The sequence below is a fragment of the Falco peregrinus genome, unplaced genomic scaffold (assembly GCF_023634155.1).
Source record: "Falco peregrinus isolate bFalPer1 unplaced genomic scaffold, bFalPer1.pri scaffold_35, whole genome shotgun sequence".
In the NCBI taxonomy this organism is placed as follows: domain Eukaryota; kingdom Metazoa; phylum Chordata; class Aves; order Falconiformes; family Falconidae; genus Falco; species Falco peregrinus.
Window position 1 is genome coordinate 1,473,733 of NW_026599603.1, and position 69,238 is coordinate 1,542,970.

The 69,238-nt window shown below is 48.5% G+C and overlaps 4 protein-coding genes and 1 long non-coding RNA gene across 7 annotated transcripts in view; 3 read left to right on the top strand and 2 right to left on the bottom strand.

Annotated features, from left to right (window-relative positions):
- LOC129783374 (heat shock factor protein 5-like) overlaps positions 1 to 1,907 on the top strand; it is a 19,510-nt gene extending 17,603 nt beyond the window's left edge. The window contains exon 5 of the mRNA XM_055793358.1: positions 1,113 to 1,907. The gene's annotated coding sequence lies outside the window, so the exon portion shown is untranslated. The remainder of the gene's footprint in view (positions 1 to 1,112) is intronic.
- A 1,366-nt stretch (positions 1,908 to 3,273) lies between these two features.
- Positions 3,274 to 11,786, top strand: LOC106112805 (ribosome-binding protein 1-like). Its single transcript, XM_055793347.1, has 7 exons — positions 3,274 to 5,826; positions 6,372 to 6,520; positions 7,875 to 8,027; positions 8,364 to 8,482; positions 9,277 to 9,430; positions 9,855 to 9,989; positions 10,273 to 11,786. Exons 1-7 carry the CDS (start codon positions 5,439 to 5,441, stop codon positions 10,309 to 10,311), a joined length of 1,137 nt encoding a protein of 378 aa, XP_055649322.1. The 5' UTR covers positions 3,274 to 5,438; the 3' UTR covers positions 10,312 to 11,786.
- A 5,509-nt stretch (positions 11,787 to 17,295) lies between these two features.
- LOC129783356 (ribosome-binding protein 1-like) lies at positions 17,296 to 28,858 on the top strand. 3 transcript variants are annotated; one of them, XM_055793342.1, is made up of 10 exons: positions 17,296 to 17,515; positions 18,477 to 18,599; positions 19,532 to 19,959; positions 21,151 to 21,232; positions 24,290 to 24,697; positions 25,243 to 25,391; positions 25,616 to 25,738; positions 26,751 to 26,903; positions 27,240 to 27,358; positions 28,154 to 28,858. In XM_055793342.1, exons 5-10 carry the CDS (start codon positions 24,310 to 24,312, stop codon positions 28,584 to 28,586), a joined length of 1,365 nt encoding a protein of 454 aa, XP_055649317.1. In that variant the 5' UTR covers positions 17,296 to 17,515; positions 18,477 to 18,599; positions 19,532 to 19,959; positions 21,151 to 21,232; positions 24,290 to 24,309; the 3' UTR covers positions 28,587 to 28,858. The 3 variants fall into 3 exon arrangements, with proteins under 3 accessions (XP_055649317.1, XP_055649316.1, XP_055649318.1); XM_055793341.1 differs by lacking the exons at positions 17,296 to 17,515; positions 18,477 to 18,599 and having other exon boundaries at positions 19,393 to 19,959; positions 21,120 to 21,232; XM_055793343.1 differs by lacking the exons at positions 17,296 to 17,515; positions 18,477 to 18,599 and having other exon boundaries at positions 19,393 to 19,685.
- Positions 28,737 to 40,129, bottom strand: LOC129783365 (uncharacterized). The gene is made up of 3 exons (XR_008745256.1): positions 40,035 to 40,129; positions 33,916 to 34,433; positions 28,737 to 28,873 (listed from the first exon to the last, which is right to left on the bottom strand). It is a non-coding gene; the product is annotated as an uncharacterized LOC129783365 (long non-coding RNA).
- A 2,852-nt stretch (positions 40,130 to 42,981) lies between these two features.
- LOC129783348 (heat shock factor protein 5-like) lies at positions 42,982 to 47,695 on the bottom strand. The gene is made up of 4 exons (XM_055793331.1): positions 47,528 to 47,695; positions 46,589 to 46,782; positions 43,378 to 43,752; positions 42,982 to 42,986 (listed from the first exon to the last, which is right to left on the bottom strand). The coding sequence occupies exons 2-4, from the start codon at positions 46,707 to 46,709 to the stop codon at positions 42,982 to 42,984; spliced, it is 501 nt and encodes a 166-aa protein (XP_055649306.1). The 5' UTR covers positions 46,710 to 46,782; positions 47,528 to 47,695.
- Positions 47,696 to 69,238: the final 21,543 nt, after the last annotated feature.

The following is a 69,238-nucleotide window of genomic DNA, read 5'->3' on the forward strand; positions in this document are numbered from 1 at the left end:
AGCAAGTGCAGGAGGTGTGTTGGAGGGAACTAGTTCTCCCTGGAGTACTCCATTACTGTATTTGCACAGGTCTTTTTGAATGATATTATACAACTTTGTCAAGGAATGTACGTGTGTTTCTATTGATATGTATACACATAGCAGGTTATATACTCAGCACTGAGTAATGACAGACTCAAGGTGGCGAGCGTGATTTTTGGAAAGACTGTCTTATTACCAAGTGTGACCTCTTGTCTTCTGTAAACTCACACATAATGGTTTTCAAAAGCTTTTTTCCTCTTAACAGAAGGAAACGTTGCAGACTCTGAGCAGTCATTCATCTTTAGGTCATTGATGGATAAGATATTTGCAGAGGAGATGAATATTCTAGAACAGGTGATATTGAGAAAATTTTTCTGTCTAAAGCTAAATTCCAGGTGCTTAACTTTGGGCCTGTACTGCCTCAGTGAAATAGAAACAGAACTTGGTTGTTTGGCCCTTTTCTCTTTTTTTTTTTTTAAGCTACAGATTTTTGCCACATGATCATGGAAATGTGCCAGTCTGCCCAATGGCTGCCTGCAAAACACATGCAGAGCAGCAGCAGAGGGCTCTAAAAAGCAAGCAACACATTATAACTTAAGGTCTTAATGACTGGATGGGGTGGGGTGAGATTCCCAACCAGAAACGTGTGGTTTCCATGTGGTTCTGCATCACACAGCTCTGCGAAGTTGTTTGAGCTAGATCTGTCGTCATTATTACACGTGCTGGTAACAAGGAGCGCGCCTGTATTTCTTCTAGCTTATTTCTTCTAGCTAGTTTAATAACTGAGGGCAAAGCTCAGACTGTGGGGACATGTACCCTAACTTTGTGTATTCTAGTTTTCTGATCTCATATTTTGCTTAATATGATATTTTGCAAGAGGTTGTTTCAATTTAGCAACCTTAATTCTGAGTTAAAAACACTTACTATGTCAACTGTCTAGGCAGTGTTCAACACCTGTTGGATGCCCTTTTGGAGTGGAGAAGAATAGCTTTTATTTTGTTTTATTGGTTTTATATTAGTTTTATTACAAGATAACATTGAGTGATCTTTGGTTTTATTTCTTTTGTTGTTGTGTTGTGTGTTTTTTTAAGGAGAATACTAGTGTTAAAAGTGAATCCAGGACAGCGGAGACAGAAGAGAGACAATTCACTTCAGGAGCTGAGCCTGTGAATGAATCTGTAGGACAGACAGATTCATCTGTAAAATCTTTCTCCAGGAAAAGACGCGGTTCAGACACAGGCAACTCTCTTGGTAAGAAAGATTCTACATTTTCTCAGAGATTACGGCGACAGCTACTCTGAAACTAACTATTACAGAAAGGGGAGAGTAGAAGAATTTAGTTGTTGTCTGCCGTGTAAGTACCTCATTGTTCCTTCAGTTAAAATATTAAACTTGTACAACCTCTAGCGAGAACGGCTCCCACCAGGGCAGCGTGCCCCCTGGGCTTTGCCGGGGATGTGCAAGAAGAGTTCATTGCATGTGACAAACTGACAGGGGGCAGGAGGCGATGAAGAGGTCCACCAGGCAGCTCGCTTTCCAAATGCAGACGTTCATCTCCCCGCCGAGCTCTGCCCATGGCCAACCCCACGGATCCCACACAATTCAGCCACCCGCCCCATCTCCCTGAGGGGAGCAGGTTTGCAGGTGCTTGCCTGACCTGCAGCTGCTCCATCTGCCTCTCCAAGGCCGCCACTTTCATCTCCCAGCTCTTCCTCAGCTGCTCCTCTTGCCGCAGCACCTCTGACTTCTCAGACAGCTCGTTCATCAGCTTGCCGCACCACTCCTGTAACCTGGCCACCTCAGCGTTTTGCCTGCACCAACAGAAGCAGCGTTATTCCAGCCCGCAGGCCAGTCAAGCATCCCTGGCGTTACCCAGGGGGAACACATCCTCCTGGTGGGCCTGGTAACAGGGCTTGAAACATCTCAGCGGTTGTGTTGGCCTGTTTCTCGGACACGCCTGGTCCTTCAGGGATGGGGTGGAAGGAGCCGATACATCAATTTCAAAAGCTCCGTTTCCATCCATACTAATGAAGGTATTCCAGCATGCTAGTAATCAATCAAATGTACTTGGTAGTAACATTAGAAGAGGCAATCGGGTCACCAAGCAGGTAAGCCCTGCCTTAGCTTAGGCATTTGGATGGTTTTCTCTGACGTGTGTCAGAGCAGACATCTGGCTACATGCCAAATAGCAATGCAGAAATACCGGGGAGAACGTTTTCACTACATCCGTGCTCAGACTGTTCCCCTTTTCGCTGCAGGCTCTCTCAGGAGCGCACCTCTCCTTTCTAGGGCTACCCTGGGTATGGCGGGTGAGGAAGCTACACGCAGGCAGGCTCCAATGGCTGACTCGGCTCCCGCTGGCTCTGGAGAGGTGGGTGAAAGAATCAGAGTGAGCATCTGGGCTGTAGAGACCAGAAAGGCTTTGCTGCTCCAAGGAATCAACAATGGATTCTTTCTTTGGAGATCAGGGAGCCCAACCCAAGCCGTCTGATGTGGAGAAAAGCTGAATTTCTTCAGGATTTCTTTCTTTCTTTTTTTTTTTTTTAACTTCCACCTGTGCAGCACAGCCTCCCTGGCTAGTTGCAGTCCACTGGCCAGCTGTCGTGTGAAGGCTGGCACTGCTGCACAACAATCCTGTCTGTCTTGCAGGCTGCAAGATTTTGGCCCAGTGCAGCAGGAGGAACTGAAGGGGGTCGGCGCTCTCTGGCTACAAGCCAGGCCGACTGAGCATGAAATCTCTGAATGCTGCAGCAAGATGTTTACTCCTTGGTTAACGGTGTCTGACAGGCTGAACAGAGCTTTGCTTCTCCACGTGGAGATGCAATGCCTTTTGAAATGAGTAATGACAACCACATCTCTAGATCAAGCGCATTGTTAATTCCTACTGTTGCACAGGGTGTTTGAGATCGTGTCTTTCAACAGACACAGGCTTGAACGTCCTCTGCCACAGCAGCAGCTCTAGAAGGAAGCTAATGGTTTCTAGCCTGTATGGTGCAGATGTGCTGCTCTGCATGGCACAGCTGTGGTGTCACAGACACTGCAAAACCTGCTCTTGTCCTGCGCACAGTTCTAGTGCCTCTAAAATTCAGTCAGACGGTGTAAGTTTTAGCCAGAGCTCACTTGAGCTGCATCACAGGGCATTTCACTTGTGAAGTTCTCATCTCTCACTAGTACCTCAAAAAACCCAGCCATCCACAACCAAAACCCAAAGGCCAATCCAGCATCCAGCTGCTCTGGGAGGTGGCGGGAGCAGCTGACGGGGCTGGAGAGCATTTGCCAGCAGTCAGTGATGCCCTTGCCCTAAGCTGGAGTGGCGAATTTTGATCTAAGTCTGACGCGGTGGCACTGTGAGGTCAGCAGCTCTGTTGGTACCAGCGCATTGTTGGGGTTGCCAGGTGAGGAATGCAGGGCGCTCAGCTCCGCCCCGGTCAGCTCCGGGGCACATTGGTCTGGCCCTAAAGCCAGCAGAAGGACGTGGGTACATGTTCTCTGGACCCTCGTTTCTGTTTCCTGCCAGGAAGAGGAAATCCATCCCTTTTCACCCTGCAGGTTAGGAATAATCCCTCTGTCCCGATGGGGACCATCCCAAAGTGATGCTGCGTTGTCAGGAGGGAGGGGGCTGGCACCAGCTGTGCTGGGATGGAGCCGGCTGAGGCCGCTGAAATCCCAAACGACTGGGACGGGCCGGGATAGCGATGCCTGTAGTATCAGCTGGGATCTCGCGCGGTGCCCTGGTGTAGAAAGTTGGTCCTGCCGGGGGGAGGCTGGTTCCAGCTGGCGTTGGCAGCCTGCCCGCCTGCCGGCTCTCTGCTGCTTTGTCTGGGATGCTTGGCGAGGCGGGCAGGGAGAGCTGGGCTGCTGGTTGAAACAGCCCTCAACAACCCCCCTGGGGGTTGGAGGCGACGTTTTCATTGCCCTGTCACCCCCTCGCTGCACCAGTGCGGATTCGGCTGGGAGTGAGTTCGCCGCTGTCGGCTGTGAGAAAGGGAAAGGCTCTGAGGTCTCTCCCTGTGAGCACTGAGGTTTTGAAAAGATGCTGATCTCCTTAGTTTTATTCTTATTTTTGCCTCCTCCCTTTCCAGCCACTCCCTCCGTCCCCAGCCCACAACCTCTTAAAGAGGAAATTCAATGATGTTGACAGTTAAGGGCGGGGATGGGAACTTCTGATAGCTGAGGGCTTGATGCGCTGATCACGAGAAAGCGAGAAAGCGCAGCCTGGCACCTCCTGGGGAGTGCCCCTGCGCAGATGAACTGCCTGACTGCAGCATCGGGGGGGTTGTGAGCCACGTGGAGGTGGTGCCCATGGGGGAAACGCACGAGTGGGACAGCGGGGAAGAGCCTGGCTTCCAGACTCGGGACGGGGTTCGGTTAGCGATTAAGAAGAGTGGAGGCAGCAGCATCTTCCTCCGCGCGGGGCTGCACCCTGCCTGCCAGGTCTCAGACCAGGCAGTACAGTCTCCCTTGCGGCTCCGTGTGTTATGGGTGGAGAACCTGAGCGTGGAGAGGAGGGTGGGAACGGATGCCCGCCAGTTAACAGCAGAGGTGGAAAGAGAAGCACCACATCCAGTGCTCCCTTTGCAAGTTTCGTTTCTTCCTGTGGGCATCTGCTGGGGAGATGAGATGGTTAATGACCATGCTTTTGCTTTTTTTTGGCTTGAACTTAGGCCTTTTCCTGGTGTTTGCGTTGCAAGGAGATGGTAGCGTCTTGGTTCTCTGTGTGGCGTCTGTAGCATCATTGCTGGGGTGGTTCTCGTCACTGGAGGCTGGGAGCAGCGACCCAGTGGGATGTGGTCACTGCGTGTCCTCCCTGCCAGGCTGGGCAGAGGCCAGCAGTGCCGCAGGGTGCGGCTGGCAAAGGGAGGCGGCCAGGGCTGCTGCAAAGCTGGGGAAAGCTCTCCCGTGCATGCTTTCCCCTTCCAGGGGGGTGTTCTATTCCAGAGCTGAGACCCTGGATGCACTTCCACCTGCGCCTGGGCGCAGAGATAAGGCCAGGTGGCCCAGGGAGAGCCCAGGTCTTGGCCAAACTGCACCAGGCAGTCTGGAAACGGGCTCTCTTACTGCCGCAGGGCTGCAGGGATTGCCCAGGGTCGTGCAAAAGCGTCCCATTGGACATGGCATGGGCACTTTGCTCGTGGCTGTCTCTGATTGCATCCCTGGTTTTTTCTTCCCCCTCTTTGGTTCTTCTGGAGCTTGCTGCAGCCAGCGCAAGCAGCCCCTGCGGTGTGGCTGGAGCACCGTGCGCAGGCAGCGCAGCGGAGGAGCGCAAACCTGGGAGGGGGCGGGGGGTGTCAGCAGGTTGCCCACACAACACAGATGGACATGGGAAACTCGCTGCTCACAGAGAGGCTGTTGCGCCTCTTTGTTTTCCCCACTAACTGTTGTTGTGGTGTCTTGCAGGCACAGAAGAATAAGGCAGGATGGATGTCTGTGACCCTCAGATGCCGAATGTCGTGCTCTTTGGAGGTCTGATGGTGGTATCAGCCATCGGGATCTTCCTGGTGTTCACCTTCATGGAGAAGGTCCTCCGTCCTTCTGAGGAAGCCTTGGCCAAGCAAGGCAAAGGGCTTAAGAAGACTCAGCAGAAGGAAAAAGAGAAAAAGAAGAAAGAGGAAGCTGTTGAGAAAAAAGGAAAAGGAAAGAAAAATCAAGAGAAACCTAATGGACAGGTCCCAGAGGCGCACCAAAGTGCTCCAGTGGTCAGCTCTGTCACCATAAAGAAAAGCAATGTTCTTCCAGCCCATGAGGAGCAGAAGCATAATGGACCTGTCAAGAAGGTGGCTGCATCCAAGAAGAAGAGCGAGCCAGGTAAGGCCAAGTTCCTCTGCATATATCCCCGTCGGGTAAGCCGGCAGAGGGATCGGAGAAGGGCTGGAGTCATCTCGTTCCCTTAGCAAAGAGCTGGAACGAACCTGCCTGGTGAAAGGCAGGAGACGACCTTGCTGCTCTGCATCACTGGCACCGCTGCGTGGAGCGACAGTCCCCCAGCGAGGCTGTGTCACAATGGAGTCCAGCTTCTGATGCCCACCACGTCTCTGCTCCCTGGCTTTAGCAAAGCGTGCCCAGCTCCGTCTGGAATCGATCAGTGTGATGGAGGGCGGTGGCAGGGCGGCAGGAGCAGTAGCAGAGCCAGGCAGAGGTGGCAGCTGGCTCAGGGAACGCTTGTCTGTGGTGAGCGCCGTCCCCAGCGCTCGTCACATTGCTTTCAGTTAGAGAGGTATCAAACTTGGCTGTGGACATCTGGGCGGTTGCTGGCGTGAAACGGCAGTTATGGGGTTGAAGTCAACTGAGGCGATGCTACTCAGCCCTGCCGTTGGCTCGAGCGCTCCCAACCCCTCCTCTCTCCTCCCCAGCACCTGCGGACTCGGATGGGCCCCTCCACCTGCCCTACAAGACGCTCGTGTCCACGGTCAGCAGCACGGTGTTCGGCGAGGGGGAGGCCCAGCGGCTCATCGAGATCCTGACGGAGAAAGCGGGCATCGTCCAGGACACCTGGCACGCGGTAGGGCTGCCAGCAGCGTCGCGTCCACCAGGGCTGGGCCAAGCCTCCGGGGGTGCGGAGGGGTGAAGGCAGCCCGTTTTCGGGCAGGCTGTCCCCCGAGGGGCAGCCTTAGAGACAGGAGCTGAATTTTCCCTGGGGCAGAGGGCAGGACCCTGTGCGTGTGGGGTGGAGGGGTTGGATGCGGAGGTGGTGGTCCCCGCTGATGTGCCACCCTGCGCCGGCAGGCCAAGCAGAAGGGTGACCCTGTCACTGTCCTGAAACGCCAGCTGGAGGAGAAGGAGAAGCAGCTCGCCACCAAGCAGGAGGCTGCAGCCGCTGCCAGAAACAAGGTGGAGGAGCCAGGTAAGTGCCACGCAGCCCTCCCGGCACCCCTGGCACGGGCTCTGCGCCTCACGGCTCGCCGTGTGCCTCCCTCTCCCCGCGTCTTACCCGCCCTTGGAGGTGAAGCCCAGGGGTTCTCTGGGCCCTTCATCCATTTGCTGTTTTCTCCCCCAGAAGGGGAGGAGATGCCCACCTGAGCTCCTCTCCTGGGCCTGATCCAGCCCGGGGAGGCACGTGCCCTGTTGGGCAGCCGCAGCTGGAGGGGGCTAAAGCCGTGCCCGTAAGAGACTGCAGCTTTCTGCTGCTTTCCGGAGGACAGTAAAGCCCTTCTCATCTCTTGGCAGAGCCCCTGAGCTGAGAAGGTGTTGATCAGTCCCTTTTTAAGGAGCCTGGTGCTCTTTACAGCCCCCTTGCCTGGCTCAGCCCCTTGCCTCCACCTCTCGTTGGGTGTTGAAGTCAGAAGGGACCCCCGGTGCGTCGTGCTCAGCACCTCCTGCCCCGCAGCCGCCAGGACCCTGCTGCAGCAGGTCCATCTGCCTGCAGGCAGGAGAGGAGAGGGCGAAGCCACCCTGTGCACTGAGTGCTGTGCTAAGCCCCGGCCTGTGCAGGCAGCCCCGGGCAGCGGCACGGCATCACCCAGCCGGCCAAGAGAGCACCCCTGCCTTGGCAGGGGGCGGAGGGGGGGTGTGTTTGGTTTGTGGGGGTGTTTTCTTTTTTTTGTTTTCCTGCTTTGCCCCGAACTTGATGTGATGATATTGATCCTGGGGCCGGGGAGGGGAATAAAATTCCAGGCTGTCACTCCTGTCTCTTAGCTGGCCCAGTGTGGAACAACAGTGGCATCCAGTGGCCACTGAGCCCAAAGCTTAATGCAGGAGGAAATGGAAGTGCGGAAGGGTGTAGCTGGGCCTGGGGGCAGCGCCGAAAGGGTTACACTTCTTAAAGTCTTCTGAGCCAGGAGGCCACTTGTTTCGAGTCCCCTTAAAGCAGGGAGGTTCCTGCGCTGAAACTGACCGGGTGGCTTCTCTCCTCGAAGGAGCTGGCGGCCGAGCGGGCCAAGGCGACGGCCGTGGAGGGCAAGCTGAAGGAGCAGCTGCTGGCCCGCGAGCAGGAGATGGCAGCGGTGCAGGCACGCGTGCAGGCCAGCTACCAGGACCATGTCAGCGAAACGCAGCAGCTGCAGGGCAAGGTGAGCCCCACGCGGTGCTCTGCAGCTTCCTCCGCTGGCTGCCGGCTGGCCCTCGGTGGCAGCTGCCTGGTCTTTTGGAGAAGACCGAGGTGGGCGAGGGGGCCAGAGCCTCGGGGAGGGGCGAGAGCCCCGCAGTGCTCCTGAGCCGTGGTGCTCACGCTAGAAGAGGGATGTGGGAGCATCCTCACGGGATGCAGCAGCCGCAGGGGCTGTCAGCAGCAGCAGACACCTCGCTGTGGCTTCCTTGCCCGTCCCTCTTGCCCATGGAGTGGGCTCCTCAGGGGAGAGCCGAGGGGCTGGCAGCAGCGGCATCAACCCCTGTTGGTCTCTCCCTAGATCCGCACCCTGCAGGAGCAGCTGGAGAATGGCCCCGACACGCAGCTGGCTCGCCTGCAGCAGGAGAACTCCATCCTGAGCGATGCCTTCTGCCAGATCAGAAGTCAGATGGAGAGCAAGTAAGACTAGGGGTGGGGGTGGGGGCAGAGCCTGGGGCCGCCCTCTGGCAAGCCCTGGGGGGGGCTGTCCATCATGATTGGCCACCCCCTTTCTGGAGGGTGCTTCTACAGACGCCCCAGCTAGCTGGAGGTAGAGGAGGGAGTGAGGAAGAGATTGCCAAATGGCTTCTGTGGGCCTGGCAGGGGAAACAAGGATGCTTTTCCCAAGTGGAAGGGCAGGGGAAGCCCTCTCTGCTTTGGAGTCACCTGTGCTGATGCTAGCGGAGGGGGCAGAGGGGACCAGAAGGCACTGCAGCATTTCTCCACACTTCGGAGAGCTTGTGCTCACCAACTTCAGAAGAAATGTCGCTGGCTCTTTGATGGGAGCGGTGCTGCAGAGAACCGAGACCTGCCTGGTGCATACAGAACAACCAGGAGCTAGGGAGAAGAATTTGGCGCTCCTTTTTGTAGAAAGTCTGAAATGGCTGGTGATTAACAGTGGTCAGTTAATTACAGAGCAGACGCCAGCTGCTTAGAGTGCTTTCTCCTGTGTCTGGGAACACAGATCCTTGCGTCTTCTACTTCATGAGAAAGAAATGTCTCCTGTGATGGAAACGGAGCTTTTGAAATTGATGTGTCAGCTCCTTCCACCCCATCCCTGAAGGACCAGGCGTGTCCGAGAAACAGGCCAACACAACCGTTGAGATGTTTCAAGCCCTGTTACCAGGCCCACAGGAGGATGTGTTCCCCCTGGGTAACGCCAGGGATGCTTGACTGGCCTGCGGGCTGGAATAACGCTGCTTCTGTTGGTGCAGGCAAAACGCTGAGGTGGCCAGGTTACAGGAGTGGTGCGGCAAGCTGATGAACGAGCTGTCTGAGAAGTCAGAGGTGCTGCGGCAAGAGGAGCAGCTGAGGAAGAGCTGGGAGATGAAAGTGGCGGCCTTGGAGAGGCAGATGGAGCAGCTGCAGGTCAGGCAAGCGCCTGCAAACCTGCTCCCGCCGGGTGTGAGGGTGGGGGGGGAAGCCTAGGTGGTGCACCGTGCTGGGTGGTAGCCTCAGGTGAGAGAGGAAACCCAGTGGCCCCTGCCAGCGGGTGCTCACGAGGACGTGGGTGCTCCCTCTCGACTCTGAAGCCCTTGGTGCAGGAGGTAGAGCTTGTGGCTTTGTTATTGTCACCGGGGTGTGGCTGGATTTGGGGGTTTAGGGGTGTTTAAAGGACACCTCCCAGGTAGAGCCTCTGAGCACGCCGCTGGAGCAGTGGCGCATCGCTGGCTTGTGGCCGCCGAGGCAGCTCAGTGGAGACCTGAGGTGACCCGAGATGTTTTGGAGGGGGGAGTGTCGCCAGACGGCCAAGGGAGACTCAGGCAGATGCCTTCTTTTGACTCCCATGTAGGAAAAACTAGGAAAAAAAAAAAAAAGAAAGAACCGGGGCCAGGCAGCAAGCGAACTACAGGAGCGACTGAAGGTTACCCAGGACCAACTGGCCAAAGGGAGACTGAAGAAGTGTAAAGAACAGCTTCAGGAAACGGTACTTGTGGTGGCCGCAGCCATCCCTCCCCTTGGTGCTGGTGGAGGGCAGGGGGAAGCGCGTGTCAGGCAGTGGTTGAAAACCGGAGACAAGGTGGCACTTGCTGCCAGAAACCATCTGGGTGGCTTTTGGGAAGCTCTGGGAGCACAGGAGATGGTGGCCATGGTTCTCCCTTCTCAAAAGGCAGGACCTGGCCCATCTGTGAAACGCTTTGATGCTTGAGCTGCCACGAGGATAAGGTTGAGAGCCAGCTGAGTAACCCACCTCTCTTTTCCTTCTCCAGGGGGAAGAGGACAGCTTGAAGGAAGGGACTTCAGTCTGACGAGTCTGTGACCTAGACCTTACCGTCACCTTACCAAAATGCCTTACACATTCCTAAAACGAAAACTAAAAATATATGCCTGATTTACTGTAGAAAAAAGTTGCAAGCCATTCGTGACCTAAAACCTAGTTTTGAAACTTAAAAAAAACCCCCAAACACAAAAACCCAACCAGTAAACACTGCAGGGATATGTTTGTAAGAAAATCTTCATACTGTTTTGTACAACTACCGTTTGTTCCCAAGGGCACCGCACCGACCACATCGGGGCAGGCAGAACCCACAAATCTGTGAAAAGGGAAGACTCTGTTTGTACATCAACTGGTGATTTTTTTTTTTCCTTTCTTTTTTACTTTTTTTGTTTTGGTTTGGGTTTTTTTGTTTGTTGGAGTGGAAGAAGTGTGAAAGTGAGACCCAGCATGGAAGGAAGCCTCTCTTTGATGGGTGGCTCTTGGCGCGTATCCTTTTGTGTATTTCTGGGTGTCGATGCATTTACAATGATGTAGTGAAAAGAGCTTATTCTTGCTTCATTTTCCGGGTTATTATTTACTAATTTTTTATTAAGTTTGCAAGCCAGCCAGGTGTTTGGGGTCACTGAAGAAGGACCCTGCTGTGGCCGGGAGCAGATCCTTTACTCCCCCGCCTTGCTTGCTGTGCTGCAAACAGCCATCCCCTCTGTTTTTTCTCCAAGATACGCAAAGGAGAGAAGCCTTCCCTTCCAGCCACGAGTGTTCTCACACTGGCGGTGCACCCCGAGGTCCCCTGCCACGGGGTCAGGCTGAGCGTGGGGACAGGGCAGAGCAGCGTGAGCGTGGGGACAGGGCGCAGCAGCACAGCCTCGCCAGCCCAGCGCAGGCTGCTCCTGCTCTCTTAAGCCTCAGCGCACCCCAGAAATTCTGTCCCTGCGGGTGCTGCGTGGTGGTGGTCCTTGGGCACTGCCAGGCTCTTCAGCCTTCTCTCTCCCCTTCTTGTGGCTTTCCTGTTGAAACTCCACACAAACCCACCCTTTTTCCCCCGAGTTTTCTTCTTTTTAAATAATTTTTCTTTTTTTATTTCAAGTTGGTTTATTGGGAAATGGCAGAGACCACGTCACAGCTTGGTGCCTGCCTCCTCACAATAAAGCTGCTGAGCCCGGCGCTGACATCAGCGGGATTTGAGGAGCTGGTGGGGGGAAAAGGCCCCCAGAGTACTTGGTACCTCTGGGGGGTGTGAAGAACCAAGGCCAGGAAGGGGGATGAAGGCCAGACCCGCCTCCCTTTTGTTCCCAGAGAAGTCTGCGTGTGCTCAGCCTCTATATTAGACACACCAGAGATTCCACGCAGGCAGGACTGGGTAGACACGTGTCCTGTCCCCCCAGCACTGCAGCTTTGGGGGTCACGATGGAGAAGGGATGTGCAAATCACACTTGGGCTCTGGGGTATGTGCGTGACCTGTCTCTGATCAGGCAAGAAAAAGGGGTCCTGCTGAATTCTGGCTGAGGGAACGGCAAGCTGAGAGCCCACCCCCCACCCCCACCCCCACTGCCTGGCGATTAACAGTGGTCAATTAATTACAGAGCAGACTCCAGCTGCTTAGAGTGCTTTCTCCTGTGTCTGGGAACACAGATCCTTGCGTCTTCTACTTCATGAGAAAGGAATGCCTCCTGTGTCTTTGGCTGTACCCTGTTTCATAATAATGCCAATGGAAGTGCCTGAGGCCACTTTAGACTGGTTTCTTGACAAATTCTACTTATTTGTCGTTTTAATGTTTGATTCATCCTTTCCACTTTCCCACTAGATTGTGGCCTCCAAGACGCATGCAAATACCAATTAATACCCAATACTTTGCTAACACTTTGGACTACTTCAGCAACAAAGTGTGGACCTCTGTCAGAGGAAATTCCAATAGGAACTCCAAATCTCGGAATTATTTCTTGTAATAACCACTTCACAACCTCTTTTTGCTTGTGTGGTGTGACAGGGAAGGGCTTCTGGCCATCCTGTAAAAGTATCAACCCTTACCAGGATGTACTGGTACCCATTTTGTCTAGGTAGCTCTGAAAAATCTACTTGCCAATAATCTCCAGGTTCTGTACCAGATTTCAGTCTGCCCATTTGAACCTTTTTCTTAATCACTGGATTGGTTTTCAAACGTACTTCACACTTTGCAGTTACCGTATTAGCTATTCCCAACATCTTAACTGATATTACTTGCTTTCCCAAAGATGTTACTAAGGCTTCTGCTCCCCAGTGACATTCTTGATGTCTCGTTTGAATCATCTCTCTCATCACAGGAGGTGGAATTACTACCTGTCCGTTAGGAGTTATCCACCATCCAGCTAAGTTTTTCTTAGCATTTAATAACTGACCCGATTTGTCATCTTCCTCTGAATATCTCGGTTTCTCCCTGGGAAGGGTTACTGTTTTAGAAGGAATTATTGCCATTTGCAATGCTTGTTTCTTTGCTACCCTTTTTGCTGTTCTATCAGCTAAATTATTCCCAGCTATTATTTTTGTATTGCCAGTCTGGTGTGCCGTACAGTGCATGATTGCTACTTGATCTGGCTTTTGAACTGCTTGCAATAATCGTAAAATCTCTGTTTGATGCTTAATGTTTGATCCTTGAGAGGACAATAACCCCCTCTCTTTCCACAAAGCTCCATGGACATGCACTACCCCAAAGGCATATTTTGAATCAGTCCAGATATTTACTCTCTTGTCGTTGCTTAATTCTAAGGCTCGAATTAAAGCGATGAGTTCCGCCTTTTGGGCTGATGTGGTACCCGCCAATGCTCCTGCTTCTATAACTGTAGTCTCTGTTGTTACCGCATATCCGGCGTATCGGACTCCTTGTTCCATAAAGCTGCTTCCATCAGTATACAGTTCCCAGTCTGGTCGCTCCAATGGCACATCCTTCAGATCTTCACGACTGGAATAAACATACTCGATGGTAGCCAAGCAATCATGTTCCAGTCGTCCTTCTTCCTGTATGGAACTTAAAAACACTGCAGGATTTACCAGGTTAGTTGTCTTTAGAATCACATCATCCTGTTCAGTCAATACCACCTGGTATTTCATCATTCGGCTGGGGGACAGCCAGTGTCCCCCCTTCTGTTCTAGGACAGTTATCACCATGTGTGGCACATAGACTGTTATTGTTCTTCCCAAAGTCAATTTCCGAGCTTCTTGTATGAGCATCACTGTTGCGGCCACTGCTCGCAGGCAGTTTGGCCACCCTTTACTCACTGTGTCCAGTTGTTTAGAGAAATATCCGACTGGTCGTTTCCAGCTTCCTATCCTCTGCGTTAACACGCCCGGTGCAAGGTGTTGCCTTTCATGTACAAACAGCTGGAAATCTTTGGTTAGATCCGGCAGTCCCAAGGCAGGTGCAGACATTAAGGCACGCTTCAACTCTACAAAAGCCTTTTGTTGTTGTGGGCCCCATACAAAGGGAGGGTTCTTTTGGGCCTCGTACAGCGGTTTAGCTATTAGCCCATAGTTCATGATCCAAAGGCGACACCACCCGGTCATTCCCAAAATGCTCTGAGTTCATGAATATTTCTCGGCTCAGGTATACCACAAATAGCTTCTTTGCGATTTTTTCCTAATTGTCGTTGTCCTTTTGAAATCTCAAAGCCCAGATATATCACAGTCTGGCAGGCTATCTGGGCTTTCTTCCTGGATACCTTATACCCATTTAGTCCCAGGAAATTCAAGAGGTCAATAGTCACCTGTATACAGGTAGGTCTTTCTTCTGTAGCTATCAATATGTCATCCACATATTGTAGGAGTAAATGCCCAGGTCTTGGTTTGTCCTGTTTCCAGATTTCAAGTTCCTTTGCTAAATGATTTCCAAAAATAGTTGGACTGTTTTTAAATCCTTGGGGTAATCTAGTCCATGTCAGCTGCATCTTTTGCCCAGTTTGAGGATTTTCCCGTTCGAAAGCAAACAGTTTTCTGCTTTTCTTTTCCAAAGGTATACAAAAGAAAGCATCGTTTAAATCAAGCACTGTAAACCACTGATAATTCTCCCTCAATGCTGTTAACAGTGTATAAGGGTTTGCTACTACAGGATAAATATCCTCAACTATTTGATTTACTGCTCTCAAGTCTTGTACCAGTCTATATTCACCCGAAGGTTTTCTGACTGGTAAAATAGGAGTATTATACTCAGATTCACATTCTTCCAAAATTTTATACTCCAAAAATTTATCAATCCATTTCTTCAATTCCTGTCTCACTTCCGGTTTGATTGGATACTGTTTAATTCTCACTGTTCTGCGCCTTCCTTCAAATCTATTTTAACTGGTTCTGCTAGTTTCGATTTACGAGGAATATCTGTCTCCCATACAGTAGGGATCACTGCCAAATCCACCTCCGGTGGAATTTCTTGTTCCTTTACCTTTTCTTGTATCGTCAGGATTTCTCCCGTTTTTGACTCAGGTATTTTCAAGAAAAGTTCTCCTTCGTCAAAAACAATCTGTGCATTTAATTTGGATAACAAATCTCTTCCTAAGAAGGGTACCGGACATACTGGTACATACAAAAATTCATGTGTAATTATCTTATTTCCAAATTTCAAATCCAGGGGTTGCAGGAATGGCCTGTTGTTGTTCCAATTTTTCCTTTACAGGTATTTAATAAAAAAATGTCGCTTCTGTATCCACTCCCAACCTCACAATTTAAACAACATTTTTTTCCACTTTCTTATTATCAGAAGTTACAGCCATTACCAAATTATCTCCAATAGTTAGCTTACATTCATCCTGCCAATCCTTTCTTTGTCTTAAGTAAAAAAAACAAATCCACATCTGGCATTTTATTCCATTTCCCTTCTCTTTTACAATACAGCATTAACTGCAAAATAGTGTTACAATTCAGTGTCCCATTCGTGGGCCACTTTTCCTGATCATCCAATATATACAAAGGCCACCAGTTATTACAATACTCAAATTATTACAAACTCAATCATCTGGCTCTTTTGCAGATCATCCTGTAAATTTCCCCAATGTGCCAATAAACATCCCAACAAAGAATTTTTCGGGATTTTGTCATTTACAGCAAGATTACCCATGCTTTTACTTTTAAACAACCAAGTTAACTTAGTTGCCATGGTGTAATTACTCACAGTACAATACACAATTATTCAACTCTGTCACTCCGATCCGCGGATCCACACTCCCACTCGCTTTCGTTCTCAATTATACTTCTGACCCTTACAGCCACACTCACACTTTCCCACAGTTACTTTAAACAAACATATAACACAATATTATACCTCTTAATTTTCTTCTTAATACACAAACTCACAAAACAACAAAGAACACCAAAAACTTCTTCTAACTTCTTGTTAGAGGCACTACCTTAGAGAACACTATAGCGTATAGTTTCTCTTGTCTCCACTTTTGTCCAACCCTGCAATAGCTTTCGCTTATGTCTTACGGGCAGACGCCTAGGCTTCCACTTCCACAAGGATCCTTTTAGTCCAACCCTGCAATAGCTTTCGCTTATGTCTTACGGGCAGACTCCTAGTCCTACCCTGCGCAGCTCTTTCACCGCGTCTGACAGGCAGACTTACTCAGTGGGGCTCCAACCCACTGGTGGGACTCCATCCCACTCTTTCCCATACAATTATTATAGTGGGACTCCTACCCACTTCCTCTAGTGCACTTACTTACTACAATTAAAAAAAGAAGTGTCTTACCCAAAAATCCAGGGAACGTCGCGAAGAGCCTTACGGATCGGGGATCGATGGGTGTCCCCGAGAAATCCTCGGTGCCGGCTGGAACCGATCAGGTCCCTGACTCCGCCGGTCTCCTTCAGCGAGGTCCCATCTGGGTCGCCAAAACTGTTACCAAAATCTCGGACTGAAGAACTTATCGACACCAATGTGATGTAGATAAGCAGACACTTTATTGACGGCCGGGTACGTGAGCGAGTCCTCTCACGATCAACGCACGCCAGGTCCCAAAATCAGATTCCATAGATATAACTTATTCATACATATTCATTAATTATTCATACATAATCATAACATTTCCCGTAAATCATTTACATACTCTCCTCCTATATCCGATTCTGCGCAGTAGAGCTTAGAAAGGTCTAGAAATGGGTCTGGGGTGCAATTTGGGTAGGTGGTGTATGAGTCGGTGGTCGCGATCTCCCCCTGCCGGAATTACCTTTTACTGAAGTTCACGGTTTCTTGGCAGGTAACCACAAGCTGTTCCAGTCGACTCTCCCCAGTTCCCGTTCATCTCATATTCTGACATTTCAGTACACCTCTGCGTACAGAAGACTGGTTAAATACAAAGAAACCTTTCAACCCTAAAGTTATTACCTAAGTTTCAACAATGGTTCCAGCCCCTTCTTCTAGCCTTGGTACAAGACGTACAGAAGATCTCATAGCAGCTTTTACTGTGCAACTAAGAGTTTCATTAAAAATATTTCTTATCCTTCTATTTTTCAATTTTATAAAATGATTTTATAAAATCAATTAATCAATCAAATAGTCAATCAATCTTAACTTATTAAGAAATCGATAACATGTCTTCATTGCCTTTCACTAAAATTCCTCTTTCCTGTGAAACCAGTTGTGTTTGTGGGTTTGGGATCTTTTTTTTCTTTCCTCCCCTTGTTCAGGGAGCAGTAGCCCAGCACAGTTCCACTTGATTTTTTTCTGGTGGTGTTACAACGAACATTGTGCAGTCCTCCTAACGCTTTGTCCATCAGTAATGTTTTCACTTTTTTCTTGTTCCTGTTTTAAGAGACACTATTGTTTTCTTTCTAAGGGCTGTATTTCTGTTATGTCCTTCATGATGAGTGAATTCAAAGTACTTTCAATGGCATAATACACTTTGTAGTGTAATTTTGTGAAAATGCTTCTCTATGAATTGCAAAAAAGATTTCATTTTCTATTATTTCAGAGGTAAACCCTGAATTAATCAATCCTGGATGTGGTGTTTCTGTCTTCTAGAAATACGTGAAGCTTAACTTTGTTTTTATAGGTTGAGAAGGAAAAAGCAAAGAAAGATGTTCAAAAGTGCAGGCGGTGGCAAAACAGGAATGTGTGGATAAATTAATTAACATCACTAATCGGCAAATGAAACAAAAGATTACTGTAAGGAAGAATGACTGTTTGAAAATGGAGAATGAAAACACGATAGAAGAAAAAGACAAAAAGATTTTTTCATCTGGGGAGAGCTCAAAATTATTAAAATGCCAGTGAAAGGGTAAGCTAAGGAAATAATCTCTAATTCTTATTTGTAGTACTATGTAAGTGTCTTAGGTTTTCTGATACTGTGGTAGTTGAAGTAGTTTCCTCAGTGGTGAAAGCCATAGTGAGTAGTCCACTGCTTTTCAAAAAGTGAAGAAAATTTCTTCTTAGAAAACACTAAGCTCATGATGGAGGTTCAAATTTATGGCCTGCTCTAAAAAAAAGAAAAGGAAAAAAGAAAAGAAAAAAAAACCCCATCCAAATTCCTGTGATTTCCTTGTCAATACTGAGGCAAAATGCATCTTTGAAACCAGAAAGAAAAGCAGACTGGAAAAAGCAGTTACTTTTGTAGGAAATGGCCACCTAGAAAAGAAAAGTAGGAACTTGGGGTTTGCTACTACTCCCTTTTCTAGGTGATTTTAGTGATCTCCGTGCAGTTGGTGTTTTCCTTTTCATTAAGTTAATATGCCCTTTGTCAGGAGAGGGTGATTTGAAGAATCAGTCAGCAGTGTGCAGGCGAGCGGAGGTTGTCTTTATTTGGCAGCGCTGGGTGCATGGGGCATCGCGCCACCAAAGTCATGCACCCCGAGGTGACTTTTCAGTCCCCCCTTTATACAAGCTACTCAGACCTATTCATGAGTTTTCCAAGAAATGGTTTACATATTCATTACAATTCTGAGAATTCATTTACATATCTCATGCCTGCACAATGTCCTTGAGGAGTTGTCTCTGCGCAGACTCTATTCCTCAGGGGCCATGTTTAAAGTCTTTGTCTTCGCCACGTTGCATGTACAACAGGAATCTAAGACAGAACGTCCCTTCTGAAGATAACCAACCCAAGGCCTTAGCAGTCTGTGCATCCGTCATGTGGCAGTAAGGGTCCTCGGACATCTCCCGACTTTTAACTAAACGTAGGTGCGTCATCCTTTAGATAAGTGGTACAGCATTCGCTATTCAGAGTTCCCGTTGTTTGTCAGGCAGCACCAGTCCCGCTGTGTCACCACATTTCCTTCTCAACCTGGACTTGGGACAGAGACCAGTCCTGCAGACACCTCGGCAAGGAGGAGCCCTTGATGAGGACGACGACGAGCCGCTTTTGGGTGAGCTCAGAGCTGACTGAAACACAAGCGAAAAGCCCCAGCTCAAACCAGGCCGCTTTGCTTTTCTTGGAAGTCACAAAGCTTCGCTCTGGTGGGTCTCTTTGCATCGGAAACCCTTGTGCTCCCAACGCTGTGACCTGTGTGGGTGCCAAGTCAGAGCAGTCCGTCGCCGCCTGCCTTTGAATTCAAGGTTTGAACCGCGCAGTGTGGCCAGAGCGGGCACATGCTGCGAGAGGTCACGGACCACCATTTCCCTGGCCCTGCGGCTGAGCCAGCGCAGCCCGCTGCTGTGCCGGGAGCGGTGGGGACAGTGCCGCTCTGTCCCCACACAGCTGCCCAGAGCTCAGGGGAGGGGGCGGCCTGGAAGCGCCTGGGCTCCAGCGGCCGGCCAGAGAAAGCCCCCCCAGTTCTCTCGGGGGAAGTGACTGACATGTGCAGGGTTTCTCCTGCTCGGACTGCAACAAGTTTCCCAGGAAGCTCCCCAAGGCGTGGGCGTTTGGGTCTGAAGCCCCCCGGGCCGAGAGCAGGCGCTGCCAGGGAGCTAGAGCCCGCGGCAGGCTGGCCGTCACTCAGCAGGCAGGTGAACCTGCTTCCCCGCGCCCCGCTCCATCCACCTCCGCCAGCTCTTACTTCCAGCCTGCTCCCCCCGCCCCGTACCCCCATCCTTTCCCCCCGTGCGGCAGCTGCAGCAGGCGCGTACCAGCCTCCCGAGCCCCCGGCTGACGCGGGGCACTGGCACGCTCAGCCGGCAGCGCTGGCCCCGCTGCAGGAGGGCTAGTCCGCAGGCTGCAGAGGAGTCACTCGCTGACCCAGGGGAGGGAAAGCCCATTTGTTTAGGCTGTTTGAATTTGGCACGCACAGAACATATCCCAGTAACGCACGGGAGGCTAAGGGGTTTGTTTTGGTTTTTTCTTTCTTCTTCTTCTCTACAGACATACAGGAAAACTCTGTGCAACTCCCATGTACACACTGCACAAAGGAAACAGCTTTAAGCAACCACCGGTGAAACGTGGAAGCCTTTTAAGATCTCTGGAGCTGGCACAGGAATGCTTTCTACCCCCCATACAAAAGGCATTTCAGTTTCAGGTCAGACTGTCTAGGTGGTATTTCCATGCATTTCTGCAGAATTAAAGAAGCTAACAGACAAAAAGCCCAGATCAAGCCATATTAGTCAGGCCGATTGGTTCTACCAAGTTAGATCAATAGTGATTATGAACAAACAGACCAAGTGACCAAAGACTGAGGCTGAGAATACCACTTTTTGAGATGTGGTTTCTTTTCACTGTACTACCCATAGAACTGGAGCACTCTGATAGAAGTATCGGCATTTGTAGACGCCTCAGAAGCATCTGACCCGCTAGTAAGTGTGTATTAGAGAAACGAAGGTAGTTCTAAATTAAACTATGTCAACAGAAAAGTAGTTGATAGAATCCCTCAGGCTGAAGGAGAACTCAAGGCACTTCATAACAAGAACACTGAACCTCTAGAACAAGTGAACCTTTAAATATTATTACTGCACCGTGAGTTTACAAGAGTGGATTAGGACTATTTCTCCAGAAAAATGTGTCTATTTTATGTCTGTTTCACTTCAGGATTGGCCTTTATTAGTACTGCTCTGCAACTGCTAGCACTAAGAATTTAACCCAGTTTTTGTGCCAACAGGTTGTTTTAGCCTAACTTTCACTACAGGTTTTCAGTTCTGTATAAAGTGGTTACAGGGGAAACTGTTTCTGAGTTTGGCCATTTGACCAGCAGCCTCAAAAAGACTGACTGAATTTTGCTTTTTACAACTCGGAAAATTAAGAACAGGAACCAGTTTGTTCTCACACCCCCACCCCACCCCCACCCCCCTTTCATCCCATGACACATTGACACTTTGCAGCGCTGGACCAACATTTTTGGAGACCTTTAGCGTTAATCCATTGGGGACAGTATTGGGCTGCTGGACAACCAATGCAAATATTAATAAACCAAGAGAAATCCTTAGATTTGATTTGTTGAGGGTCATTTGTACATACGAGCTACATCTCCAAAATGTGCTTTATTCTACCAACAGCTTCCCTGCAGTTAGTGAAACCCTTGCCTAGAATGGTTGCTTTACATAACTGATCTATTAAAACATGGAATGCCTGTAGAGTTGTGGCACTGCATGACATCTACACGGGACTTGCTTCAAAAGCTACGACCAGGGAGCCTCCTGGCTTCTCAGCAATGCAAGCTCGGGGCAGGTCCTCTGGCCCATTTGCTTGGCATTCATGCTTTATGCCTAAAAAAAGAGGCAAAACACTCAATGTGGTATTCCAGCATGCTAGTAATCAATCAAATGTACTTGGTAGTAACATTAGAAGAGGCAATCGGGTCACCAAGCAGGTAAGCCCTGCCTTAGCTTAGGCATTTGGATGGTTTTCTCTGACGTGTGTCAGAGCAGACATCTGGCTACATGCCAAATAGCAATGCAGAAATACCGGGGAGAACGTTTTCACTACATCCGTGCTCAGACTGTTCCCCTTTTCGCTGCAGGCTCTCTCAGGAGCGCACCTCTCCTTTCTAGGGCTACCCTGGGTATGGCGGGTGAGGAAGCTACACGCAGGCAGGCTCCAATGGCTGACTCGGCTCCCGCTGGCTCTGGAGAGGTGGGTGAAAGAATCAGAGTGAGCATCTGGGCTGTAGAGACCAGAAAGGCTTTGCTGCTCCAAGGAATCAACAATGGATTCTTTTTTTGGAGATCAGGGAGCCCAACCCAAGCCGTCTGATGTGGAGAAAAGCTGAATTTCTTCAGGATTTCTTGCTTTCTTTTTTTTTTTTTAACTTCCACCTGTGCAGCACAGCCTCCCTGGCTAGTTGCAGTCCACTGGCCAGCTGTCGTGTGAAGGCTGGCACTGCTGCACAACGATCCTGTCTGTCTTGCAGGCTGCAAGATTTTGGCCCAGTGCAGCAGGAGGAACTGAAGGGGGTCGGCGCTCTCTGGCTACAAGCCAGGCCGACTGAGCATGAAATCTCTGAATGCTGCAGCAAGATGTTTGCTCCTTGGTTAACGGTGTCTGACAGGCTGAACAGAACTTTGCTTCTCCACGTGGAGATGCAATGCCTTTTGAAATGAGTAATGACAACCACATCTCTAGATCAAGCGCATTGTTAATTCCTACTGTTGCACAGGGTGTTTGAGATCGTGTCTTTCAACAGACACAGGCTTGAACGTCCTCTGCCACAGCAGCAGCTCTAGAAGGAAGCTAATGGTTTCTAGCCTGTATGGTGCAGATGTGCTGCTCTGCATGGCACAGCTGTGGTGTCACAGACACTGCAAAACCTGCTCTTGTCCTGCGCACAGTTCTAGTGCCTCTAAAATTCAGTCAGACGGTGTAAGTTTTAGCCAGAGCTCACTTGAGCTGCATCACAGGGCATTTCACTTGTGAAGTTCTCATCTCTCACTAGTATCTCAAAAAACCCAGCCATCCACAACCAAAACCCAAAGGCCAATCCAGCATCCAGCTGCTCTGGGAGGTGGCGGGAGCAGCTGACGGGGCTGGAGAGCATTTGCCAGCAGTCAGTGATGCCCTTGCCCTAAGCTGGAGTGGCGAATTTTGATCTAAGTCTGACGCGGTGGCACTGTGAGGTCAGCAGCTCTGTTGGTACCAGCGCATTGTTGGGGTTGCCAGGTGAGGAATGCAGGGCGCTCAGCTCCGCCCCGGTCAGCTCCGGGGCACATTGGTCTGGCCCTAAAGCCAGCAGAAGGACGTGGGTACATGTTCTCTGGACCCTCGTTTCTGTTTCCTGCCAGGAAGAGGAAATCCATCCCTTTTCACCCTGCAGGTTAGGAGTAATCCCTCTGTCCCGATGGGGACCATCCCAAAGTGATGCTGCGTTGTCAGGAGGGAGGGGGCTGGCACCAGCTGTGCTGGGATGGAGCCGGCTGAGGCCGCTGAAATCCCAAACGACTGGGACGGGCCGGGATAGCGATGCCTGTAGTATCAGCTGGGATCTCGCGCGGTGCCCTGGGGTAGAAAGTTGGTCCTGCCGGGGGGAGGCTGGTTCCAGCTGGCGTTGGCAGCCTGCCCGCCTGCCGGCTCTCTGCTGCTTTGTCTGGGATGCTTGGCGAGGCGGGCAGGGAGAGCTGGGCTGCTGGTTGAAACAGCCCTCAACAACCCCCCTGGGGGTTGGAGGCGACGTTTTCATTGCCCTGTCACCCCCTTGCTGCACCAGTGCGGATTCGGCTGGGAGTGAGTTCGCCGCTGTCGGCTGTGAGAAAGGGAAAGGCTCTGAGGTCTCTCCCTGTGAGCACTGAGGTTTTGAAAAGATGCTGATCTCCTTAGTTTTATTCTTATTTTTGCCTCCTCCCTTTCCAGCCACTCCCTCCGTCCCCAGTCCACAACCTCTTAAAGAGGAAATTCAATGATGTTGACAGTTAAGGGCGGGGATGGGAACTTCTGATAGCTGAGGGCTTGATGCACTGATCACGAGAAAGCGAGAAAGCGCAGCCTGGCACCTCCTGGGGAGTGCCCCTGCGCAGATGAACTGCCTGACTGCAGCATCGGGGGGGTGGGGGGGTGGGTGGGTGGTGGGGGGTGGGCGTTGTGAGCCACGTGGAGGTGGTGCCCATGGGGGAAACGCACGAGTGGGACAGCGGGGAAGAGCCTGGCTTCCAGACTCGGGACGGGGTTCGGTTAGCGATTAAGAAGAGTGGAGGCAGCAGCATCTTCCTCCGCGCGGGGCTGCACCCTGCCTGCCAGGTCTCAGACCAGGCAGTACAGTCTCCCTTGCGGCTCCGTGTGTTATGGGTGGAGAACCTGAGCGTGGAGAGGAGGGTGGGAACGGATGCCCGCCAGTTAACAGCAGAGGTGGAAAGAGAAGCACCACATCCAGTGCTCCCTTTGCAAGTTTCGTTTCTTCCTGTGAGCATCTGCTGGGGAGATGAGATGGTTAATGACCATGCTTTTGCTTTTTTTTGGCTTGAACTTAGGCCTTTTCCTGGTGTTTGCGTTGCAAGGAGATGGTAGCATCTTGGTTCTCTGTGTGGCGTCTGTAGCATCATTGCTGGGGTGGTTCTCGTCACTGGAGGCTGGGAGCAGCGACCCAGTGGGATGTGGTCACTGCGTGTCCTCCCTGCCAGGCTGGGCAGAGGCCAGCAGTGCCGCAGGGTGCGGCTGGCAAAGGGAGGCGGCCAGGGCTGCTGCAAAGCTGGGGAAAGCTCTCCCGTGCATGCTTTCCCCTTCCAGGGGGGTGTTCTATTCCAGAGCTGAGACCCTGGATGCACTTCCACCTGCGCCTGGGCGCAGAGATAAGGCCAGGTGGCCCAGGGAGAGCCCAGGTCTTGGCCAAACTGCACCAGGCAGTCTGGAAACGGGCTCTCTTACTGCCGCAGGGCTGCAGGGATTGCCCAGGGTCGTGCAAAAGCGTCCCATTGGACAAGGCATGGGCACTTTGCTCGTGGCTGTCTCTGATTGCATCCCTGGTTTTTTCTTCCCCCTCTTTGGTTCTTCTGGAGCTTGCTGCAGCCAGCGCAAGCAGCCCCTGCGGTGTGGCTGGAGCACCGTGCGCAGGCAGCGCAGCGGAGGAGCGCAAACCTGGGAGGGGGCGGGGGGTGTCAGCAGGTTGCCCACACAACACAGATGGACATGGGAAACTCGCTGCTCACAGAGAGGCTGTTGCGCCTCTTTGTTTTCCCCACTAACTGTTGTTGTGGTGTCTTGCAGGCACAGAAGAATAAGGCAGGATGGATGTCTATGACCCTCAGATGCCGAATGTCGTGCTCTTTGGAGGTCTGATGGTGGTATCAGCCATCGGGATCTTCCTGGTGTTCACCTTCATGGAGAAGGTCCTCCGTCCTTCTGAGGAAGCCTTGGCCAAGCAAGGCAAAGGGCTTAAGAAGACTCAGCAGAAGGAAAAAGAGAAAAAGAAGAAAGAGGAAGCTGTTGAGAAAAAAGGAAAAGGAAAGAAAAATCAAGAGAAACCTAATGGACAGGTCCCAGAGGCGCACCAAAGTGCTCCAGTGGTCAGCTCTGTCACCATAAAGAAAAGCAATGTTCTTCCAGCCCATGAGGAGCAGAAGCATAATGGACCTGTCAAGAAGGTGGCTGCATCCAAGAAGAAGAGCGAGCCAGGTAAGGCCAAGTTCCTCTGCATATATCCCCGTCGGGTAAGCCGGCAGAGGGATCGGAGAAGGGCTGGAGTCATCTCGTTCCCTTAGCAAAGAGCTGGAACGAACCTGCCTGGTGAAAGGCAGGAGACGACCTTGCTGCTCTGCATCACTGGCACCGCTGCGTGGAGCGACAGTCCCCCAGCGAGGCTGTGTCACAATGGAGTCCAGCTTCTGATGCCCACCACGTCTCTGCTCCCTGGCTTTAGCAAAGCGTGCCCAGCTCCGTCTGGAATCGATCAGTGTGATGGAGGGCGGTGGCAGGGCGGCAGGAGCAGTAGCAGAGCCAGGCAGAGGTGGCAGCTGGCTCAGGGAACGCTTGTCTGTGGTGAGCGCCGTCCCCAGCGCTCGTCACATTGCTTTCAGTTAGAGAGGTATCAAACTTGGCTGTGGACATCTGGGCGGTTGCTGGCGTGAAACGGCAGTTATGGGGTTGAAGTCAACTGAGGCGATGCTACTCAGCCCTGCCGTTGGCTCGAGCGCTCCCAACCCCTCCTCTCTCCTCCCCAGCACCTGCGGACTCGGATGGGCCCCTCTACCTGCCCTACAAGACGCTCGTGTCCACGGTCAGCAGCACGGTGTTCGGCGAGGGGGAGGCCCAGCGGCTCATCGAGATCCTGACGGAGAAAGCGGGCATCGTCCAGGACACCTGGCACGCGGTAGGGCTGCCAGCAGCGTCGCGTCCACCAGGGCTGGGCCAAGCCTCCGGGGGTGCGGAGGGGTGAAGGCAGCCCGTTTTCGGGCAGGCTGTCCCCCGAGGGGCAGCCTTAGAGACAGGAGCTGAATTTTCCCTGGGGCAGAGGGCAGGACCCTGTGCGTGTGGGGTGGAGGGGTTGGATGCGGAGGTGGTGGTCCCCGCTGATGTGCCACCCTGCGCCGGCAGGCCAAGCAGAAGGGTGACCCTGTCACTGTCCTGAAACGCCAGCTGGAGGAGAAGGAGAAGCAGCTCGCCACCAAGCAGGAGGCTGCAGCCGCTGCCAGAAACAAGGTGGAGGAGCTGAGCCAGGTAAGTGCCACGCAGCCCTCCCGGCACCCCTGGCACGGGCTCTGCGCCTCACGGCTCGCCGTGTGCCTCCCTCTCCCCGCGTCTTACCCGCCCTTGGAGGTGAAGCCCAGGGGTTCTCTGGGCCCTTCATCCATTTGCTGTTTTCTCCCCCAGAAGGGGAGGAGATGCCCACCTGAGCTCCTCTCCTGGGCCTGATCCAGCCCGGGGAGGCACGTGCCCTGTTGGGCAGCCGCAGCTGGAGGGGGCTAAAGCCGTGCCCGTAAGAGACTGCAGCTTTCTGCTGCTTTCCGGAGGACAGTAAAGCCCTTCTCATCTCTTGGCAGAGCCCCTGAGCTGAGAAGGTGTTGATCAGCCCCTTTTTAAGGAGCCTGGTGCTATTTACAGCCCCCTTGCCTGGCTCAGCCCCTTGCCTCCACCTCTCATTGGGTGTTGAAGTCAGAAGGGACCCCCGGCGCGTCGTGCTCAGCACCTCCTGCCCCGCAGCCGCCAGGACCCTGCTGCAGCAGGTCCATCTGCCTGCAGGCAGGAGAGGAGAGGGCGAAGCCACCCTGTGCACTGAGTGCTGTGCTAAGCCCCGGCCTGTGCAGGCAGCCCCGGGCAGCGGCACGGCATCACCCAGCCGGCCAAGAGAGCACCCCTGCCTTGGCAGGGGGCGGAGGGGGGGGGTGTTTGGTTTGTGGGGGTGTTTTCTTTTTTTTGTTTTCCTGCTTTGCCCCAAACTTGATGTGATGATATTGATCCTGGGGCCGGGGAGGGGAATAAAATTCCAGGCTGTCACTCCTGTCTCTTAGCTGGCCCAGTGTGGAACAACAGTGGCATCCAGTGGCCACTGAGCCCAAAGCTTAATGCAGGAGGAAATGGAAGTGCGGAAGGGTGTAGCTGGGCCTGGGGGCAGCGCCGAAAGGGTTACACTTCTTAAAGTCTTCTGAGCCAGGAGGCCACTTGTTTCGAGTCCCCTTAAAGCAGGGGAGTTCCTGCGCTGAAACTGACCGGGTGGCTTCTCTCCTCGAAGGAGCTGGCGGCCGAGCGGGCCAAGGCGACGGCCGTGGAGGGCAAGCTGAAGGAGCAGCTGCTGGCCCGCGAGCAGGAGATGGCAGCGGTGCAGGCACGCGTGCAGGCCAGCTACCAGGACCATGTCAGCGAAACGCAGCAGCTGCAGGGCAAGGTGAGCCCCACGCGGTGCTCTGCAGCTTCCTCCGCTGGCTGCCGGCTGGCCCTCGGTGGCAGCTGCCTGGTCTTTTGGAGAAGACCGAGGTGGGCGAGGGGGCCAGAGCCTCGGGGAGGGGCGAGAGCCCCGCAGTGCTCCTGAGCCGTGGTGCTCACGCTAGAAGAGGGATGTGGGAGCATCCTCACGGGATGCAGCAGCCGCAGGGGCTGTCAGCAGCAGCAGACACCTCGCTGTGGCTTCCTTGCCAGTCCCTCTTGCCCATGGAGTGGGCTCCTCAGGGGAGAGCCGAGGGGCTGGCAGCAGCGGCATCAACCCCTGTTGGTCTCTCCCTAGATCCGCACCCTGCAGGAGCAGCTGGAGAATGGCCCCGACACGCAGCTGGCTCGCCTGCAGCAGGAGAACTCCATCCTGAGCGATGCCTTCTGCCAGATCAGAAGTCAGATGGAGAGCAAGTAAGACTAGGGGTGGGGGTGGGGGCAGAGCCTGGGGCCGCCCTCTGGCAAGCCCTGGGGGGGGCTGTCCATCATGATTGGCCACCCCCTTTCTGGAGGGTGCTTCTACAGACGCCCCAGCTAGCTGGAGGTAGAGGAGGGAGTGAGGAAGAGATTGCCAAATGGCTTCTGTGGGCCTGGCAGGGGAAACAAGGATGCTTTTCCCAAGTGGAAGGGCAGGGGAAGCCCTCTCTGCTTTGGAGTCACCTGTGCTGATGCTAGCGGAGGGGGCAGAGGGGACCAGAAGGCACTGCAGCATTTCTCCACACTTCGGAGAGCTTGTGCTCACCAACTTCAGAAGAAAGGTCGCTGGCTCTTTGATGGGAGCGGTGCTGCAGAGAACCGAGACCTGCCTGGTGCATACAGAACAACCAGGAGCTAGGGAGAAGAATTTGGCGCTCCTTTTTGTAGAAAGTCCGAAATGGCTGGTGATTAACAGTGGTCAGTTAATTACAGAGCACACTCCAGCTGCTTAGAGTGCTTTCTCCTGTGTCTGGGAACACAGATCCTTGCGTCTTCTACTTCATGAGAAAGAAATGTCTCCTGTGATGGAAACGGAGCTTTTGAAATTGATGTGTCAGCTCCTTCCACCCCATCCCTGAAGGACCAGGCGTGTCCGAGAAACAGGCCAACACAACCGTTGAGATGTTTCAAGCCCTGTTATCAGGCCCACCAGGAGGATGTGTTCCCCCTGGGTAACGCCAGGGATGCTTGACTGGCCTGCGGGCTGGAATAACGCTGCTTCTGTTGGTGCAGGCAAAACGCTGAGGTGGCCAGGTTACAGGAGTGGTGCGGCAAGCTGATGAACGAGCTGTCTGAGAAGTCAGAGGTGCTGCGGCAAGAGGAGCAGCTGAGGAAGAGCTGGGAGATGAAAGTGGCGGCCTTGGAGAGGCAGATGGAGCAGCTGCAGGTCAGGCAAGCACCTGCAAACCTGCTCCCCTCAGGGAGATGGGGCGGGTGGCTGAATTGTGTGGGATCCGTGGGGTTGGCCATGGGCAGAGCTCGGCGGGGAGATGAACGTCTGCATTTGGAAAGCGAGCTGCCTGGTGGACCTCTTCATCGCCTCCTGCCCCCTGTCAGTTTGTCACATGCAATGAACTCTTCTTGCACATCCCCGGCAAAGCCCAGGGGGCACGCTGCCCTGGTGGGAGCCGTTCTCGCTAGAGGTTGTACAAGTTTAATATTTTAACTGAAGGAACAATGAGGTACTTACACGGCAGACAACAACTAAATTCTTCTACTCTCCCCTTTCTGTAATAGTTAGTTTCAGAGTAGCTGTCGCCGTAATCTCTGAGAAAATGTAGAATCTTTCTTACCGAGAGAGTTGCCTGTGTCTGAACCGCGTCTTTTCCTGGAGAAAGATTTTACAGATGAATCTGTCTGTCCTACAGATTCATTCACAGGCTCAGCTCCTGAAGTGAATTGTCTCTCTTCTGTCTCCGCTGTCCTGGATTCACTTTTAACACTAGTATTCTCCTTAAAAAAAACACACAACACAACAACAAAAGAAATAAAACCAAAGATCACTCAATGTTATCTTGTAATAAAACTAATATAAAACCAATAAAACAAAATAAAAGCTATTCTTCTCCACTCCAAAAGGGCATCCAACAGGTGTTGAACACTGCCTAGACAGTTGACATAGTAAGTGTTTTTAACTCAGAATTAAGGTTGCTAAATTGAAACAACCTCTTGCAAAATATCATATTAAGCAAAATATGAGATCAGAAAACTAGAATACACAAAGTTAGGGTACATGTCCCCACAGTCTGAGCTTTGCCCTCAGTTATTAAACTAGCTAGAAGAAATAAGCTAGAAGAAATACAGGCGCGCTCCTTGTTACCAGCACGTGTAATAATGACGACAGATCTAGCTCAAACAACTTCGCAGAGCTGTGTGATGCAGAGCCACATGGAAACCACACGTTTCTGGTTGGGAATCTCACCCCACCCCATCCAGTCATTAAGACCTTAAGTTATAATGTGTTGCTTGCTTTTTAGAGCCCTCTGCTGCTGCTCTGCATGTGTTTTGCAGGCAGCCATTGGGCAGACTGGCACATTTCCATGATCATGTGGCAAAAATCTGTAGCTTAAAAAAAAAAAAAGAGAAAAGGGCCAAACAACCAAGTTCTGTTTCTATTTCACTGAGGCAGTACAGGCCCAAAGTTAAGCACCTGGAATTTAGCTTTAGACAGAAAAATTTTCTCAATATCACCTGTTCTAGAATATTCATCTCCTCTGCAAATATCTTATCCATCAATGACCTAAAGATGAATGACTGCTCAGAGTCTGCAATGTTTCCTTCTGTTAAGAGGAAAAAAGCTTTTGAAAACCATTATGTGTGAGTTTACAGAAGACAAGAGGTCACACTTGGTAATAAGACAGTCTTTCCAAAAATCACGCTCGCCACCTTGAGTCTGTCATTACTCAGTGCTGAGTATATAACCTGCTATGTGTATACATATCAATAGAAACACACGTACATTCCTTGACAAAGTTGTATAATATCATTCAAAAAGACCTGTGCAAATACAGTAATGGAGTACTCCAGGGAGAACTAGTTCCCTCCAACACACCTCCTGCACTTGCTGGACACCCACTTGACTCTTTTTTCCATCTTTGAAATGCGCTGTCTGGATGTACTGCTTCAGTACTATTAACAAGGCCACGTGAAAAACACGTGGCTAGCAGTGCCTTTTGTCTGATGTCTGAACCACAACTCCTTCCCAGGCACAAAAACAAAGGCGGCAGGCAGGCTGTAGGTCACTACCTACACCAGCTAGAATCCAAGTCTCACGAGTGATGATGACCTCTTTATTCCTGGTGACATTTACATAATAATAAATTTCCAGGAAAATTAGTGAGCAGCCTTAATCAAGCAGTGAGAGAAGGGAAGATTTCTCAAGTAAGCGTTCTAAACTGGATATTCCAGCGAACAACTGCTCTAGAAACAATTTTAAATAATGAGATTTGCAGAAAGAAGAGAATAATGAAGAGCAATACCAGGCGGGGGATGTAAAAACCAAATTGCAGTGTTTGATAAAGAAAAAACAAGTAACATGCATATTGGGATAACCATTATCAAGAAACTGTTACTAGCCGACGTGGTGAAAGAAGTCTTGACACTCTAACTAGCAGTTCTGCAAAGGACCTGGGGGTGCTGCAGTGCCCAGTAAGGCTAATGACACCTTGGGCTACACCAGGACGAGCGTGGCCAGCAAACTGGGGAAATTTCATTCCCCCTCACTGGTGAACCTGTACTTCCAATGCTGTGTCCAATTTTAACCCTTACAGCTGCGTGTGTGGAAACTGAAGAGCAGTCACACTGCACAGCACCCCTTTCAGATTCCTTTTTATCACTGTGTTCGTAGAATCTTACACACCAACTCTTCAGTAATCTAATGTAATAGGTAATAATACCATTTTCATCCTAACAGCATCAGCCTAGCCCACACAAGTCTGGTTCCCAAGCTATCCCTTTTTTTTATTGTTTGGTCTTTTAAGCGAACATGTTTCTGACCATGGATTCACCGCACCTGTGGACAGGCCCTCCACTCAGGTCTGATACTTCTGCAGCTTCAGAGTCCGAAACATTGTTTGGCGGAGAATCAAAGCTACCAAAGCTGACAGACGTGAAAGTTTTGCCTTTTCACCTCAGTTACTGAAAAACGCCAAAACTGCTTCATCTCACTCACTACTTACACGACTTACGAGACACTGACTGGACTACACCTATACCCAGCTGGAACCATGATGGGAAGCTGAGGTACTAAAACTAGCAACTCGCATGAACGGGGTTTGCTGGATTCACCTTCCCCAAAGAAAGCAAGCGTTTCAGCCTTCACAGAGGTATGCGGCCAAGGAGACTGAACAAAATAGAGGCAAATTCCTCTTGATCAAGCATTACAGACATGTTCTATTTCCACTTTAAGAAGCAAATAAAACATTTCTTAGGAGTAGGAGTGGAATAAAATATGCCCATTAAAGGCCAAAGCCTGTAAAAGTCTAGGACAGAAATTCACTGAGGCTGAGAGGGCAACACTGGATCTGAACTGTTGAATGTACTAACTCTTTTCATGTAAAGAACTGCTCTTTAATTTGCTGTCTTTTAGGAAATCGGGAAAGCAGAATAAAGCAGGTTTCTACTAAACTGTTACTTCTATGAGGAAGACAGTTCAAGGCTCAGTGCTGGTCACAAGAGTAATTAAATGCTGGGAAATACCTGAACGAAACAGAAAACAAAACAGCAAACATCTTTGTGTCACTGTAAAAATGTTCTCTTCATTTCAGAAGAGGATGTACTAGAACAAGTTGAGAACAATTCCAATGCTAACCAGAGGTGCAGAGCAGCTGCCACGCAGAGGAAGCTACAGCAGGGCTGTACAGTCAGGAAAGGCGACTACTGAGGCGGCTGTGATAAGCGATGCGGAAAGTCACAAGTGACATGCAGTAAGCAGCCAGGGATGACAGCTGAATGTCCCTTCTGAGACAGAAATGGGGAAGCATCACATGAAACTACTAACAGCCACGCACAAAAGGAAGCTCTTCGTGCAGGAATAGCCCGTGAGCAAAGTACCAGCTTGGTCAAAAGGTCCCGTATGCTAAAACCGACAGTTTCAAGGGCTGACTTCAGTCCACAGAGCAGAAACCCAAGATGAAGTACACAGCATCATCGCAAGTCCTCGGGCTGAAAGTAGCTGGAAAGTATAAGCAGGAATGCCCTGCTCTGTTTGCGGGCCTTGTTCTTGCTCTTCCCTACACATCAGATTACAGCTGTTGTTTTGAGACTTGACGCTGGGCAAGACAAACCTTTGATCTGACCCAGCAGAGCTGTTCTGATGCTCTTGTACGAACAGTGGAGGAATTTGCTCCCCCTCTGCTCGTATAGAGAGGAACAGAGCGGTCTTCTGTGCACGCCCACTATTCTGTCACAAGCTTGCTCTAAAACACATGGTACCAACAGCCGCTGAAAGCCTGAGTGCTTCCAGACTCAGGGATGAGGAAGAAAACTGTGCTGGAGCCTGATGTGAGGAGTACAGGCACAGAAGCCTCCTCTGGAGAGTTCGGCACCTGCCATGACCGCAGGCTCTGGACAAGCAGGGTGTTAAGTTAACCTTCCCTCTCCTGAGTTTGGGAGGAGGAGACTAGTTAAAGAGTAGTTCTAACAGAAAGAGGGAATCTGTCAAACAAAACGCTGAACAGTCCCTGAATTGCTTTTCAATTGCTCAAAAAATGAGGCCAGTTATTTAACCAGTTACGGTCCAGGACCAACATCAGGATTCTCACAAATATACAAAACCTCCCTCCCAAACAACTACGTGGTTCATGCGCTTAATTCCCCCAGTTCTTGACAAGGAATTTCAGGTCATGGACTCCAAAGGCCTTCAACAAGGGACAACCTATCATTCTAAAAACGCAGTTCAAAAATTCTCGAAACTGACAACATTTAAAGTGCGGTCAACGCTTAATATATTGAGTGGGCACCAATTAAGGAGTGCTGCCAACTCTATGCACTAGCACAGGGATGTGCTCTTCCCTACACAGCACGGAGCAGAACAGTCTAGTCTAGGCTTGAGCTATGCAGAGGCTTGATCAGAATACACAGCCCTTTCTAGAAAGATACCCAAGAGGAAGATGACTAATCTTTATAACGCTGGCTGAAAGCAACAATGGGAGGTTTGCACCAGCTGATGATTTCCGATCTAGAAACTTCAGTGAAGGCGTCAAGCTACCGACAGAACAATAAGACAGTAGCTTCAATGCATACACAAAAATGAGATTTTGAGTGCCTACATGCAAGGTAGGTCTCATGCAGGAGAAACAGATGCAGTCAATCTCCTGAGTTTACTTTGTTTTCAAAACAAACCAAAAAAAGCGCAGAGCATGCATTTGCTGCCTTAACAGAGTAACATCTAGAATGCCCCTCACCCCTCATGAGACTTACAATTTTACATACAGGGAAGACCAGCTCCAGGTAGACTGAAGTACAATTACAACTTGTTGTACACCACAAAGTATAAACCAATGAAGATGCTTTATACCATTCAAATGTCAAAAGACTATACTTTCCACTGAAAACAGAACTTAATAACTATTTATCAGAAACAATCTAAGCGTTTATCTAAATTTAAGCAAAAATCTGCCTCCAGTGGCAATTCTCAAAATACTCTTCTTTGTTGGAGATTAAAAGACGGTATGTTACAACCTAAAAAAGCATCCACTTCATCACCACGAATACACCTGCACTACACATGTTTCCCATGCAAATGAACACCCTAACTTGGCCAACAGGCTGACACATGTCATGCTCATTAACATGGGATACTTTTTCATTCCGTCTTCTTTTTATATCTTGCTTTACCAAGCAAACCCTTCACTGTCCATTAACAGCTTAATTAAAGAAGCCTTCGGTTCTTGAGCAGGCAAGAATATTGAAAAGCTATCGGTCCAGACCCTAGTATTACTATCAAATATAGTTAGCTCAAGAAAGATGTTGGTTTACCTCCCTTTACCCCTTACCTGCTCTGGACTGAACAATTCTTCCTGAAAAATCATGAGGGAGAACTCAGCTGGGCGGTGATCTGGTTCTTTGCTCCGTTCTTCAGCTGCTTCCTGTGTGGTCAGAAGTTCTTGTAGTATTTTAGCAGCAGCAGCAGTTTCTATAGACAGAGTGGGATCGGCAGCACAAAGAATGTCAGAAGGCTGTAATGGAGACAAATTCAGTGTTCGATCTGCTGCCACCAGAAATGACGTGTCTGAAGTTACAGGAGTGAGACGTTCCAGCTGGCTTTCCTCAGTTGAAGAAGGTGTGTAACTATTAACAGGCAGTGCCTGATTTCCATTAAGCTCCAGGATTGAACTCTGGCTCTCTACAGGTGCCACTTCCACTTTTCAGCTTTGCATGATGAATGCACCTCATCGGCAACCTGAAACATGGCTTCAAGACCGACTTCTGCCTTCTTGTTTTCTTCAGATATATTACATAGCCAGTCAGATGGCATCAGTTCAGCTTCATAAGATGACTGCATTGGAGGATTCTGGAAAAAACAAAATACAGTGAACTTTTGTATAAAAAATTACCATGACAGGATGTGTATTGATTCTGTTTATCCATTTATCCAAAAGCTTGAAAGATTGTCTGTTATTCTCAGTTAAAATAGCAAGTTTAACCAGAAGAAAAAAAAAAAAAAGCTACTGCTTTGTCTTGGTTTTCATTAACCACCTTACTCTTGGCACACTTCCTTTCTTCTATTCATGGTCTATCCTGGAGAGGAGCTGGTGTATGCCTGCAGATGCATTGTCTGCACACCCTTTGCACCGCAGGTGTTAAATATACCCAAGCATTCAAATCAGAGACTTCTGGTCTTAGTAGGACCTGTGGGGGTACACTAGAACCACCCTCTTCACGTGCCACATATGTAATAGAAAATGAGAGAGAAAATCCACCCGCCTTCAGTTCCTTCTAAAACTCAAGCATTCCTGTTGTGTATAAACCCAGTATAAACCACAACATTTTTAAGCAAAAGAAAAAGGTCCATATGCTGTAAATGTGCATATGGACAACACAACTTGAGGAACTCACCGCTTCTTAACCAATAACATCATTTTCCTCCTCAAGCGACTGTCCATAGGCACATCTACACAAGGGGTGCCCCCCAGGGATGCCCCAGTCCCAGGAGGAGTGGGAGTTCAAATACCGATGACAGCAAATACTGTAAAACTGCCCTGCCTGTCACAGCCTCACATCTGGACTCTCCTGTCATGACAGGGTCCCACAAAGGCACAACCCAAAGTCTGCATCAATCTGCGTAAAAACCCGACAGAATTTCAGGTCAGAAACCCTTCTTGTAGAACCTACAGAGACTGCCTTTGCCATCACAGATCAGGTCTGAACACTACTAAAATTTTTCACTGTAATGACATCACAGGACGACAGGACACAATCAGCAATCCAGTGATGATTTTTTTAGTAGAATTCATATATATCGAATAACCTTTGAAACAGAACGAAGACAATGACAGAGTTTTTCAAAAGCATCAAGTCCTACCCAAGTGAAATAATAGATGACATTTTAACAGCCAGTGTCTGTACTGCTACTTCTTCTGGAGGTGACTCAAAGGACACTAGAAGGGTCATTTCTTCTGACAAATACAAGTCATACAACGATGTTGAACAGAAACTCAGGTCTATTTAAAATACAGCCTTCTTTTGGAAGAGATCCAGCATGAAGGATTAGTCCTTAGTGCCTGACTATCCTTAGACCTTCTAGCTGAGGTCATGGTTAATGAAAAGCTACTTCCAGAGACGAGTCAATTAGAGAACAGGAAGCTACAGGATCACCTACTAGGAAAGCCGTATCAGATCAAATGCCAGTGAAGGACTTGGTCTCTCCCTGCAGGAGATACCACAAAGAGATGAGATCCCGTCTCCTGGGTGTGTGAAGGCAAGTCCCAGTGTGGATTTGTGTAGATGTGCCAGTTTGTAGATAGCCACAAACTGTGGAGGGTGGGGGGAAACGGAGGGGGAAATAAAACCTGGAATTTGAGAAATTTAGGTTAAGTTAAGCAAAATCTTTTCATTAAAGGCTAAGCCACCTTTATGTTTTTATGAGATAGGTTCACACATTATTCCTCTCATTTGATTTTTTTTTCAGTTCTATTTTTTTTAAAATGTTAACAAGGTGTTTCATTTCTGTTGCACTGCTTGTTTACTGTCGTAAGTAGTCAGGATTTTAATTAAGATCTGGGTTACCAAACCGTCCAGGAATAAGATCATCCCTGCCAAAAACCGACCAACCAACCCACCCATACTGAATCTTTTTCTGCCTCTTCTTAGGGGACCTCAGCTTGAAGCTGTTACAGCACATATTGTCCTCTTGGATGCACTACAGGATCTCGTATGTATTTCCAACAGGAGAAAGGAGCCACACAAAGGTACAATTTAAATCCTTTTAGTTCACCTGGAAAAGATGTGACAGACGAGGATGGGGGGGGGGGCAGCAACGAAACAAGGAAAACCAATAAAAGATTGAGAAGTCAGGGCTTGAAAGACTAATAGCTTGCTGGTCATGCAAGCTCAAGAGGAAAAATGGTCTGACTTAGCAAAAGTGGTGAAAGAGAAGATGGGCATTTCACTTATAAGATTAGCATAGCGTGAGCAGGAATTAAAGCACAACCACACCTTTTCAGGGACTGCTAGCACTACACAAATCTGGCTTGAGTGCTTGGGCAATCGGAATTCAGACTTGATTTCTTTTTGAAATAACATGGCTGATTATCATTCCTTATTACAAATAAAAGCAAATTAAGGTCAGAAAGTTTTTCTCTTTTTTCTTGCACGTTTATTTCTTCCATTTCCCGTTACCTCTTGCTTCAGTTCCACAAGGAAATACTGACAGCTTAATAACCACGGTAATAGCAATAATCAAACAGCAGGGCTGCTATTAAAAAAAAACAAAATGAGGTGGGGGCAGGAAAAAAAATTTAAAAATCGCTGAAATCCAACATGTAGCCTCAGTTCACATCTATGATAAAGCAGCGGGGAAGTATTGAGCTAATGGTTGTGAGCTGCCAGCACTGCTGCTGCAGAAGATAGCAGGAGGTCTCTCAAAAGACTCATTCCTACCCAAGGATACCGATTCATCACACTAATCCAAACCCCACTTAAGAGAACCCTAATGAAAAATGGGTAAGAAGTTGTACCCGAGCTCCCTGTTTTGTAACCAACCGTGATGAGAGTGTAATACAAACCTCTGAAACCCCGATTTCAGAAACCTGGTGAGATACACCATCATCAGCCACCATGTCTGGGTATAACCACCTCTGCCCCCTTGCCATTCCACGCAGTAATTCTCTGTAGCTTTTCCTGGAGAGCAAACTGCAGCCAACCAACCAGTTAGTTACCGGCCTGGTCTGCCCGTGTTCCAGGCAGGGTCACCTAACACTTTCAGCAGCTCAGGTGCGTACTGTACAAGCCCAGCAGCTGGCCTCCAAGACCCAGAAACTCCACCTGTCTTAATCTCTCCTAAACTTAAAAAGTGATGCTCTCTGCAAGACCCAGTAAGAACAGCACAAGGTTTAAGCTTCCTTGTCCGAGAGTGCCAGCTTTTCCTTCTGAGACCACAAAGCACCGTCTGGATCCAACAGAAACGGGGCTGGTAACCAGCTTGCTGACTGCTAGTGCGCCGATACGGTTCGCTGTCTTTGGGACTGGCCCGGCAGTTTCGTATAGGCTTTGCCACTCCTATCTAGCAGCGCACAGCGGGACCAAACAGCCTAAAACGCCCCGCAAACCACGCTTCAACAGCATCGCACTGAATTCCTGCAACTGGTGGAAGGTATTGAGTGGAACGATAGGAAATATACCATGCAATAGTTCTATTTTTTGTGAGGAACAATAAAAATGCTTAGTCAGCCAGGGCTGATGAATTTTACCGCTTTTGAGGATTTGTGCAAGTGGTTACTGATGGATGATCAATACGCCAGCCGGGCAGGATGCTCAATACTGCAGCTTGCCACATCCCCCAGCAGAAGTTTGGGGAAGTATATGCCCCAGAACACACAAAAGGCAAACTGATTATTCCCCACAGCTCAGCAAGAACCGCAGGCAAACTGCTGTCTTCTGTACCACCTGCACAGCCTGTCACCACGTTCCAGGAGAAATGACCTAGGCTATGCTAAGACTCGGAAATCTCTAGAAGTCCCGTTGATCCACGCGGTACGATAGCTGTGTTACCCTGCTCAGAGACAGCCGGTTACTGACCTGGTGGAACTGATACAGGGCACTGCTCGCCTTTGGCCTTCTCACGCAGAGGATCGCCTTCCCGCAGTCTCTGCCCAGATGCTCGGCAGCTTTTTGCTGGGGGTTTCCAGGAAACAAAGCAACCACTAGCAAGTGGCCTAAAGCTCTTCTGACTCCACACACTGCCCACGGACTTGCTTCTCCAAACAACTGAGTTTTACTAGACCCTTTGGACACTGTATATTACCCTTCAATCTAGCCACAACACCACCTTTGACAACTCCTTTGGAATGATTTACTATCCCATTGATCTCGGCCTTCCGAGATAAGCTATTTAATTGTGACTTCCCATCGCTCAGATGGATCCTCGCGTCCTGGATGAAAAAAGCAGCTCATGATCAAAGTGAGAGGACAAAGATGCACTGCGCGAAAAATAAATACTACAATATCGACGGCATGACTGGCTGTTGGCTATTTATAGCCTTACACTAACGTGTTATCTGTTGCAGAATGGCTGTGTGATCATGGCCATGACTCCCTTAAAGATCTTTGTGAAACAAAGTTAGCGTAAGTTAGCTGAAGCAGGCCTTGCAGCTATGCTGAGGCATGCTGATAAGGAAGCTGAGAAAAACACTGACCTTGTGCCTAATGTTGTAAATAACTTTGAGGAATTCGCGTAGACAAGAGAGGAAAAAAAAATATGTAGCTAGCTATCCGCAGAAACCGCAAGTAGGAGGACGTATGAAAATGTAACCCTTTAGAGCTTAGCCAATCAGCAGATGACTAGTAGGCATAATTAACTGGAACTGTATATATGACATAATCGCGCCGTAATAAATCGAAGCTTGCTCTATCACTCATATTGAGTCGGCTGCGTGCTTCCCCTCGCTCGTCAATGTGGCGCCCGAACAGGGACATCCCTCCATCTTGTGCTCCGTCTGAGGGGTGGCATGCAGATCTTTGTGAAGACCCTGACTGGCAAGACCATCACCCTTGAGGTCGAGCCCAGTGACACCATTGAGAATGTGAAGGCCAAGATCCAGGACAAGGAAGGCATTCCCCCCGACCAGCAGCGGCTGATCTTTGCTGGCAAGCAGCTGGAGTTATCCAGGCCATAACCCGCCCATCTTGGATAAGCTTATTTTTTAAAAAAACTCATGAATAAAAGACAAAGGTTGATATTTGCAAGACAGGAAACTGGATGATCAAGCTTGGGTAGGTCAACCCTTTTTCAACACACGTAAGCATAACTTGCTTTGCTTGTCCTCTGTGAGGGGGGAAAAAAGTATATGTGTTACGCTGTAATAGAAAAGGAAGCCCTTGCATTCTTACTAAAGATCTTCTGATATCTGATAAGCCAGGCCCTCCAAATAAGGTGCAGTTTCCAGTAGAATTACATAACGCATTTACAGGAAGTACTGGAGTTATCTTTAATAAGAGATCTCTGAGGCGGGGCCCATTCCACAAAGTCACCTTAGTTTTTCTCGTTCAACAAATGAAACTCAGGACTGCAGGAAGCTGTCCGGGACAAAGAAGTGGAGCTGCTTCTCAGTATTTTCATAATATTAAAGAATCTCTTTTTGTCCAGGCAAGAGCATTCTTCCAATACAAATGCAGGCTCATTAACTAAAAGTGATTCTGGTGAAGTCAAGCAAAAAAACACTCCGCTGATGAGGACACCCACTATGCTGCTACCCTGAAACCTAACCTGAATTACAAAACTACCCGTTTAACATTCAGTGGTTCTTTGAAATAGGTATTTGTAAACCACATCACTTTCACTTTATCAAGCAGATCAATTTTCAAATTTATATCCTTAATTTCACAAGTGTATAAACCTGCAGCTCATTCATACAGTCTCCTTCGCTTTCACCTCCTTTCAGTAGGCTACGCTCACCTGGACAAAGCTGTCGTGGGTGCACGCTGAAGCAGTAGGACCAGCACAGCCAGCCAGAGGATCTGTGTGGGCTGCTGCTGAACAGCTCTGGTGTGGCTGCAAGAATTCAAACACAGCTATCAGACTGCCGGGACTTGTGTCTGGTGTGCAGTTCTATTGCTTACTTCGATTAAACATTTCAATAATCACACAGTAAGCGAAATTCCAGAAATTTATTGTTACCTCCCAAGTCATTTTAAGACCAATTTCTTAATCTTAAAAATACTTATTTTAAGATATGTATAGATATATTAAAAATATATATTGTAAAATTGATAAAACACACACATACATGCAGAAACTTCATCATCAGTCTTTTCTGTCTTAATATCACCTCCCTGATTTGGCTGCTTGAGTTTCTTGTCACAATACACCACAAAGTGCATTCACATAGCTGAGCCTAGGTGTTCATACACACATACACACTTGTGACCATGTGAATTTTAAGACTTACAAAGAAAATGAATTATCTTAACCCAGAGTGTGTCATTCCGAAGAATATCATGACTACTCCTGAACTACCACTCACCAGAAAGGTTTTCATATGTAAATGAACCCTACAGGCACAGATGTATGCCAAAGGCGCGATTGGACTTGCACTGTCAGGTGGCACCAATAACTAACATGTCTCACATGGTCTCCATGACTGATTTTTCATTATTAGACACTCTCAGATAATGAAGCTTCAACGCATTTCTTTCACCCGATTCTACTACTGTCAAAGGTTTTGCAGATAGCCGAAAGCAAACAGAACTAAATCCTTACAATAATTATGGTCTAAGGCTAGTGGGGAAAAAGAGACTTAGACGAGCATATTTTATTTTACTGACTTTTCAATAAGAATCATAATGAAAAACCAGGGAATTTTTTTGTCACGCAAGTTAACAAACAAGTTTGAATACACATAAAAAGAAATCTTTTCAGAAAGTTCTACTTTGATTTCATTTAATGGGACTTCAAAAGTGAAATGGAGAGTCAAGAATAAGATTGAACATACATTCTTCAGTTCTCTCACTTATTAAATACGTATCTTAAGGTTAACTATCACTTTCCAAACAAACTAATCTTGCTGCTGTGCTCTCATGATGAAGGAAACCAGACTTTTTCATGTGGACATATGAAGAAACACGCTTTCAGCATGCTGTATGTTATAATATACAGAAGAAAGGATAGCGGAGAGATTAAGAGATACACAGGCACAGAAGTAAAACCGCTGAGACAGTCCTAGAGCGACAGTGAAAATTAAAAGATTTATCATACTCCAGTGAAATGTCACTTACACTCTCAGAAACGCTAATTAATTCACTGGAGGTTTCAAACGCCTCAGATTCCCTAAGTTTCTGCATTTTAGTTTTGATTACACCTTGCAAAATTTGGTATGTTTTCACCGCATTCTCACACCCACCTCCCACCCCAGAAGATTCTACCTGAGCAACATAGCCAAGTTATCCTTTAAACTTAAAGCAACGAGCGTCACCCAGCGAGAGAGATCTCCATATTCATGTCTAAATCTACGCTGGTCTCCCTCAGCTCCCCTACAGGCAGTACTTCAAAACAGGCACTTCCAGGACACCGGTAATCTTACCCCAAGACAAACTCTAAACCGAGCAACGTGAATCGCACCCGAGACGCCCCTTTCCTTCCCTTGACTACGGAAGAGGGCTGGGGCCTTAGCTGAGACAGAGACAACTACAATTCATCATGGTGAGTTTCAGCCTATGCTCTGTAACCATAGAAACGCAAAGCGGGGACCACCTCCCACCTCCCACCCTAATGAAGCAAGTATTCTGGATGAGGCTTGGAGCAACCTGGACTAATAGAAGGTGTCCCTGCCCACGGCAGGGGGGTGGGAACTTGCTGATCTTTAAGGTCCCTTCCAACCCAAACCATTCTGTGATTCTCAGGACACCTGCTCCTGGGAGAAGACTTAGTAGTTAGCAGCTGGTAAGGCAGGCTCCACACTTTGGCCACCACAGTAATCCCTGCATAAGGGGCACAAGGCAAGGAGCACGTGGCAGAAGTTGCCTGTCTCTTAAACATTTAAGTGTGTCTACAAGAAATGCCCAGCTCCTCAGAACCCTTCCTTGACAAAAATGACGTTATGGAAACTAGCGATTATTGCCTGAAATGTTCTCAGCAGAGGTCTCAGAAGAGATGCACAAAAGATGTAATGATTTCACTGTGTAGGATTTCTAAACAGGGACAGATAGCTGTCTTTGTGAAGGTGCGGCTGCCAAAGGAGGAGCAGGCAGAAGGAAAGAATAATAACTGAGCTTTAGTTTGTTCAAGGAAAGGGTCACTGTTCTGAATTTCAGAAGTTTTAGGGAAATTAAACAAACACCACAAAACAACAACAAACAGACCACCACTCCCCAGAAAATAACCTATCATGTGATTTTTCCAATTCAAGGTAAGGGCAAGGAAAAGAACAGTAATTTGCTTCAACTCCTCTTCTGGAGAATAAAAACACTGAAGTGAGACTGATTTATTTTGTAATCAAGTGATTAAGTGAGACTGACAATTGTGGCAGAAATAATTTCGAAAAAAGAAAGGAGCCAAGACTTTTGTACTTTCTAGTCTTCAGTGCATAAAAAAATACAACATAAAGAAGCTAAGCAAGAAAAAAAAATTTAGATACAAAAACAGTACGAGCAGAATGAAATATTCTACACCAGGAGTCCTCAAACTACGACCCGTGGGCCAGATATGGCCCCCCAGGGTCCTCAGTCCGCCCCCCCGTATTTACAGAACCCCCACACCACCACCACCCTGCCGGGGGTTGGAGGGGGAAACCAAGCAGCCGCAGATGACTTCCGGCCACCTAATCCGCGCGCCGGCCCCCTGTTTAGAAAGTTTGAGGACCCCTGTTCTACACAATACGTTTGACTGATCTTTAAGGTTTAAAACCTTAACCTGGAAAAACATGAGACCAAGGCCTAGGATACTACTTCTTAACAAGGTCTCAGTGCTTTAATATCATTGTCCAAGTTTTGCTTAATTGAAAAAACAAAAATGAAAGTTAGCCTCACACCGACTAGTTTTGGACAAATGTCTTTCTCCTCGCCCTTTCACCTCAACAGAAAGGCTATCCAGAAAATCACCAGGGGACACGCAAAATCTGGAGGAAGGACACGAATAGCAAACAGAAACTCCTTTTGCTTTAAAGGTCCATCTTCCTTTTAGACTTGACACTTTCTAATTCTCACTTGAGATATACACATGGCAGAGTATTATAGAAAAATATTTGAAAGTCTCACTTTAAAATCTATTTTCGAAAAGCAAATGCAGAAATTTTTTTCCATACCTGTTGGACAGCAGGTTTGTGAGTACGGCACTGAAGATGCAGAGCTGCTACAATTTGCAATGGATGCGGCAACGCTTTGAGTCCCTTGCTGAAGTGGCGGAAGAGAAGCCACAGGCTGGAGTGTGTACGTGGCTCCCGTTGGAAGCGTCTGGAGTACCGGAAAGGCAGCCCCTTTATCTGGAAAAGCTGGGGAAGCCCCTTGCCCTGGCAGCAACCCAAGTGGTCCCTGCTGGATCCAAGTGGAAGGGACTGGAGTCGGACCTAATCTTTGTGCTGGTGAAGTGCTGGGGGCTCGGCACGAGGTTGCCGTGTAGGAGTAAGGAGGGAAAACACCTTGACCGTAAAGTTGATGAAACTGTCCTACAGTCAGCAGTCCTGCAGTGGGTACAAAATAAAGCGAAACAAGTGTTAAGGAAAGGAGTTTTCACAGGCAAAGAAAGGCAATATGAGGAGCCAAGGCTCTACAACATGATTTGGGAAGACTGCCTTTGCTCCAGCATACTTATCCCAGAAAGGAGACTGTACTCTTAGACCCGAGCATGCAGTAACTGCTGTGCGGCACACGAGTGAAGCGCCAACACAGGTGTCTGCGTAGCATTCAACCTCCTTCAACTGGCAGTAACGAGTTACCCATATTTAGAAATGTGCCATACATCGGAAAGTGTAGTAACTTACTAAACCAAACAAAAGCAATTTGAAAGTACTGTGTGTTAAATCAGACAATACATTTTAAAAAAGGGACATCATAAAGCAAGATTTGACCAAACTCCACTACTGACAGCTCACAAACAGCTAAGGGAAGGGCAATGTCAAAATCCTCCAAAGGACTTTGCAAGTACTTTATGACAAGTCATTTATTTGGTCAAGAAAAAAAATTCGAAGCCAGTTTTTCCTCAGTCAGCTCAACTAGTTCAGTGCAGACTAAAATATGCCAGACTTTGCCATTTTGTTATTTCCTAGACAGTCCTTTTATTCTTCTCTATTATTTTATAGTTTCCTCTCTCAGACAGTTACTGTTTCATGAAATGGTATTTGCTTTTATACCATGACAGCCCAATTTCTGTTTCGGTGGCTTTCTTGAAACACTGACAGTAACACCCCGAACGCCTGTGCTCATTGATTTCTCTAAGAACTACTGCATTTGTGACTCCCCTGCAGGATTGCATTTAGCCATGAGAATTACAAGTTTCAGGATGGTTCACATCAATAGGGTTGATCTAGAAGCCAGGCTTTCTCAGACCTGTAGTTTCCAATTCTCACTCAAAAGGTTTTTTAAAAAAAATAGCCTCACATTTACCTCTGGCACTCCTCTGACGGACGCTAATTCAAGAAATCAGTAACATACAGTCATTATTCTGCAAGTTCACATTTAACCATTAAGAATCACTAAATAAATACCAGCTGACCCTGAAGATTTGCTAAGACTTAACGTATAGGACCGTTTATTTCCTGTTCAGTACTTTCACCATTTATAAACAGAGAAGGAACAGGGGTATGAAAATCCTTTTGTTTATATTTTACCTTTGGATAGGGACATGAAGATTATCTAGTTCTAACACATACACAAGACACCACAGGATGCCAAGTTACCCACCTCCCGTTGCTGTCCAGGAATTGTTCCTGAATGTTTAACACAGCGTTACATGCTGCAAGACATTGGGAACAGACTGACGCTTTGCAAACACAAGTATCTCTTATCTATCAAATTACCTCACATTTACAGCAAAGACGTGTCCCTAAATAGTCAGTACAGAGCGCAACAGTGCATTGTCAGCCTGTCAGAACTTGACTGCATAGAAACCCCAGTGTTTTCCTTGTTCAGTCTTTCTAGAAAATGAGACTCCTAGAGCAAAAACTCTGAAACTGCAGCCATCAAAACAGAGGACAAAAAATGAACAGGTCATCTCTTTCTAATAATTTCCTTTACCAGTGGTCTGCATTACATCAAACCACATGTCACTGAAGTCTGCAATGACTCACCTTAGCCTTAACAACGTTAACATCAAGTCATTACTTTAAATGCTTCCTAGCCTCCCTACCGAAATAAGTTCCATCCCTTCTCCGATGCTTCATTTTGTTTTCTTGGTATTGCACGTGCAGTTCCACACACATCACGGAAAACACCACTTGAATTAGATGACAGTTCCTACCCTGACACAGTAACCACGAGCATGGTGATACCCTACTCTGCTCTAAATGCCAGCCGGTGCTGCAGAGAGCAGTACCGTCAACTGCTTCTCCCCTTCCCCTGGTCGCACAGTCCTGCCACTCCTCCTACACCGCGCCTTACAGCTCTGCACCCACGGGGTGCATCACCCGGGTCCAGGAGCCAGCCACAAAAAGGCTGTTGAAGTCTTCTCCGATCGTTGCGCTGAACCAACATGTTGCTGTATCAGCTGCAAGGAAGATGACAGTTAACACGCCACCAAAGGAATGGGAAGCAGGAGTGCTCTTCTGGCAGCAGCCCACAGTTAGAGCAGCCCAAGAGCACTGCAAAGCAAGATATTCACATCTGCCTTACACAGCGCCAGCTACAAAGCTTTCGGGCCGATACAAAACGTGTGGAATAATCCTGAGGGCTCAGACTTGTCTTGGGAAAACTCAGATCCTCTCAAAGAGCGTTAGAAAGAAAGAAAACACGTTCTAGGGCTTTTCAGCAGTATTATTTTCTAATTAGCTCTCACCTACTCATGCAATCCGTTTTAAAAACTGCATAGCTTGTGAATTCTTTTTCAGGAGACAACCGACAAAAATCTTACTACCAGGTCTTGCCTCCTTTGCACAAAACTAACACGATGCTCTAATTATCACTTCACATGACTCACTGTTTCGCACACAATTAATGACAGCTTATTAAGCACCCCTACTGATGGGCATCCTTACCGACGCGCAAGAAGCGGTAACGTTCATCTGGTAGAGCTGTGCCAGCTCCACAGAGATCGGGCAAGGGTGTTCTTAGTGTAGTACGCAATGGAGACTGTACTATAGTCTACAGGCAGCCTGAAATACGTGTGAACCATGCTACTCATGCTTACTGGCAGCAGATCTACCTGCATAAACAACGACAGCTTCCCTACACCAGGTGAACGGAGATGCCACCGGCAAGGACCGGTAACCCTTCTCCCTCAGGGGAGTGCTGATTTCCAAATCCCATGCCACCCAGCGCTTCTCAAAAACCCACCAAGGCCCCACACGGCCCCCTCCGACTCACCAGGCCTGTTGGCATTGCTGAGCGTCGAGGGCGGAGGCAGCGGCTGCCCGTTCAGTGGCGTGCCAAGCAAGCGCTGGAAGCGGTTGGGTGGGCGGCTGGTCACATCCAGGCCCGCTGCCATCTTCGCCTTGTTGCCCTTCGTCAGGCGCTTCAGGTGGACGAGGAGGTCGTGGCGGTCGCGGCAAAAGTGGGGGCTGCGGAAGCGATGCAGGGGCCCGGTGCCGTTGCCACCGTTGCCTTGTCCACCCTCTGGGCCCGGCCCCAGCACACTGCTCCCCGGCAACACCCCCACCTTGCGGAAGCCATAGAGACCGAGCTGTCGCATGAAGCTGCTGAAGTTCGTGGTCTTGAAGAAACCGGCGGCTGCCGCTGCCCCACGGCCACCCGGCTGCGCGGCGACGGCCGGCCCGGCGCCCAGCAGCTCGCACTCACAGCGCGGCTGGTTGATGACCAGCCCCCGGCCGGAGGCGCCCCAGCGAACGGAGCGGCAGCGCGGGCTGTTGACCAGCCGCCGCAGCCTGGCGGGGAAGGTGTCGGCACTGACGGGGCCGGGCTGCTGCGACGCGTCCGTGCCGGTAGGTGGCACCAACGCCGCGCTCAACCGCCGCCCCGCTCCTCCGCTTCCCCCGCCACGCGCCGAACGGCACGTGCCCCGCCTGCGAGGCGCCGCCCGCCGCGCGCGGCCCCCGGCCCTCAGCCCCGCCGCGGCGCTGGTCCGCGCGGCGCCCCGGTCCCTCGGCACGGCACGGCCGCAGCCCGGCCCCCCCTCAGCTCGCCGGTGCCCTCAGCCCCGCCGCCCCCCTCAGCCCCGCCATCCCCCTCAGCTCCCGCCGTCCATTCAGCTCCCCAAGTCCCCTCAGCCGGGCCATGTCCCTCAGCCATCCCCCTCCGCCCCGCCGGTCCCCTCGGCCACCCCCTCCGCCCCGCCGGTCCCCTCACCCCGCCGGCCCCTCAGCTCCGCTGCCACCAGCATCTCCCCTAGCTTCCGTGAGCGACCGGGCGGCTGAGGCCCGGGGCCGAAAGTTGCCGCTCGGGGCGGCCCCGCCGCCAGCCCGGAGCCGTCCCGGCGGCAGCCTGGAGGTCCTCGAACCACGGCGCGGGCGGGCGCCGGGCCGTGGAAAGCGGCTGCAGGCGGGGCAGAGCGGGGAACACGCGCTCCGCAGCCCCGCGCCCCGCCATGGCTGCCCGCCGCACCGGGACCGCGCGCGGGGAAGGGGGCGGGGCCGCAGGGCCACGTGACACCTCGCATCCCAGGGAGGGGCGGGGGCGGGTTCTGCTGAGCAGCCGGGCCTGCCCGGGCCGCTGCGCTGTCGCGGGGTGCGGGCGGCGGGGACGGAGGGGACGGACGGGGGCGCGGGTGGCGGGGACGGAGGGGACGGGGGGGACAGAGGGGGACGCGGGCAGCGGGGGGCTGGGGAGCTGCTCCATGTGCCGGGGGTGCACCGGGCTGGTGCTTACCCCGCCGGGAGGAATGCTGCCGGCAGAGCAGGTGTTGCAAAGTGTCGGCTTAAAAACCACTGGCAGTTCACAAAAGGAAAAGCAAATTTATGAGGAGCGCAGAGGAACGCGGAACAAATCGGGAATTGTGTCACGTTTGCCCTAAACCCCCCCAGACCTGTGCAGCTCTGATCCCCACGCCAGAACAGATCAGGTGGGGTTAAAATGGGGCAGAGAAAATCAGCAGCGAGGGTAAGAGCTAGCTTCAGCGGAAGGAAATACTGAAGAAGGAATCTTCAGAGGGGCGGTTATTGTATAAAAACATAGGTAGTAAAGTTGTAGTTAGTGTAAAGGAGGCAAGCACGACTGCTGGAGGTTTTCAAATAGGAGAAATCAAACCAGGTACTTAATCACAGGGAAACCGGGGAACTAATTGCCACAGGATGTTTTGGGTACCACAATGTTACTTGGCTAAGGGAGGGTGTGGGGGTGTGCGTGTGTGTGAAGAAAAGAGAGAGGAAAAAAGAAAAAGAACAAGATTAGCTATATTCACAAAGGCCAGAACTCTTAAGCGGCACCTTTGTCACTGCGAGTGCTTGCACTGTGCGCTGGCACAGCTCTGAGGCGGTGCCTGAGCTGCACTGGTGCAGATCTGCCCTCTCCTCAGCCTTGTGCTGCCAGCTGTGACTGCAGGCAGACTGCAGGAACCAGCAGAACCATCCTTACCGCTGCAGAACAGGAATCTGCTACGAACCAACAGGCAAAGAAGAGCAGGGAGCCGGGGAAGGAAGAGTGCGGTGATCTCTCTCTCTGCTTGCATCTTGCCCACAGGTCACCAGCAGTGGCGGAAGAAAATGACATTCCTCTCTCTTGGCTGCCCTCAAAGCAAGACAGTAGCGAGAAGACTGAGCACCTGTGTGTTTCGTGACCTCAAATACATTATCTTGGAGTTGTCGTAAAATTTCTTAGCAAGAAGGTACAAACCCAAACCTCTTCTTTAACTAAAGTCGTCCTTATTGCTTTGGTTTACAGCACAGCCCCTAACCACCAAGGCAAGTAAAAGCGCAGTAAGTTCCAGAAAGGGGGCAAAATTGAATAAACTGATGGGAAACCGTTCCTATTTTTAAACTGAAAGTAATATCCCTCTGCTCTTCCGCATAGCTGAAGTGAGGAAAATGGTGTTTGGGCGGGGTGGCTAACAGAGTTTCACACTTCAAATTAAACCAGAAGCAGAAATTTTGTCAATGTTGTCATCAAAGCTAAATCCAGCACCACAGAAGGATGTTGCTTTACCCAAGGAATTAACGGCCTGCGATTCTAGTAACCTCATGCTGTCGTCTTCCCAAGAGGCTTTGCATTTTTTTTCCCCTCGGTAATAATTTATTAAGAATTATGTTGCTCAGTGTAAACAGCTAAAACTTAAGTAAAGCATACTGAATGCAAATCTGAAAAATCCAGAAAAATGTCCACTTCACAAAAAATTCTTCTCGGCATTCCTGAGGTTGTCTTTTGCATTTCTTCAGTGAAATGAATCTGGGTTTCTCTCCCCCTGTGCAGCGAGAGTGCCAGAAGACCATGACTACCTGATGGTGGGACAGGTGAGGTTTTTAGTGTATCATCCGTAACTCAGGGCAGAGCCAGCAATACGTAGTCCATAACTGAAATGCAGAGCATGATTCCCTAGAACTAACACACAGAAACATCGGTCCCTTTGGTACCACTGGCCATTCTTGACTTCAGCCACAAGAGCGGATTCATTTGCCACTTCATGGTCAGTGGGTTAAATTTGGTCCTGAGGACTTGAATCGTTACTTTGCTGTCAAAGATTGTTATTAGCCAAAGGTGATGGGAGCTGCAAGAAGAAATAGCTTATTACTAATTTGTGTTATGGACTCAGTGCTTTCCTTCTTTTTCACCCATGTGAACTCAAATTGCTGTTAGCCCGCACGCCCCTATTTGCCATGTACCATGGCAGTTACTCCCTGGTGTCTGCCTCTCTCACAGCTGTGCCCTTCTCTGCAGCTAGCTTTCTTCCTCCTTCCCTGCTGCGGGACACCAGAGATGTCCCTATTTTACACACGAGAAGGTGGGCCTTTGCCAGAAATTCATAATCCTCTTCTCCTGCCAGTGCTTAATCTCCATTCCAACCTTTTGTAATAACCTCCTAGTTTTCTGTGTTTCCCTTGCTTATACATATATATATATAGTAAAAACCCCTACCAACTGAACGATGTAAATTACACATTTTGCAAACTGATTCTGCAGAGCTGAACAAAAATGTTATTGTTAGCTTGTCTACTGTATGTCAGGGCAAGGACAGCTGCATTTCCATGCGGTGTGCTGACCCTGACTACCATCCAAGGACATACTACTGTTAGTAAAGGCAGCACTTAATCCCTGGAAGGTCTTACCAGGTTAAGTGGAGGAATTTTCATCACCTGGAAAATTTAAATCAATGTGTGCTTTTGTTCAGCTACCAGTTAGTTGAGGAAGTGACCAGTTTACGTTATCAAGCCTGTAATTTGAAGAAGGCCAGACACGCTACGTACAGTCACCCTTCCTGGGCTGAAAAAGTCCACCTCTAAATGCATAAGAGGAATGTACATATATACTATAAAGCTGGAAAATAACTGTTCTTACCATGATTATATGCTTGTTAGATCTGTGAGTGGTAAGAAGTGTTGCTGTAATTAGTTTCAGTTTTGTTAGGAAGGTAACAAAGAACAGTTGAAAAACATTCCCTAGAGAATTAACATTTTGGAAGAAAAGTGATTTTTCTTACATTTTTTTTTCTAGTTAAAGAAATAATTAGCTAGTGCAGAAGGATGGATATTATTTTCTTATTGATGTATAGCAGTACAAATCTTTGAGCTCCAGACCTCTTGTAACACAGCTAAGGCAGAGTCTCATACTACTACATTTTAATTTGTTCTGAATCAACATAAGTAAACATTGAATATTTCTATCCATGTCATCTTAATTAGGAAGGAAAGAAGGACCCAGATGCTTTGCTAATAAGTCAGATAAGGCGAAACCCAAAACTGTTTTCAGATTTGACAAATTTTGACAAATAATCTCTATTTTTAATTATGGATGGGATTAGGTCTGGAAGCACGAGCATAGTACAAGACAACCAACTTTCCTACTCAGCTGACTCATCTGAAACTATGGAACATGACAATTTTAGAACGGGAGCCTAAGAACATATCATCAGCCCATTTTTCTCAGTTCTGTTTTAAGTGATCTTTGAAAAGCATAGTTAACTTCTGTTTCATGTGTTAATACCACATTAAATTGCCTTATTGCTTTGTGACGTAGAGAAACTTTGGTGTTGACTTCTCTGATTTATTTCAATTTTTTTTTTTCTTGTAAGCTTGAAAAAAGGATATTCCACTGAAGTAAGTTGATTGCAAGCAGTTTCAGTAATTGAATCCCTAGATAGATGTCTTTATGCTGGGAGGTTTTGTTCCACTATTAATGGATTTTTAATTCTGAAACAGTTTAATTTAAAACCGTTGCCATAAAACATGTTAGAATTCTCTATTTTTGTGGCAGGATTTTTTTTTTCTTTTAATTTTTTTCTTTCAAAAAAAACCCCCTTTTTAAAAGCTGAGGTTTAAGATGATATTTTTACACTAAGAAATACTGTAAAATGTGTTCTGAGACATTAGAAAGATTTCTACAGGATAGACCTGTTAAGACTATCATGCTGTCAGTCTGTTGCAGTGTTCGCCAGTACTAAAATGACTGCATTTAAATAATATTACAAGTAACTGAGGTGTTTTTTCAGTGGGAAGAAAAATCCTTTGTGACCAAAATGTAAACCAAAGACCTATCTTCCACAAAGTTCAGAAGTCTGTGGCTATCCAACTGCACAGCAGTCCTGTCATCAGAGCAGCTTACCTAAACTCAGCACCTGTTAAAGGGGGATGATGAACTTCTGCCCCTTGCTTCCTTTAATTGCACCCTCTATAAAACCGGTTTCATTTCACTCCCTGCTGTTCCCTGGTGTGGGGTCAGCAGGATGCAGACAGCACCCTTCTGTGCTGTGAATTGGGGTCTGGTGGGTGAGCAGTCTGGGGGGGGGCGGGCAGGAAGGGTACCGAGGTGACACCCCCCAAGCCCAGGGCACACTCGCTCCAAGGACAGGCAGCCCCCCTAAGTCAGCATTTGAGAACCAGAACAGAAGATGCTGGTGAGGGCTCCCAGCATAGGGCTCTACTCCATTGTCTGTGGAGGAAAGAGGTTTATGACTTTGATGTTTATCAAGATGAGTGCTCTATAAATTCATGCTCCCAAAAATTCATGCACTACTATCATGATTTTTGGGTGCAGAGCGCAGGAATTTAGTCGGTGATCCTAATCCACCCAGCTAATGCATCTTAATAAAGTACTATCTGTCAGCTGAGCTACAGCAGCAACGGGTGTGTTCTGGTCAGCCTGAGTTGCAAAGCAATTTGGCTAGATAAGCATCTTCTGATACAAAAAGTTTTAAGGGTAGGACAAGCCTTACATGACTGTCTCTTGTAATTATCCATTCACACAGATCTTCTTTTTTGACATACTTTGGCAAAATTTTGAAGTGTTCCCAAGATGTAGGACAAGTGGCTGGATCGTAAGAGCATAGATATTTCAGATCCAGGTGGGTAAATATCTGAACTACCTCAGGCAAGATAAACCCAAAGTTTTGTTCCTCACAAATCAATCACAGAAATGAAAAATTATCGTTATTGTAATATGACTACATGTAAAATGGCAAACAAAATATGACAATAGGGAAGTCAGTGGCTTTGTTACATGCTCATATAATCTGGTCCTTAAAAGCTATCTCCTGGCTACATCATTGTTGCAGTGAAATTCATTGCTCTCTTTACACATCTTTGAAACTCTCATGTATCAATGGCTATGAGATCAGAGTATGATCATCTTCAAGGAAGAGTTGGTAGCCCACTCTTCGCCAAGGTTGTAGAATGACCGAATCAGGACTTCTATACCCGTATTGTCAGGAATTTTGTCTGATTTTGTATTTGGGGGAGTAGGGGGTCGTGGTTGGTTTGGTGGTTGTTTTTTTTAAAGAGGTCATCCCTAGAGGATTCTTAGCTCTTCCTAAAGTTAATTTCCTCTGAAATCAATCCAAGTTAAAGGCATTCACCATCACGCAGAATGTGTTCTTAAGTTCCTATATTCAGTTAATCCTGTGATCATGCTCAAGAAGGTCCTCCACTGAAGTCAGGGCAGGTACAACAAAATGAGAATTCTGGATTTGGCTTCATTGTCCAAATTCACAGTGTCTGGGAGATGAATAAGCCAGACTGATACTTACAACGATGCATAGCCATTCTCAAACAGTTTAGCATAATACGTTATTCCAAAATCTTTTAAACATGCCAGCATTTGGACATTTATATGGTTTTTAACAAAGAACTCTCTAAATGCATTTAAAACCATTTTAAGCCTTGTATCACTAAAAAGAAGACCGGAAGAATTAAGTTGCTGTGACTTTGCATTAGTGGCCATGACAGCATACATTCAGTTCTGACATTTACTGTTATTCCCATGACACCCATAAATATTGCAGACAGCTAGCTGGCTGATCACACATTGCTTGGCTTAGCTGCTTCTATAATTTAGGGGGGATTAAGTTAGCATTTGGAAACTAGAAACTTTTTTACATTTCATATTTATTACTTTGCAATCTTCAAAAGGAAAATCACCCCCCCACCATGTCCTGATCCATCCAGTGAAAAGCTCTTCAAAGACTAATAATTCCTATTGTTGTTAGTCAGTTCTCTAATATTACAGATTAATGTGGAATATCTTTTTCTGACTCCTGTTTGTGGCCTTGCCCATATGATTTCCTTCACAATATTTTGGGATGTATCATTTAATCATTCAAGGTCATCACAGACATTTTGCCTCCTGCAGCAGTGAATCCCACAGTTTACTTACACATGTTAAATATATTTCCCAATAATTGTAAAACACACCGCTTCTTTCCTTTTCTTTCTCTCCATTCACACTGCTAAATATTACAGTAAAAGCTTGTTTTTCCTGCTGCCTGCTACCATTTCAGCTAGTCCCTTTGTCTTAAAATCTTTGTTTTAGCAAATAATTTCAAATACAACAGTAGCATTGAAGAATATAAAGATGTCATATGTTTGATTTTCCGCTGCTCATTTAAAAAATACATTATCTGTATTGTTAACTTCTGGTGGAGGGGGGGCAGAAATTGATATTGCTATTTATGTTTGCTCCTATGAAGAGGTTCTGCCTACTCAGAGCACAGTAATTGTGCTCAGTAATTGAAGTATGGGATTGTTTCAGGCTAATGTGTGTTTATTTACTTCAAGTTAAATTTCATCACTGCTGCTTCTATCTCCCTCTGAAATATTTCTTAATCCTCCATAATTTTACACCATCTCTGCTGAAGCACTCTTCTCCAATAGTATTACTGACTGCACTGTTTCTGTCTTCTTCCTTTCGCACATCAAATGTCTGGGACTTTTTGGTTTTGTATTAGAAGTTTAATTTGTATCTAATGCAGATTTGGACCATTATATCAGATACTGAGCCAGAGTCGTGTGGCTTTTGTGATGAGCAGTCCTGTCTCACCAACCTGCAGGTTCTAGGAGTTGACAAGCATATTGATACGGGCTTGACTGCTGGTTTTCCAGAAGGCTTTTGGCAAGGTCCTTCACCAAAGGCTCTTACGGAAATTCAGACATTATAAGGAGGAAGGCAGCTGCATGGTTAAATAACTGGGTAAAAGACAGGGAACAGAAGAGAAGGGTAAACGTTCAATAAGTGGTCAGAAGGCTGTTTTTCGCCTTCACGAGCAACTTAGGAGTAGGTATCAACGACAGATGAGGTATCAGTCTTTACAAATAGTATGAAGTTATTCAGGATGCAGCAACTGTCAAGGACTGAAGAAGCTGCTAACAAAACTGAGTAACTGTTTAGATGTATTTTGCACCCAGTTATTAAATGTGTTGCTTTATTTGCCTCATCTCATAAAGACAGAGTGGGAAAAAGCTCATAGAAGAACAGCAAAGATCACGGGTATGGAGTATCTTCCATGTGAAGGGAGACTGTGCAGACCAGGACTCTTCAGCCCAGAAAAGCTCCAATATGTGACAGAGGCATATAAAACCATAAATAGCCAGAGAAGTTGTTTGTTTATTTTCTTTCCCTGTGGGACAATTAGGGTTCAGCCAATGAAGCTCGCAGGAGGCAAGTTCACACTGAACAAAACCGGGTGAATCTTTATACAATATGTAGTTAAACTGGTGGAAAGCCTTGCTGTAGGATGCTATGAATGATAGCATTTACACGATCTCAAGAGGACACTGTGTAAAAGCCTGGACAGGAAATCCTGTTGAGCTATTAAATGCAAAGATTTTCCTGAATCCCTCTGGAGAGGTCCATAAGCTGCACATTCTTGGAAGAGTGCATACCAGGAGGTGTCACTGGAGGCTTTGCATCCCCAGGCACCTGCTGGTGGCCACGACTGGCGACAGGACACAGGGTTAGACACGGTGCAGCCGTTTCTTATGGTCTGCTCCCCTCAGGACACTTGGAACAGCTTCTCTTCTTAAGCGACAGCAGATGTTGTGCCTAACTGATGATATCCCAGTCAGCAAAGTTACAAAAAGACCCGTCAGCTGTATATTGAGGCCAGGAAAGTTCAGGCTGAGACACAGGTTTTAAACACGTAAGGTCATTTCTGTTTGGAAGCCTTAGTCCAGCCGCAGCACGCTCCTGCTCACTGAAAGCTTTGGAAGCAGCTAAGATTTCCCTGTGGCTGCTGAGCTCAGCAGAACGGGAACGGTTTGCTCCTGCGGACTGTCCTTTCTTTTGCTAGCTGTGTGCTTCCCAAATCCCTCCCTGCTAATGAGGGCCACAGAGAGGCCACCAGGACCCTTCTACTTGTGAAGGAGAAGTTGAGTAATTGCTAGCTGCATGTGCCCCTCTCTCCGTACCCTTCCCAGCAGGTGCGCTGGCTCTTCCCTTGCTACGCAGCCCCTCCTCGCTTCCCCAGTTGCTGCATTGCTGCCCCTACCAGACCTTGGGAGCTCTCCTGATGTTGTAAACTGAAGGAGGGTGGCTATCCTCATTTCCCACTCTTGCTATTAATCCTACTCCTCTGTCCTTGTCGAGATACTATTTCCACCTTCGCCCTGCTGATCTCCCACCTTCCAGGGCCGATGTCGCCCATGCAGCCGCCCCTGCCAGGCACCACTGCCTGCACCTGCCTGTGGCTCCTGCTGCTCTCCGCAGACCTCACCTTGCCCCCTGCGGAACAATGGGGCTTGCTGGGCTTCTTTGCCTCTGCTCTGTTTTCTTCTGCCTGAGCTCTAACTGGGGAATTGTTCCTTGCTTTGTGCTTAAGGTTAAGAAGCTGAACTAGTTCTCCAGGTGTTCCTTATTGAAAATGTCCCAAACCCAAAAGTAGTTAAGTATTTATATGCCCCTTGTTACTCCTGAAAGCGAAAGGAAAACACACTTTCCCTACCATTGTCCCTGTTTGACATTTGCCATAGCAAAATTTACAGAGGACTTTGGTGTATGGCCCATTTGTGCATCGTATTTTTAATTTGGAAACCACAAAAAACCCAAAGTCTCATTGCCATGAAAAAGTAATGCTCAAATCTGTAAGAATATAAACCATACCTTATAAAACAAGCTCTGCTTTTCTCTCACAGCTCCCATCTCAGGTTGCTTTCACTTGGTCCTTAGTGATAAAACGGCACCATAAACTTGTTTTATGTCCTGCTCTGTAGTAAAGCACAGTGCAGTAGGTGGCAGACACAAGAAATTTATATTCTTAGTCGCTTCACTGTGAAAGGTATTAATGACAAATGAGAGCAGTAGCCTCAACATGTCAAATTTATAAACAGCAGAGAAAATGGAGATGGACCAAAGTAAAGGTATGAAGAAAAGTTCAGTCTTTACCAGCCCCTGAAGACTGATGGTGTGATTTGCCTCTGAGTGGTGGAAGGGAGTCAGAGAGGGTCTTAGACTTCCTCTTGTGCTATCCTCCTGCAGATGGCTGGGCTCGGGGCTGGTGGGTGTGCACGTGTTCTTCGCAGAACTCTGCAAGGGAATGCTGAGATGTGGTGCTAGAAAACATGAAGCTCGGTGCTCGGCAAATGCTGTGTCTGCAGCTCACTGCTTGCAAGTCCCGATGCAGACGGAAGTGGCAGGGTGAATGATGCATCTGATACTGCAGCTGTGACTAGCTGTGGCTTTGGAAAGAGCAGAAAACTAGTCATGCAGTAAGTGTGCCTGAAGCTTTGATCTCCCTATAAAATTATCACTTTTCTCCACTATTGAAAGAGACGTACCACATATGCATTAAGCCAAATGGAAGAGAGCATTAGTTTTTGGACTGTCACCGTCCTTAAGCACCAGCAAGAAAATAGGAGTGTGTTTTCCTGCTTCAGATACTACAGATTCTGTGGGACGTTGACATTTTCTTACAAGCTGTCTGTGAACTTACTCAAGAGAAGGGCAAGCTAATGAGGCAAACATTGTTTGCCTTAAGTGTCTGTTTCTCCTGTGTGTCCGGGGGCTGTGACACAGTCCTGCAGACCAAAATGCAACCCCCAACAAACACTAACGATAAAAAAGGAAAGTATACAGAAAAATCCCTTACCGTCTCGGAGATTTGCTTTTCCTTGCTCTTTCTTCTTACTTCCTCAGCGTTTTCCACATGAAATCCCGTGGCTTGACTGTCACACCATGGAAAAACAAGCAGGGCCAGTCTTTCACGTTCCTGCACTCAGCATGGTCCCCACAGCTATTTTGATGAGAATCGTGGGTGGGCGGGAGGGGTGAGCTGAGCCTGGGTGGCCGCTCTGGCTTCCAGATGAAGCTGGATCTCCCTGGTACAAGAGGCAGTCGGCGGCTGCAGAGCCTGGACAACTGACAGACCACCCTGAGCCCCCTAACCAGAGAGCTCCAGCCATGGGAGGGATAATAACAGACACCCAGTTGCCTCCCTCTGGAAAACTAAAGGAAGAGGAAAGGCTAGCGCAAAGTTTCTGGAGGTCATAATCCAAGAGCTCTGGGGCATCCTGCTGTCAGTGGGAAGAATTAGTGGCTGCAGAAAAAAGGGATCAATGCAGAGGTCAAGAGTAATGTGGAGAGCTACACACACAGAGCGGAGAGGAGGGAGGGCAGACAGCCTGGAACATGCCTGGGTCATAGATGAGCATGAACCAGGTTTTGGTTCGGCCTTGTGGACATCAAGAAAATGATGTGGCCCTGTTGTATCCTGCATTGGCACAGCGTGTTGTCGGTTTTGTGCGTTGCCTGTGCTGCACCTCTCTGGCCCTGGCTGAGTTAGTGCACAGGCAGAGACCCCCTCTCCTGTCTGGCACGCCACATCCAGCACAGCCCCGACACAGCCTGCCTGCTTCTGGTTCTGCAGAAGCCCGTCTCTTGCCTGTGTGAGACCCTCTTGGGAAAGCTGGCCACCAGAAAAGGCCGTTTCCCAACCTGGGGAAGAAGCTGATAGAGCAGGGCCCTGCAGGTAACTTCAGTCAGCTTTGCATAGTCCTACTCAGCTTCTCCTCCAGCCCAGGGTGAGGATGCACAGCAAGGTAAAGAGAGAGAACACAGAGCTCAGAACAGGTAGGATGGGCTACCTATGAGCTGTTTGTGCCTTAATGGCATTTGCCACCGTGCAGGTGGCTGGAGAACCCAGATAGTGTGTAAGGCACCTTCTGACCTTCTTTAGTGCTGTGCGTGTCAGCTCAGCCACATGCACACAGTCATGCTTGCAGAAGGGGCAGGTTGACATCCAACACAGAAGTACTGTGTAGTATCATTCTGTGCAAAGCCCAGGGTGTGCATGGATGAAATACTGGTATTTCGCCATTCTGGTATGTATCTTAGTGACATAGTTCTGCACAGTTGCAAACAGAATTATAAAACAGGTTTCTTTCTACCTTTTTTTTTTTTTTTCCCTAAAGGTGTGGAGAAAGAAGTACAAAAAGATCAGGATGCTAACAGGCCTGTTGTCTCACCCCCTAAGAGATCAGCGGTAACAGCCACCAGGCTCCATTCACCAGGTAATTATGAACCAAAACCCACTGCTCAGGGAAGATTTAAACTTGTTGACTTTGCATCTCTTGTCAACACACTAAAGGGAGACCTGCTATTAAGTGAAGACTGATTGTGTCCAAGGTTCATTAAGCTGGCTCTGAGTACAGCAGGCTTTATCATACCAACGCATGAGCTGAACAGACTTTTGTTTTCTTTGTTACAACCACGAAGTCATCTCTCCGTCAAAACAAAGAGTTGTTGCTATTACATCTTTAAGGTCACAGGAACATTTAGGTTTATCATTACAATTTTCTTATCTAACAAGAGAACAGATAGGTAGAGTGAAATAAAAGACACCTCAGCTACCTGGAATGAGAGTATACTGTATATTGCCTGGGATCTACTCTTACTGTTTGCAGAGGCGCTGAATTTCCTGGGCTGTTTCCGTGCATGACTGGAAAAGGGGTTATCTATAGAATTAACCTTCGGAGTGCTATTGGGGCATTGTCAGCTTAGCCCTCAACATTGCGTACAAACACATGGGTTTAGCATTTCTGAAGAATACCTTTGCTTATTTACTAAGATGAAGGGAATTTATTTCTATTTATGTTTCCTACGTGTACATCAACAGATGTATAAGGTACCTAAAGGCTTTTCTAAGGCTGGCCTTTGGCTGATAACGCTTCTGAAATGCGTGGGCATGGTCCCAATGATTTCTTTGTGCTTGCAGTTTATCTCCTGTTCTGTTGCCTCAGTTTTTAGACTCTACTTAAATACTTCAAATGCCATCTCTACAGCTATATGATGCTTGAGTTGTTATTATGGGGAGCAGAACCCCATGTTTCTTCATTTGATGGTAAAGTAAAAAAAATGTAGAACAGCTCTTTGGCTTCTAGAACATTCATCAAGAGTCTCTTCATGTTTACTAAACTCAAACTCTTCTTCCTCCTTCACACCCAACAAAATCCAGAAAATGGGAGGTTAAATTTAATCTTCCCAGCACCAACAGGATTCAGAATTCTTCTCCTCACAAAGCTACTAGGGTAAAACATGAACTTACCACTGTCTTCTGAACCATACAATTTTTAGGCTGTTAACTGGTGAGATCACCAAGAGAGATCCAAAGAAAAATTTGTTGTGCAGAGTGCCTGACCAGCAGCTCACCAGCATTTATAACAGTGGGACTCCAGTTTAAGCACCAGAACTGATTGTGGTGGTAGCAGCATGTTACAGAACAGCTGATTTGCTTCCACTAGAACTGGAAAGCAAAATGAAACAGAGGTATTTCTGTTGTCCTAAGGAGGCCTGCATTTCCACAGGTCACTTAATGGTTTTCAAGGCTGAAATTTTTGGCATATCCAATTCGTAAGTCCTCAAATGTTGCTTCATTGTCATGAGAGGTTGAGTAAGTGCCCTCTCTCCCACTGCACAGACTGATTTAGGATTTCTTAAGCTTGGTTGTCTGAAATTATGGCAACCTAAAATTGTTTATCACTGTAAGGATCAAATAGGAAGGTAAACCTCATCTTTATTTTTGAGAGTAGCCTTTAGCATTCTATGAAATGACAACAGCAATAACAGAAATAACAAACAGACAATGTTTTCACCTATTTAACAATTCCAAAACACAGTCAAAGCAGCCATTAAACAGGACAAGGCATAAGGGTAGCTGGGGCTAAGGGGCAGTAGCACAGCCTTTCCTCCATCAGGATCACAAACTTGTGAGGCATTTACTCTTTGTGATAGGAGAGCACGTGTCCTCCAGGTAACTGCCACACCTACATGTGGCCATGAAACAGGCTGTAAAACTTGGAGTGCAGTCTCTAGGTTGTGTTCCCTCTGTTACTGGCCTCCTCACATGCAGTTCTTTTAAATCAGTGCTGGTCTTTGACTGTCATGCAAATTTTTTTTAGCCTTGAATCTGATCTTTAGACTTTTGGTCAGTCCTCCTGCAGACTTGCAAGGAGTTTTGAGATGCAGAGTCTCATAGCGATATCTATTTTATCTATTGATGCAATCCCATTCCTGAAATATGTGTATAGGAACAGGTGTACATAGATGCAGGTGCTCTGTATCCACTCCATTTTAGGATGGTGCTGTCTGTTTCTGACATCTGTCACTCTACAGATTGCTTGTTATCAGTCCTCTGAAAGTAATTCTCTCACTTCCCTTATGAAAATGTCCAAAATTGGACAGTTAAAAGGCAAACGAATTGCATTCCCCATCTAAATCCTCATGGACTGTGTTAATTGTGAGTATATACTTGTCATGTCTCCTAGTTCAAACACAAGTAGATAAAAAAGACCTGGGAGTTTTGAAGTGGATCAAAGGGGTTTGGTGATTATTTCAGCATACACGAGGTCTCCCCCCTGGTCCCACCATCAGCAAAAAGGACATTCAGGATCAGGGCCAGCATCATTAACACATACCCTGTTTTGTGCAGAGCAACAGAAGGGAGACACGAATGGCAGAGTAAGCTTAGTAAGCTCTTTTCAGACCCAAATGAACTGAGAAATTCAGATTCATCCCTGAGGAGAATAGCACAATTTCATTTACAAGGACAGCTTATAATACTGATGAGGACAACACAGAGATGTGTGCTTCAAGTGTTCCAGTGAACAGGAAAGCTAGAAAGACAAAGCAACCTGATGGGATTCTGTTTTCATTAAAACTGGACTGATTTTAAGAGCTTCCCTTTACACTTCTCCCTATGCCTTTTGTTGTAACATCACCATGCTGCCTCAACAACCCAAGATTTTTATACTAGAAAGTCAGGTATTTGTGGCCGTTGCTCCTATGAATCTCTTATTTTGTGATAGTACCTACTGCCTACTGCCCAGCTGAGAGCCCCTTTACATGAATGGAAGAATCTGTAAGATAATAGCATTCCTGAACAAAAAGGTGTACAGGCTTTAACTGTCATGAAAATGGATAGAGGGCAATGGCTGTGCTGGGTGAACTCTCTTAATGACTCTCTTTTCCTTTTTACCTTTTTGCTCTTTAATAACTCTGTTGGGTCCCGCTGCTTGTGGCGTTTTTAGTTCATGTTTCTGAATAAATATTAAGACCCCTCTATCAGCTCCAGGTTCCCAATATCTTATTCCCCAGGTTCGTCCTAATAGCCATCCGTGGTCATTAGGCTGCAGGATTTCTAGTACATAACGTGCTTACAGCTGCCAAGATGGGGGTCCTCTGTGTGTCTATCCCAGCTAGGAGCTGGTGGATTGCATCCTCTGGGTCCCCATGTTATATTTAAGAATCTATTTTTAATGGCTACGTCCCAGTTTGAAGCTATGGTTTCACATCCCCAATATGCACAGTAATAGTGATTAGGGAAATTGCAATAGCTTTTCCCTGGATTCGAACTGGGGCAGAGATAAAAAGGTTTTATTGTTCTTTCTCGTCGACCGGGTAGGTCTAGTTCATAAAAGACTAAATCTTCCAATTTAACTTGGAATTTTGGGGATCAAATATATCGTTATACCGAACTTCTATTGAATCTTCCCATCAACCTAAGGTCCAATTGAAGGGTAATGCTCTTTTTTTTTTTTTTTTTTAAAGTCATGGTAACCAATACCATTAATAGGATACTAGCTTTCATTTCCCCACTGTTCAGTACCTCTCTGCCTTCCTCGTCCACTCTTTTGCAGAGAACAACGGGATATCAATATCTTCTTGGCAGCAGCAGGTAGTCTTCAGGGGAATTTTGCTGTTATCCTGTCAATAATTTCCAAGGTCTAAAGAGTTAGTTATCTCTTAAATATATTTCCACCTGTTTGGTTGCTGTGTCCGTTTCCAGGCGAATCTTATAGTACACTGTCTTAAAACTCTGTACCAGTCTGTTTCATGTACTTCCCAAAGTTCAGGTACTGACAGTTCCCATCCACAAAATAATTTACAAATTTCCACTTGATCCTCTGGTCCCCTGGTACGTATCGAATCATTGTGACATTTCATACAGTAAGGTTGTCTCTTAAATGAAACACAGGACCAATCCCTATCACAATTTAGACATTGGCAAACAACCCAACATGAATGTCCGGAAGTGGGGTGTTTTAAGCAGGGTATTCCCCGGAGATCTCCTATTCTGGGTGATTCGGGTATCTCCGTCTCTGTGTTGTTTTGCGGTCAGCCAGCAATGGTGAGACAGATAGCGATGTCCCAATAACGTCCTTCACACCGCCCCGTGGCTCAACATTGCTGCTCCGTGGGTGGCATAGATAGAGATAGAGAAAAGATTCTGCCAACTATACAAAGGAGGTTAACAATCTTTATCTAAGCATTAAACCCATTTACCATCATCAATAAACAGTAACAGGCAATAACTACAAATGACTAACAAGAACTACAAATCCCTAACAAACGTTAGCTAACAACTCAAAACTCAAACATGTCATAAGCTAATTTCAAAACATTATCATAACAGGATTACATAACAAAACACAATACAACATTTCTTAGCATACATAAGGTTTGTTTGTGGGGGTTAAGAATCAAGAGCCAAGAGGTGGGCATTTAAAGGGGCAAATTTTCATGCCCCTTTAAGGTTAGGCTGCGCATGCGTTTTCATTGTGCAGTTTTGGTCAGGGCATTAGCCTGAATCTTGACCAGGAGGGTCACGGACCAATTTGTTTGTCTCGCCACAAACAATCCTTATCATTTTGGAAAAGATGGGAGCAGGAGACGACACACTCTGTACGGTTTTGCTGTTCAGCCTTTGCCTCATCGTGACTACAGTAACCATCAGCATGTGCTTTTGTGAGTGTTTTTGGTCACGCCGGTACAGAAGAGTGGGATCTCTTCCTCGCAATCCGCCCCGAGTAGTGGAACCCATGGGATACCAAAGCAGAGTGCGAGAGACTGTTACATAAACAAAAGAAAACTGTTGATCTCCAGCAGTTACCATGTGACTTGTTATTTGTTTCTGTTCATTTTCGTTACCTCGTGAAGAAAAATACCAAGGACCAGACAGACTATCGTGGAGGGAACAGATGGAGTTACCACCCCGACATTATTCAGGACCGTGCTGGACTCACGAGTGAAGAAGCCTGTTTTCCACCTCACATGAGACTTTGCTGGACTGTCATTCTGTTATTCAACTTCTAGTTCATGTTTGTTAAGAAATTGTTATTTGTTGTTTACTGGTTGTCAAATGATTCATTGAATTTACTTTACATCTAACACACGGTTTTCAAAATAAATCAAAAGGGTTGGGTAATACATATAATAACCTACAAAAACAAAACCTAAAACCAACACTGATAACTATACATTCCAGTTAAGTAATAAATGAACTATAAATACTATAGTTTCTTTAAACATTCTTTTTTTTTTTTAATACATATGCGTCACTATCATGGCTAGACTATAGGGATTTCGCATGCGCGGTCTTTCCAGATTGTTCCAGTACATTCTGTGGGGTTTAAAATTGCGCATGCGCATGTTCAAAGGCATACACGATAAAAGATGGCTGCTGGGTGTCCAGATGAAGTCCTGGACCCATTTCCCGAGCTTACCACTCCGGTAAGTTTGTTAATGGTAACATTTATGGCACTATGGCCAAATGACAGGTCCTTGCTTTCAGTGCAATGTTTTCTCACCGTCAGACCGCCACGTCACCTGCCAGGGAGGAAGGCTCTGGATGGTCTAACCTGTATGGTTCATTATAAAGGGGAATCAAACCCCCCTTTTTTTTTTTTTTTCTCGTTGGTTAGGCAGAGGGTGAGTTTTTCTGCTGTCACACATCAAGAACTTATGGTGGAGGTGGAAAAGTATAAAAGACGTTACCACATCCTCGTCTGTGCGTTCCTGATGGTTGTTTTCTTTGGTATTCTACTTGTATTCTTCATCAGCCTACATTGTTGTATGAATTGTTAATAGTTAATTATTCCCAGATTCCTGTTTGCTATTAAATTGTTATTGTGTTAACTATCTAATCTGTATTGTCGACTGTACATTTCGGCGTACTACTCGAATTTGTTTAACGCCATTGGGTGAAATCATAGTAGCAAATTGCATGTTAGTTATAACGTGTTGAATTAATCTTATAAAACATGGAACAGCACATGGCAAAAACAATAAGGTGGCTAATCCACATAACAAATAAAATAGGATTCGTTTTACCCAGGGGCTCCCGAGAAGCCAGGAAAACAAGTCAATATTCCAGTCTTTCCAAGTTCGGACGGGAACATGGGCTAACCTCCCTGTCTCTGATGTGATTTGTTTAACTCCCTCACCATTGCCATCAATTTTCAAATAACAATTGGAAACATTTCATTTACCACAAACACTTCCTTCTTCGGCTAGCAGGTAATCGAGAATCATTAGAATAGTTTGGCTCCTGATCTGTACTTACAGTTTGGATTTTACCATCTGGTATTAAGGATAATTCCTCCTTTCCTACCTCCTCTGCTGCTGCAGAGTTTCACCTGCACATCCCATAACAAGTCACTGTCATGGTAAAACACACAGATTTACATTAGTAGAACTACTACAGAGTGTATTTTATTTCAGTTTTTCTGCCAATATTCCCCATAGCCTTGCTGAGCAAGGGATATTGTTTTACCTGAACTAGGCAGGCCTTCCCCTTATCATTTTTACTGTAACAGGTAAAGCATTTTTTCCTTACCTGGAATTTATTTCCAGATATACCTGGTTAAAGATTTCTTTTCCACTTAAAGATTTTGGTGAATTTGGCAGTCTTACTTGTTTTCTTAGTTTGTACTTTAAAGGTTTCAGGATGTTTTCCTGGTGGCCAGCAGCTCCCACAACTGTAACAAATTCTTTTCACTGAAGTTTAACACCAAATAAGTTGGTTTTGTATTCACTAAAAATTCCACCTCATTTTTCCTAGTCCCTAGTTCACCAGAACCCCTTGTTGGTTCTTTAGCTCAGGGCCATCTCGCTTCCAGTGTCCACTTTCCCTACAATATGCTCATTCGCTTCTGCCTGATATTCCTCCTCGGTCTCTGCTTCCTCTCCTCTACCAGTTTAGCACGACCCAGCTCTTCTTCTCTCACCTTCTGTACACGTCCCCTGTTCCTTCTATCAACTTTTCTACATCACGATTACCTTAGTAAAAATCAACTCAAACCTCTATCCAGGCCTATTCACAACCAACTTTCCAACATCTAAATTTCCCCATCCGAGATTCACCTTCACTCTCCTCAGACCCGCTGCCTGCCCTAGAGGGGCCGTTACCGGTCCTGTTGTGCTGCAAATGCTGCAGCAATCGGGGGTGACATTGTCAGGTCCTTCTGCTCAATTGTCAGCAAGAGCAACCCCCTCCTCCCCACCATCAGAAGGGTTCGGGGCAGGAGATGCTCTTCCTGCTCTGCAGGTTACACAAGCCTGCCTCTGCTACAGCACTTCTGTTTTGACTCTTTCTGACCCTGAATGCAAATCTGCTCCTTGTTGCTTTAAGTCTGCGTTCTTACATACCACGCCTTCGCAGGCAAACAGCAAACACCCTGCCATGCGTCCCGCAGGGCTCAGCCGCACCTTCGAGGGGCGACGGGGCTTTGTACAAACTCACCCCGATACTTTAACACTTTCACAGGGTCTAGATAGCGGCGGGAGGGGAGTGAGGGAGGTGGTAAGGGCTGCTGCGGGGGGGGGGGCAGGGGGGGGGCGGTGGAGGTATATACGGAGGGGGAGAGGTAGGGATCTCATCCTCACTTCTATTCTTCTTCTTTTCCCCCCTTTGTTTTCTTTTAACGGGAACAAAAGGGCCCTAGTTTCAGACCCTGCCCATAAGGAAGCATACTCACTTTCCTCCGGGCAAAAGGGGTCTTTTGAATTCACATATCTATTCAAAGCCTGGCATATCCAGTCGTCAGATGGCCCGAAGACTGGTCGGTAGAGGTGGTCGCCCCTGATTTGTTTCCCACCCCAAACTTCCATACAGTAGTGTATCAATCTTACTTTACTCTTACCCTGCCTAGAAGGGTACGCATCCCAAAATTTTATCATGAGTCCTAGCGGACTCTCCGGTGGTATCTGTGGGAGCCTAATCTGGACCCCAGAACCACCCATGGGATCAGAGGGCTTGCTTTTCCTCTGTCCCATCTTCCGAGGCGCCTTCTTTCACTCGCGCAGTCGCTTCCCCTGGTTCGTGGCGCAGCCCCTCGCGGGGTCTGGAAACCGCACTACTGAGGGTCCGCACTCACTTCGCCCTCCCTGGGCGTCGCACACAAGCACGCTTCAGGATACCCAACCCCAACCGAATGGTTAACCGGCCTATACTCACGCGTCCTGCGTCTTCATTCGGGCTTCGTGCACAGAGGTTATGGGGTAACCGGTTTTATTTGCCTACTGTCACATTTGAGGTTCGTCGGTAAAGGGTTTGGCGTAGAAGCACCCTGACAAGGGCCGCTTATCCAGCGGGGCGCCTCCCCTGCCACGGACCTCAGGCCAGATTGCCCTTATCCGAGTCACGGCACCAAAATTGTTAGAGTTCACCTGTCCAATGAAATGACAGAGACTGGCCAATTAGAAAATGTGATTTATTAAAGCAAGCGACAAGTAAGCAAAACAGCGCTGGGCGGCCGGGGAGTCTCCTGCTCCACCAGCGGCGCGCAAATTCAAGCAAGCTGAGCAGCTCTTTTTATCTTCCCCGAGGTCGCTTCTGACACCTTCAGTAGCCCCTCTGCTGCTTCTGTTATCGTGGTTTCTCGTCAGACAGGACGTTCCCATGTTTGGTGCAGCAAGATAACATTGTGGACATGTCTCTTCTTGTTAAACAGGACGTTCTTAAGGCCACCACGATGGGTTCCTTCCTCTTGCTTACCTTGGTCGATCAGCAAATTACCTTTAGTTACTTATTACAGTACCAGCCCAGGAGAGAGGGGAGGCTGCTGCAGCCCCCCCCGGCTGCGGCCAAGGAAGTGTGTTCCAGTGGGCACACGCGTGCCGAGCGGGCATGCCCGCCACACACACGTGTGCATGCAGGTAGGGTCAGCGCTGGGTTATGCGGTGTACACACCCGCACAGGCAGCCAGAGGCAGCCCCCAGCCCCTGGTGCCTGTAAGCCCGCCGCAGGGGGCTGCGCTTTTCCAGCGCCGGGTGGGCACCGGGGCCCGGGGGGCAGCGATCTCGCTCGGGCTCTCGGCAGCGGAGCTGGGCAGCAGCCCGGGCTGCGAGAGGGGGGGCGGCTCGGGGGGCGGGGGGCCACCCGGGGCGGGGGGGACACCCCTCCCGGCCGGCGGGCGGTCCGGCACCGGTGCCGCGGGCTGGAGCGACCCCGCCCGCCCCTCCGTCGGGGCCAGCCGGCGGCTGGAAGCCGGTGGCCGCCCCCCGCCCCCCCGCGCCGCGGTGCGCTCGCTGCGGGGGTGCGCCGGCGGGGCCGCTGTGCCCGGGCCGCAGAGCCCGCACGGCAGCCGGGGAGGGCTCCGCCGTCCCCCCCCCGCCCTGCCCGGGGGCGGCTGCGGGAGCGGCGCGGGCGAGCCGGGGGAGCTGCGGGTGACGGGCGCCCCCCGAGCGGCTGCGGAGGACGGGCACGACCGCGGCAGAGGCCGCGAGTGCGGCGTGAAGGTGCCGGTCAGCCGGAGCCGCCTCCCGCGGGGGGCCCGGGCTCGCTGCCGGGTCTCCGCGCGGTCGGGGCTGTCGCTGCCGAGGTTCGAGACGTTTCGCCGCCGCCCCTCGGCCCGACACGCTCCTGCGACGGCGGCGCTGGCCGTGCCCGGCTCGGGGCAGGCGTTGGCCAGCCGGAGAGCGGACCCCTTCTCCGGGAGAGGCCGGAGCGAGGCGGCGAGCGCCGGGGAGCGCGCAGGGAAGGGAGCGGGCAGCCCTGCGCAGGGGGCGAACCCGGGGGCTGCGCCGCGGCTCCGCACTCGCGGCTCCGCCTCAGCCGCCGGCAGCCCCCGCAGAGCCGCCCCCGGCCCCGCACCGCGCCGCGCCGCAGGCAGCCCCCGGCGCCCCGGGAAGCGTTGCGGACCGACGGCTTGCACGTCGGTGGTCAGCAGAAGGCAGCTCTGCGCCTTAAGTGGCGACGTAGGGAAAAGATGTGAGGGTCTGCAGCGAAGCACAGCAGAGGGTCCGGAGGACAGGCGTGTCGCAGGCGCTTGGCAGCACACGGCCTCGGGAGGGGGAACAGACGCCATGGGGCAAGCTGGGGCACAAGGTAAGCTCAGGGAGAACCAGTTGGTTAATGGGACCAAACAGAAA

Bases quoted from the DNA above. Each gene is read 5' to 3' on its own strand.
- LOC129783348 (XM_055793331.1), bottom strand. From the start codon at position 46,709: ATGGCAGCGGGCCTGGATGTGACCAGCCGCCCACCCAACCGCTTCCAG. The intron at 43,753-46,588 runs GTGAGTCGGAGG...TACCCACTGCAG, and splicing joins CAGCAATGCCAACAGGCCTG to GACTGCTGACTGTAGGACAG.
- LOC129783356 (XM_055793342.1), top strand. From the start codon at position 24,310: ATGGATGTCTATGACCCTCAGATGCCGAATGTCGTGCTCTTTGGAGGT. The intron at 24,698-25,242 runs GTAAGGCCAAGT...TCTCCTCCCCAG, and splicing joins CAAGAAGAAGAGCGAGCCAG to CACCTGCGGACTCGGATGGG. The intron at 27,359-28,153 runs GTAAGACTAGGG...CTGTTGGTGCAG, and splicing joins AGAAGTCAGATGGAGAGCAA to GCAAAACGCTGAGGTGGCCA.
- LOC106112805 (XM_055793347.1), top strand. From the start codon at position 5,439: ATGGATGTCTGTGACCCTCAGATGCCGAATGTCGTGCTCTTTGGAGGT. The intron at 8,483-9,276 runs GTAAGACTAGGG...CTGTTGGTGCAG, and splicing joins AGAAGTCAGATGGAGAGCAA to GCAAAACGCTGAGGTGGCCA. The intron at 9,431-9,854 runs GTCAGGCAAGCG...ACTCCCATGTAG, and splicing joins GGCAGATGGAGCAGCTGCAG to GAAAAACTAGGAAAAAAAAA.